Source organism: Danio aesculapii, chromosome 15 (assembly GCF_903798145.1).
Source record: "Danio aesculapii chromosome 15, fDanAes4.1, whole genome shotgun sequence".
Taxonomy (NCBI): Eukaryota; Metazoa; Chordata; class Actinopteri; order Cypriniformes; family Danionidae; genus Danio; species Danio aesculapii.
Window position 1 is genome coordinate 45,109,763 of NC_079449.1, and position 72,089 is coordinate 45,181,851.

Sequence of the window (72,089 nt, forward strand, 5' to 3'; positions counted from 1 at the left end):
TGGTTTTTTTTTATATATATTTATATAGGTATATATATATATTTTTTTTTATATAGGAAGTTGTTGTAAGAAATTGTCTAGTGCAAGTGTCAGTAAAAGACCCTATCATACACCCAGCGCAATAAGGCACAAGACGTGTTTGGCGCGATTTGGTGCTATTTTTAGACCAGCGCAACCCTATTTTGTACGTTTTTCGTCTCGTTGTTTAAATAGCAGATCCATTTCTGCCACTTTGTGGATTCATGGGTGTGCTGGTCTATAATGGAGGTGTGTTAAGGCGCATTGTTGGCGCGTTGCTATTTTGAGGAACTGAAATAGACCGCACCATTAACCAACTGAAAGCTGCTCTAAAGTCCAGCGCATATAGTTATGCGCCTTTGCAGGTCCAAACGCTTACACATTGCTGAATACACTCAGGATGTACAGCAACACACAAATATATTTACAAATGAAGACAATTAAAGGATTAAAATATTACAAAACTGATTATTTTCTACATCAATATAAACACCACTGCCTCCATGCCTTCTTCACCTCTTTTTTCAGTTTATTCATGATAATCTGCATTAGTATAATGTTATTATTATTAGCAGTATTATTTATTATATGCAGATTTGTATTGTTTTAATTAAAACTAGTTTAGATTTGCCCACCCGTGGGGTTTTGGAGACGTTTGCATCACCATATGGGGCATAAGAACAGGACGTGTGTTTGGATACAACTATATAGTTTTTTGACCACACTTCATTATTATTGTTCATTTATTCCTTTGCTGGAAATTAGAACTGAATTTAGAAATAGTTTGGAAACAAATTTGAGCTTAACAAATGAAATCAAATATGTAGACTAATGGATGTCTTCAGTGAAGTGAGATTCCACGAAAGTAAAGGAGTAAAGAGAAAAAGTAAAGTAAAGAGAAAGTAAAGAGGCTGAATGGAGGAGGCTCGTTCTTTATCCTCGTGCTGCAGATGCTCTGTTTAACCGTTTTCTCACTAGTGAAGCAGTTTTTACACTTACAAAGTCGCCATGTAAATAGCAAATGCACCATGGAGCGATGCCACTGACTCTTAAAGAGAATGGAAGATTAGAGATTGATTTATTTAACACACGTTATGCTCAAAACACACACACATAACTCATTAAGAGAATAAGCACAACCCTGTTAGACCATGCGCCGCGGCTCAAAGCGCATTTTTCCGTCCTTAAAATAGCAAAAGTTGATTTGGATTACGCACTTAATGCTTTTGCGCCATGAGCTTTAGACTTTGCGCCTAGATCGTTAAAATAGAGCCCAAAGTGTCAGAGAGATGAAAGAGAGTGTTTCTACAGGTGGTTTGTCAAGCCCACTCACCAGTGTAAAGCACATTCAGAATTGATCATGTACCCAGTTACCCCCTAACGTTGTCTGACCTGAAAAATGTATCAAAATGAACAAACTTCACCAAAAAAAAAAAGTTCTCCACTTTTATAATAAGAGATGAGGCCATAAAAGTGGGCCCTGTGCTGATGGAACACACGAACACATCAATACAGACACAATAATGTCTTTACTAACTCAAACTTTCTCACCAACACAATTACAGCAATATACAAACTTACACATACATGAAAAAAAAAAGTCACATCAGTCAAATTTCACCTCAAAACCGAAAGACAGACATACATTTTGCAAGAAACATTTCTTTACCAACTCAAACTTTCTCACCAACACAAACACAGCAATATGCACACGTACTGTACGTAAAAAAAATATTAAATTTCACCTCAAAACCGTGAGAGAAAAAAATATACATTTAAATAAAAATAAAAACCCAACATTTTTAGGACCATGTTTTTGTTTGTGTGTGTGTGTGTGGACGTTGTGTTCATAAGATAAACACTATTTATATGATCATAATTTCTTTTGATCACATACTGTGTGAAATACTTTCACGCAAGTATCGAAAACTGTAATAATCGATCGATTAGCTGCATTACAGAACAAAATGCAGTCAATTTTAAAACTGATTGAATTTCAAAACAATATTAAAGGGCACCTATTATGCGAAAATCACTTTTACGAAGACATTAAACACAGTTGTGTGTCAGCAGTGTGTGAATATAACCAGCCTCTAATAGTAAAAATGTATTAATTGAATTGTTTATAATCAGACTTGATAGAAACGGTCTGCAGAAACACTTTGATTGACATTCTCCCTTTGTACGTGTCATCAGAGGGGAAAAGCCCCGCCCACTAGTAACCACCTCTCCCTCATTAGCATAGGGCGTTAGTCTTGTTTTGAAATCTGCCACGATGCTGACACATAGACATCTGTAGCTCCGCCCTCTTTTAAAAACACCACAATCTCATTTCAATTTAAAGCGACAGTCACCAAAATGACACAATTAGGATCAAAGCCTAAATGGGTCAGTTTCAGAGAGTTATAACACATTATTAATGTGCTATTTTAAGCTGAAACTTCACACACACACAATCTAGGAACATCAGAGACTTATTTTACATCTTGTAAAAAGGGGCATAATAGGACCCCTTTAATTGCCCTAAAATAAAATTCAGTTTATTATTATTTTTAATAAAACATGACCTGAACACATCTTTCTGATTGATCAACACAGTTTTATCAAGTCAAATTTTTAAAAACATTTCTTTAAATGAACAGACCCTAAATAGGCAGCTTTGAAATGTGTCTTCTTGTAACACTTGAATAGTGTGCAACATATAGTTTGTGAGCATATTACTCGTTTTCTCAGACCGATTACAAAAACATGTTTGCATGTGATCCATCGGGTTTCACAACAACCAGTCCTGCACTTAAAAACAAAGAATTTCATGAATACATATTCTAGTGCCCTTGCCTTTGTAGACATAAGTCTCATACTGTTTGCCATGAGCCTTCACCTCCATTGTTTAGTGCATACATTTCTTTTTAATCTGCGTTTACCATCAATTGACACATGGTATTAGTTTCTTTGGCATGCCTTCCTTGATCAATACAGCACCATTAGAAATCTTCATTTTACATTTGGCATGCGATGCTACTAGGCGGCTTTCGTGGTGCAATCAATGTGACGAGCGTAATAAATTAACGGAATTAATAATGTAAATATACACATTATAAAGATATCAGAAGCATATATTTGGTTTAATATCGAGCTTGTTTGGTCAAATGCTGTAACAGAATGTCTTTGTGTGATATTGTGCAAGCATTTTCAAAGAGATTTGTATCCTTTTCTACATCCTATTCCCTCTGATTTAGTCCACCTCTCATCATTTCTCCTTTTTTTTGACAATGTTTCCGTCCATTGAGATATTACGTATGTCCATTTTCCTGTGTGTTGGCTTACTTATCATTCCCAGAGAGAAATAGAGCCATGGAGCACTTTCTGAAGGTAGTGTATTGTAGTCAGATGAGCTCTTAACTGCACTTGCAGTTCTTCACCACCATGTTGGACAATTGCTCCACCTAGAAACAGAGCAAAGATGACACAACTCATTCATGTTAGTTTGTTTCTAAAACATTATACTATGTTTTTCTTAGATACAAGGCCCCAGTATACTTTAAATAAAATAAAAGATAAATAACTGAAAATAGAAAACTGGTTGACGCAATACAAAACATATATTATTACAAGAACACATAGCGCGCACTAATAAACCCAGGCACCAGGTAGCCCAGGTACACATAGTCATAAGCCACGAGTGTTATTCCATTCGGCAAGGTAGCCCTAGCCACATAATAACTGGTCGCCAAAAACTAATGTTATTCTATTCGGCAAGGTAGCCCAAACACACATAGTAACTGGTCACCAAAAACGAATGTTATTTAATTCGGTAAGGCAGACCTAGCCACATAATAACTGGTCGCCAAAAACGCATGTTATTTAATTCGGCAAGGTAGCCCAGGCACACGTAGTAACTGGTCGCCAAAAACGAATGTTATTTAATTCGGTAAGACAGACCTAGCCACATAATAACTGGTCGCCAAAAACGCATGTTATTTAATTCGGCAAGGTAGCCCAGGCACACATAAAAACTGGTCGCCAAAAACGAATGTTATTAAATTCGGCAAGGTAGCCCAGGCAAACATAATCACAGGTCGCCAAAAAAGAATGTTATTTCATTCGGCAAGGCAGACCTAGCCACATAATAACTGGTCGCCAAAAACGCATGTTATTTAATTCGGCAAGGTAGCCCAGGCACACGTAGTAACTGGTCGCCAAAAACGAATGTTATTTAATTCGGTAAGACAGACCTAGCCACATAATAACTGGTCGCCAAAAACGCATGTTATTTAATTCGGCAAGGTAGCCCAGGCACACATAATAACTGGTCGCCAAAAACGAATGTTATTAAATTCGGCAAGGTAGCCCAGGCACACATAATCACTGGTCGCCAAAAATGATTGTTACTCTAATCGGCAAGGTAGCCCAGGCACACATAATAACTGGTCGCCAAAAACGAATGTTATTTTATTCGGCAAGGTAGCCCAGGCACACATAATAACTGGTCGCCAAAAACGAATGTTATTTCATTCGGCAAGGTAGCCCAGGCACACATAATAACTGGTTGCCAAAAACTAATGTTATTAAATTTGGCAAGGTAGCCCAGGCACACATAATAACTGGTCGCCAAAAACTAATGTTATTTAATTCGGCAAGGTAGCCCAGGCACACGTAGCAACTGGTCGCCAAAAATGAATGTTATTTAATTCGGCAAGGTAGCCCAGGCACACATAATCATTGGTCGCCAAAAACGAATGTTATTTCATTCGGCAAGGTAGCCCAGGCACACATAATAACTGGTCGCCAAAAACGAATGTTATTCTTTTCGGCAAGGTAGCCCTAGCCACATAATAACTGGTTGCCAAAAACGAATGTTATTTCATTTGGCAAGGTAGCCCAAGCACACGTAGTAACTGGTCGCCAAAAACGAATGTTATTTAATTCGGCAAGGTAGCCCAGGCACACATAATCACTGGTCGCGAAAAAACTAATGTTATTCTTTTCGGCAAGGTAGCCCAGGCACACATGATCACTGGTCGCCAAAAACGAATGTCATTTCATTCGGCAAGGTAGCCCAGGCACACATAATCACTGGTCGCCAAAAACGAATGTCATTTCATTCGGCAAGGTAGCCCAGGCACACATAATCACTGGTCAGAAAAAACTAATGTTATTCCATTCGGCAGGGTAGCCAAAACACACACAATCACTGGTTGGCAAAAATAAAATCCGACCAAATCGAAGTTTGTTTTGAGTTTGTTTCGGCAGTTTGAAACCGCTCACCAAAGCGACCTTTTTGGGCAGTTTGTTTTGGTCCTAAACAACACATTTACAACCCATCCAACTACAACGTGGGTGTGTCATAAAGTTAGCATACTCACATCACTCAGCCTTTTTGAACTTCTTTTTGGACTCAAACGAAGTACTAAAAGTGCTTTGTTTGAAGTACACCGGGACTTTATACCAAATTGTTCTCAGTAATTGCACTCAAGAAGGCACTTACTGCTTTAAAAGCTCTCATATTCATCAGTCCGGAAGTAATAATATAGACATTTACCTTGTGTTGCCTTCCCACATAATAAAGAATTGGCAGAGGGTCAAGGATTGCGGGTACGCAGCATGGCTGAGCCGAGGCACCAGGGTTGTGGTGTTTGTACAAGGCTAATATCTGTGAGAAACAAATAAACATACTAACATTAGCATAAAAAGCTACACAATTCAGATAACACAGTGACAATTAATGTTTAAAATCATATATTCTAGCTTCTCAAGCAGCTCATTGGATAGATTTTACACCATTCACACTCTACTCACTCTTTTTGAATGCATTTTAAACCATGGATGGCCAACTCATTCTGGTTTTAGAGAGACCAAAGGTTAATTACATCAAGACTAAGAGCGTTTTAAGATTTTATTGAAATGTAGAGTTGAGAATGATTGACATATAAAGGAAAAGAGATTTTGTATTTCCTTATGATTTTAACAAGTGGAAGCATGTATAATTTAAAGAGCAATGCCCCCAAAATGGACCCCAGAGGAACACCCAACACAGGCTCAATTGAAATTCAGGCTTCAGTGCACATTTTTGTGAAACCACAACCACTTTCACTGCAATTCCTCTATAAAACAAACACTAAGGGGCAGTATGACACCAGCGCCTTTTGTTTCTGTTCACATTAATGTTATTTACATATATTTGATGAATAAAGGATTCGTTTTTGTGCAGTTCTTTGCACAACACCACATAAACAACTTAACGGTGTGTATGATTTGTAATGTAATGTTTGCCTCGCCTATCTCTAACTATTCTTGCATGGTCAGTTTGCTCAGTAGCTCACCTTGTACAGTATTGTACTTGTGATGTAGGGTGCTCAGGTTTGAGTCCAGTGAAGCATGGTTCCACAAAACAGGCTGAGCAATGTAAAGTCATGGTAAAACTGTGACTGCATTGCAATTTACTCTTTTGGTTGGGTTTAAGGAGGGTTTTGGGTCAGTTGATCTGTCCGCCTTCTCATGGACATGTACAAGGACTTGTAAATGTCACATATAACAAAACACAGGCAAAGTAACATATTTAAGATTCTGAAAAAAATGTAGACAGCGCCCTCTAATGGATTTGTTATCAGAAGCTGCAGCGAAATGAATCTGAAGCAACGTATTTTACGTTTTGCAAATATTAGCCAATTAGCCTGGATTGAAAAAAGAGAGGTAGATGATAAACTAAACTGACCAACAGACACTGGAAATGATCTGGATTTGAGAAATGAAGAGAGTCATATGCAAACCCAATATTCAAGATGTGACAGATGAATATTATGATCTACTGTATCAAAAACTGTGCTCAAATCCAGTAAAACCAAAACTGCATTATCCACAGGATCAACTGACCTTATCAAGTCTTTTAAACAAAGCAGTACTGTTGTGGGTGGGATAAACCTGACTGAAAATGTTCAAGTATATTGAGGTTTAAGAGTTTAAAAAGGATGTAATGTGACAGGGCAACTTTTGACCACTGAATAACCCCAAAAATCACAGAACAGGGGCATATCGCTTTAAGTTTTCTATCTTGGCGCTTTGATGTCTTTGGTCTGCCAGTATATTTTACTTTTACAACCTTCCCACTTGCTTTGCACTTGGTCCAGATTTTAGACACCGACTAACAACCTTTTCAACATTCCATGATGATTTACCATCAAGATGTTTAATAATTCTCACCCTTGTTAAACTGATTTTCTCTTATCGAATATATCTTGGTTTAACAGAGCTAAAGTGTGCAAGAGCTCTTTTTAAACTGCAGATTAATTAGCAGATGTAATCTGATGCAGGTGTTTGTTTTACAACAGCAAAGTACATAGTGATCCCATAACAAGCTCCTCAGAATTTAGTGATTCCACATGTTGTTCCTCATCTGTTTGCTCCATAAAACAGTTGCAATTGACTACAATTTTCTTTCTTTTTTAAATTATTTTAAGTGTTACTTAAAGCCAGACGATTGGACTGTTAAATGCAAATGGTTTTGTATGTATGTGACTTCTTATTTTATTTTTTCCACACAATTAAACGAACATTTTCAGAGAGTGGTGATTGCATTTTTTGTCTGGGGTTGTAATCGAGTCAATGTGCTCGACTGGTCTGTAAGCTATTGAAAATGTATGGGCTATCAGGAAAACAAACATCTAGCATAACACACTTGCCAGATTGGGGTTTCCATTGTAAAACATTTTTAACAGTGAGTATCCTTAATTTCCAGAGTATTAAACATTGTAATACAAAGGAATGTAAATGTGACACTGAGATAACATGCATCTGTAGTAGTAGTAGTAGTAAAAACATGGCAACAAAATCCAAAGTGTATGATTGTATTTTGTTGTCGCTATACTATAACATTTTCTTTGTACAGCAACCTTGAGGTTAGGAACTAATCCAATAAGAAACCATTAAAAATATTGAATTATTTGTTTGTTTATCTTTTCTAAAGTCAAATGGATCAAGAATGGCCAAAAAAAAAACATGCTACCTGAGAGTATTTGTTCTCAGCATTCCAGATGTAGGTACAGGACCCCATGCAGTAGTTGGCAAAGTACCCCTTGGGCTTGTGGATCCACTTCCAACCCAGATCTTTCCGAAAGTCAATGTAAAGCTTCCGCATACAGCAGGTCTCCGTTTTTCTGCCAAAGAATATTGGAAAGGAGGGATTTAGATTGTCTTATCATGTATTCAGTGGTTCTTGTTTTATCAACTTTTGTAACTGTAGCAGTTAATTAATAAACCTACACGCTTCATATTTAAGAACATTGTAGCCAGAGCTGCATCACTCCTTTTTGTGGACACGACTGCATAAAAAACCCTAGAAACCTTGTGTTTTCCAGGAAAAAAAAATCTATATTTGAAATTATTATTATTACTTAATGTCTTTATTGACATATTGTAACAAGGACACATAGTGTGCAGTATTAGTGTACTAATAAGCCCAGGTGGTAGCCCAGGTACACATAGTCATAAGCCACCCAGTGTTGAGCCATTCTACAAGATAGCCCAGGCACACATAATCTAGCTGAATTGGTCAGCAAAGTAGCCAAGGCACAAATAGTAAAGTTCACTTGTGTTAAAGTTATCCAGAAAGGTAGCCCAGACATACATAGAGTAGTTTGTTAGGGTTAAATTGGTCAGCAAGGTAGCCAAGGCACACATAGTCTAGAATATTAGTAGTAAGTAGGCCCAGATGGAATCTGTGCGAGAATATGCAGATTTTCGCAGATTTTTAGCCCATCGAGTCTATTTATTTACTTGTGTAAATGTGTGTAAATTTATATTTATTCAGTTTTTAAATTAATTTCAGTAATATTATTGGCTGATATGAAAATGTTCATCTGATTTATGTACAATACAGTTTGTAAAGTCATATTTTCTGTCTTTTAGTAGAGATATTATATGAGAGACTTGCTTTGTTTACCAAATGAGTGGTTCCAATTGGATTTGCATTGTAAACATTAAATAAAAGTTTAAAAGGTATTACTTTTTTATTTCATATGTCTAGTTTTTAGTTATGATACTCCCAAAATCATTCCGCATAATTCCACATATTTTTTGTTACAATATTCTCAGCAGAAATGGCAAAAAAATGTCCACAGATTCTGTCTGGCCCTAGTTATAAGCCATTCGACTCGCATAGATAGCAAAACATACGGTCCCATGGCTCAATGGTAGAAAAAACTGGCAATATCAAGTTTCTGTACTTGCTTTTCCACAATAATAAAAGTGGACATGGCTGTGTAACAGAACCCAAAAACCCGGTGTCATCCAGAAAAAAACAAACAATTTATTATCATTCCTTAATGTCTTGAGAATAAAACTGGTCAGAGCGATCGTATATCTATCTATCTATCTATCTATCTATCTATCTATCTATCTATCTATCTATCTATCTATCTATCTATCTATATATATATATATATATATATATATATATATATATATATATATATATATATTACTGTATATATGTTTATCAAACTAGTGTTACTTTCTCCGCTTCAGTAATGTCCTGCAGCAGAGTAACAGCTCGTGCAAAGGATGAGACGGACTAAAGTAATCAATGCATGCCCTTCTTTTACTTATTTTCGTCTTGTCAGGTTCACAGTGCAAACAGCTCCTTGGTGGAATAACTTGAGTGAACATAAAACAGCCGAATAAAGCTTTCTTCCTCTGCTTCAGCAGCACAGCACACGGCGAGCTCAGGTCATCCAGCATGCGTAATGGAACTACAATACCCACAATACACTTCGCTATAGACTACAACTCCCGTAAATAAATATTTTGGGCCTAAATAAATGTTTGTTGCAGTTTTTAATCGTTTAAAAGTTCATTTGATTAACCATATATAAATCAGTGGATATTATTACCGCATTTATTGGGTAAAATTGCTACTTTTTACTGTCATTCAATGTGTTTTGGTCGTTATCAATGCACTGTCACTTTAATTGAGCGTGAGCAGCGCGGCAAAAATAGACCCAGCGCGGCACTGCTGCTTCAGCGACGCTCACGCCTCGCACTGACGCGCTGCTGCTGTGTGCAGTATGAAAGCTCTAATCTGTTAACATGGACGCCGAAAAAACATATATAAAATAGCCGAAAAATAGCCTATCTGTGGCTCTGTGGTGGAAATTAAGTCTCTCACGCCAGAGACCTGAGTTCAGATCCTGACTGTGACACTGTGTACCTGCTATGTCAACAATACATAGATGTTATGACGTTCAAAGACATCAATGTTATCTCAGAGAGTTGTGACAGAAATATGCAGTTGAAGTAGAATTATTAGCCCTCCTGAATTATTTTTTCCCCCAATTTCTATTTAATGGTGGGAAGACACACTTCTAAACATAATAGTTTTAATAACTCATTTCTAAAAACTGATTTCTTTCGTCTTTGCCATGATGACAGCACATAATATTTGACTAGATATTTGTGAAGATACTAGTATTCAGCTTAAAGTGACCTTTAAAGGCTTAACTAGATTAATTAGGCAAGTTAGGGTAATCAAGCAAGTCATTGAATGACAGTGGTTTGCTCTGTAGACAATCGAAACAAATATATAATATTGGGCTAATAATATTGACCTTATGCAAGAAACATCTCATGGATGCACTGGGCCACCGCCTGGGATCAAAGGGTGTTTCGGATCTCTACACAGACGATTCAGCCGGGGTTGATCAAGTCCCGACTTGCATCCCAGTAGCAGTCCACGGATCAGCCCTCTTAAATCCAAAGCCACCCTGCGGCCTTGTCTCTGCTTCGCTTGCAAAACGAATAGCCCTTTTATTTGCCACTCCTATAATGCCTAAACGACTAAGGACTGCTAATAACCCGCTTTATTCTAGTCGAAATAAAACAAATAAGACTTTCTCCAGAAAATAAAATATTATAGGAAATATTAGAAGAGAAAATAAATCAAAAGAGGAATAATTGTGACTTCAACTGTACATAAAGCATAGACTTACTCATCACAAGTTTCATCGGTGCCAACAGCTCGTTTCTTGCGAACGGATGCAAGAGAGTTGCCATTTGAAGGCAAAGATAAAGCCAAAATATAAGGCTTCACCATCATATCGGCCAGACCAGCAGTGTCCCCCCTCTGCTTGTCTAGCCCTGAAAACACACACAAACACAAAGAAAACAAAGATAAAAAAATAAGCATATCAGGTTATTTCATCATAAACATGCAGCGCTGTTTCAGATTACGGAGATTATCATACCTGATATAGTGAAGAGGAACTTATCTGTGCTCTGCTGGTTTGCCTTACAGCCGCAGTATAACCTTAACTCCAAGGTTTCTTCATCTTCTATTAAACACAAACACACACAATATACAACATTTAATCTTTTTTTTTTTGCATTTTAAAGTACTCGGTCCCACTTCAGAATAAGTGTCCTTAATTAATATGTACTTACACCGAAATCAATCATTCATTACAATGTACTTATTGTGTAAATACGAGTGTTTTATGTTTACTTATGCTTGATTAAATAACTGTGTGTAATTATAACTGTAATTAATTTCTGTAATAAAGTTTAATTGACTTAAAGGGCACCTATGGTAAAAAAATCTACTTTTCAAGCTGTTTGGACAGACATATGTGCATGTATGGTGTATAGACCGTCATATTGGGGTGATATAAGCACACCCAGTGCTTTTTTTTCAATTTAACAACATAAAAAACGGTGGACCAATTGGAGCTGTTTTCAGATCGACCGCAACTTTACGTAGGAGAGCGGTCCCCCCGCCCACCAATATTGATTGACAGGCGCGTCATCATATCCTCAGTTTGTCGATGCACGTCCGCCATTTTCAGCGTGAGTCGAAGCGATATCACTAAAGGAACACGCTAGCTCTATTTTTAGATGCAAGGCTCATTGGGCTCAACACAAGATCAATATTCTCCACATTATCGCTCTAATCGGAATTATTGGTTGTATCTTTAGGTAGGTTTGCAAACATGTGTACTTCTCATTGAGTCTACCTTATACTTCAGCCGTTTGCATTTCTCGTGATCCCAGAAGCTCCCTGTGATCTTAACTAGCATGCGTTTTAGAACTCTAAACATAGGTTTCTATCAGGGTACATTAAAGTCGACTCAAGCTGCAGAAACCTATGTTTAGAATTCAAAAATGCGTGGCGTGACGATTCGGGACACTTCATGTTTCTGCCGCGTCACAGAGAGTGTCTGGTGTGCCGTGTCGCGGCTTTGAGCGGCGCATCCGGTGCCTCAGTCAAAGTAAATTCAGTGTGCGTGGTTATTAGTTTCTGTGTACAAGCTCGGCACTTGAAACTAGCACACAGTTGGCTGTAAAACTGTACAAAGACACAAATGATTTTGTACTCTCTGCTTGGTCTGTGTCAGAGTCGTACATGTACGACTGAATGGTGATCCTCTCACTCCTTCTCTTCTCAGTCTGCTTCAGACTCTGTTGCAAACGCAGAGCGGGTGAGCTCATGGCCCCGCCCCCTTGTTACGTTGGCGGGAAGCCGAAACTAATCTACATGTGAAGCAACACACCCCTAAATCAGCGAACTGTGGACACGCCCCCAACATGACACTTTTTAACACATTATAATAAATAAATCTGAATTGTGTTTTAAACTGAACCTAAACTGGCACACTCAGAAGAGCCATAATATTAATATTAAATCATAAAAAAAGAGGTAAACTAGGTGCCCTTTAAATTGAAAAAAAAAAGCACTGGGTGTGTTTATATCACCCCAATATGACGGTCTATACACCATACATGCACATATGGCTGTCCAAACAGCTTGAAAAGTCGATTTTTTACCATAGGTGCCCTTTAAAAGCAAGTGAAATAGATTAAAACTATAATTTCAGAGCCGCCCTAATGTTACTATTTATACGCATCAGCTGCCGACCGGAAGTTTGCAGCATTCACCTTACGCAAACACGCAAAGCACAATGGGTAATTTTGCATTCCAAGAAAAAGCTCTATAAATATGATCTTATTTTACATCCCTAGTCCTACCAAATACTCAAACTTAAACCCAACTAATATCTTACTAACTAATAATAAGCAGCTAACTAGTAGTTTATTCAATTAGTTTGTTAAATTCGTGAATTGTCCATTCAAATAAAGGGTGATAAATTCAACACAGGCTCATTGTGGATTCGTACCCGTGTCTACATTTCTGGAGAATGCAAGTTATGGAGTCAGAGGTACGTCAGGCTGTATTTCGTCTTTAAAATGAATGCTATGGGGCAGTATGACACCTCCGACAGCTTCTGTTCCTTTTTACACTACCGCTGACCGTTTACCTCCGTACGGATATTTTTTTGGTGTTACCAGTTTGCTCAGTAGTTCGATGTGCATGCTGGTGGACATGGGACGTGGAGCGAAATTGATCGTATTGACGAGTCCAGCGAAGAACGGTTCCAGAAACCAGGTAAAGCCATAAAATAAATAAATAAACAACAGGCTGAAAACATGGTGAAATCAGGTGGCTGTGACGGCTTTTCTTTTCTAGATTGCCTTTGAAAACACTATCAGCTAGTTTAGGGAAGGGGGTGGGTGGCTCAGTCGGTCAGTCAGCAAGCTAGCCTGGTTGGCTGAAGTGTATATTGCGCCCTCTGGTGGATCTATGCAAGAAGAGGATGCTCGAGAGGATGTGATCATCAAAAAGCATACACAGCGGCCCCTTCGAAATTAGCAAAAACAAAAACTGCGAGCAGACATACCACCGGTAGCGTATTTTGCTAGAAATGTAGGCCTGGGTACGTACAGTATCTGCAATGAGCCAGGGTTGGATAAATTAATATTGCAGACTGTTTCAACCAAACATTTTTTGTGAACCATAATTCGTGACTACACTCCTGTGGGCGCATGAAGTGTTAAGAATGATTGTTTTAAGTATAGTCATCAGCTGCATGTGGGAAACTGCTGTTAGAGTACCCTGGTGCAACCATCACCTCACCTGAACCCTGCAGCCATTCTATCATTGTCTGTTTCACGTCAAATGAGAGCCAGCGATTGGACAAGTCCTTGGAGACAAAGCGAGTTCCCAAATATCGAGCCTGATCCCCCACTCCGCGATACAGCTCCAGCCTCTGCTCCTGGTCCATGGTGGGATTCTTGATCCGAAGACGCAACTCGGCTTGAGACAGCAGCCGGTGGTCTGGAATACTGCGCTTCATCTCGGACACGTTGAAATACATCTGATGCTTGGTGTTATTCTGAGCTGGAAAAGAAAACGAGAAATGGAAAAGTTTGAGTTCATTCTGGAAATAGATCTCACTTTGCCATCACATGGGAATTTCCAGGTTGATGTTATCTAATCAGTGATCGTTACTTTGAGGAACTAAGTATTTTGTTGCGGAATTATCAATGTTTATTGGAAGGGCAGAAATTCTGGTATTATTGTGGATGGTACCTACTTTTTGTGCAAAAAACATGCAAAGTGTGTTATTAAATAAGTGTATATGTGTATAAAAGTGTATAGCAAGTAGTGATGTTGGTTCCACAATTATTATCATCATCAAGTGTTCATGAGATGGATTGCCTGAGGGAAGAAACTGTTTCTGTGTCGGGCTGTTCTGGTGCGCAGTGCTCTGTAGCGTCGACCAGAAGGTAAAAATTCAAAGAGGCAGTGTGCTGGGTGTGAGGGGTCCAGAGTAATTTTGGCAGCCCTTCTGCTCGCTCTGGATAAGTACAGTTCTTGGGGAGTAGAAGGGTTGTACCAGTGATTCGCTCAGCAGTCCGAACTATTCGACGTAGTCTTTGGAGATCGTATTTAGTAGCTGAGCTAAACCAGACAGTTATTGATGTGCAGATGACTGATTCAATGATGGAGGTGTAGAACTGTTTCAGCAGCTCCTTTGGGATGTTAAACGTCCTCAGCTGACGAAGAAAGTACAGCCTCTGTTGAGCTTTTTTGACAATGGAGTCAATGTGAGTGTCCCACTTCAGGTCCTGAGAGATGGTGGTGCCCAGGAACCTGAATAGCCGCGTTTCCACTATCGCGCCTAAAGCGAGCGAGCCAAGGCCAGTCGCGTTTCCACTATCACTTCCGGGGCGTAATCGGGCCAAAGCGGGGCTTCCTTGGGGCCAGCGTCCGGCCTTTTTCGGCCCGCCGAATACCTTGGGCCAAGGAGGGCCAACTGGGGCTTCGGGGCGGGGTTACGTACAAAGGCGGAGTTTTCCTGTCAGGTAAAGAGGAGACAAGATGCTTTCTTCCCTTACATTTGTTTTGCTATCGCGCTTGATCAACTCACTAAGAAAAATCTGTGTTCGAAGTAAATGCCGCCGAACTCGAATGTCCTTATCCAGGGATCGCTGTCTGGCCTTACACCAACAGACCACAAACAGTAAAAAAGCAATGGCTTCGGTGTTCTCCATCTTCCAGCTCTCGTAGTGATGCCAGGCTGTGTTTGTGGTTATAATTTGAGTTTTTTGTTCCCGCTGAAGTGGGCGGGTTGTGTGACGGGTTGTGTGACGTTTGATTCGGGGGACATTCTGGGGGCGGTGTTTGCGTGACGCGCTGCGAGCAACTAGCCCGACAGTGGAAACGCGACATGATTTCGGCCTCATTTCTCAACCTCCCGGGCTATTGGCCCGGCCAGGCCCGATTAAAGCCCTGGCTCACACTGGCCCGATAGTGGAAATGTGGCTAATGACTCCACTGCTGCCACAATGCTGTCCATGATGCTCAGGGTTCCCACTTTAAGCCAAATAGCAAATTCACTTAGACATTCACTGACTACAAAGCTGAATTTCCATGACTTTAATGAATAGAAAAACACTTTTCTATATATAGTGGAGTTTTTTTCACATGCATTTTTTTATTTATCTTTCCACCAACAACTTATGATGAAAATATGAAAAAGTGACTTTTATTGACATTTTTAATAGTTTGAAGTGATAAATTGTCTGGGTTGGTGCTGTAAATTACGGTACAAAAACCTGGTGATAAACTTACTCTTTCTGTTATTATACAGACTTAACTTTCTACATATTATTTCTTATACAATATATCATTTTAAACTACTAAAATATCAATAAAAGTCATTTTATTAAACTGCACTGTTGAATTTTCAACATCGATAGTCGACAAAGTTGTGATCAAGGTCAAATAATGCAATTAATATCCATGAATACACAGAAAAACATGACTTATGAAATACAGAACCTGTTACTTGACACGTATTTTTTTTTACAGTGCAACCAGCACACTGTTGAAATTCCTTCCACACTATCTGCATTGTTTTAAATGAATTAACATTATATTTGCAGCATATAGAAAGTACAGTGAAAAATAGCCTAGCCGTAACGACAGGGAAAACACACCAAACATGATTAAAAAAACAGTAAACAATTAAAAACAATTAGTAAGAGAGAAGTAAGTAAAATTTACAATGACAAGTGAAAAATTCCCTGATATTCCATGACTTGGACAAAAAAAAACAAATATAAAATTCCCAGACTTTAAATGTCTGGAATAGACCTTTTAAAAATGATATTCCAGAAAATTCCATGACCGGTGGGAACCCAGGTTTCAGTTTCAGTATATGCTTCAGACCAGAATCACTTTTGAACTACAGTAAATTGGTGGAAAACATAGCTCAAATGTGCTACAAGTTAAGAAAGCATGCTAATAAAACAAATCTTCATCAATTCGACACCAACATTTAAATGAATTATAAGCCCCATATGCAATCAATAACTAAAATGTTAAAATAAAAAAAAGTCTCAGATCTCCAACAACACCACTGACTCTAAACTGAAAGCAGCTGGGTTCATCACTTTTTTGGGGTCCCCCGACTCAATTCAATTGTTCTCTGCACTACTTGTGTTTCTGTATTGGTAATGTGGGAAGAGTTGCACACTAATATTCAATTTAATTAAGGTTTAACTTGAATTTATGGTTTACCTTAATGGTAAAATGCAGTCGTAGTGATGAAGACTTTGGAGTGGCCTAGTCAAAGTCCTGACCTGAACCCAATTGAGATGAGTTACAAGAATTACAACAATTCTGTAAAGATGAGTAGGTTGAAAATCTTCCACAGCGCTGCAACAGACTAGTTGCAAATGATCGAAAATGCATGATTTCAGTTGTTGCAGCTAATGGTGGCCCAAGCAGTTATTAGGTTAAGGGGCAAAAAAAAAATTTCACACAAGGCTATGAAGTTTTGTATGTCATTCTCCCTTAATGATAAAAATTTCAAAACTACATATTGTGACTTCCATAGAAGAAAAAAATAAATACAAAAAGGTTTCCAACATTCTTCAGAATATCTTCTTTTGTGTTCAACATTAGACAGAAGCTCATAAAGGTTTAAAAGAGTACAGGCAAAGTAAATGATGACAGAATTTTAATTTTTTTGGGTGAACTATACCTTTAAATATCTGCCTACTATACACTTGCTTGTTTCCCCTTCACTTACTGACACATTACTTAGATTCATAACTTACTCTATATTAAATGGGATACTTCACTAAAAAACCTAACATTTACACACTGTTTACTCTTCCTTAAGTAATTCACTGACCAAAACTGGACAATAGAGCATTGGAGAAACGGTGCCTGGTCTGATGAGTATTCAATTTCTGCTTAACATTCGGATGGTAGAGTCAGAATTTGGCATCAACAACATGAAAGCATGGATCCGTCCTGCCTTGAATCAACGGTTCAGGCTGCTGCTGTGGTGTAATAGTGTGGGGGAGATTTTCTTGACACATTTTGGGCCCATTAGTACCAATTGAGCATCGTGACAACGCCACAGCCTACATGACCACAGTGTACCCATCTTCTGATGGCTACTTCCAGCAGAATAATATGCCATGTCATAAAGCATGAATCATCTCACACTGGTTTCTTGAAGATGACAATGAGTTCACTGTACTCAAATGGCCTCCACAGTCACCAGATCTCAATCCGATAGAGCACCTTTGGGATGTGGTGGAAGAGGAGATTCGTATCATGGATGTGCAGTCAACAAATCTGCAGCAACTGCGTGATGCTATCATGTCAATATGGTGCAAAATCTCTGAGGAATATTTTCAGTATCTTGTTGATTCTCTGCCACGAAGGATTAAAGCAGTGCTGAAGGCAAAAGAGGTTTGCCAAACCAGTACTAGTAAGGTGTACCTAATAAAGTGGCCAGTGAGTGTATACATACAGTTTATACAGTAAACACACACACAAAGGACAGGACTTTTTTTCAGACAGGGGACTTCCTCTACTGGAAGTTTAGTGCTTTGACACATGCAAAGTGTATGGTGTGATTAGATTAGTTATGATTAGAGTCTGATTTACATCTGAGGGCGCAGATATATTCAGTGTTTAATCCCACACTGCAAACAATATCTGTTAATGAACAGTTTCTGTATTTTGTAATACACAAGTGTTGTTGTTTATTTATGGTTGTGAATTGCATTATGGGATGTTGATCTCTGCTCTGTCGAACGTTTGACGTTGAATGTTCTGGAATATCATGGCATTTTAAAAAGTCTATGCCACACAAGTCAGGAAATGTTATATTTGTTTTGCCCGAGTCATGAAATTTCAGGGTGTTTTTAGTTTGACATTTTGAAATTCCACTGACTTCCCATTTATTAAAATGTGTTTATTATTTTCTGCTATCTTAAATCTTCATGTGTGTAACTGGTGGACAGGACTGAGTGCACTGCTTTTTGTTAAGGCTGGATGAGATGAGGGTGGAGTAGGATTTCTGTCTGTGTGTGTGTGTGTGCGTGTGTGTGTGTTTACAAAGGCTGGCACACAGGTATCCTCAGGACAGCTGTCCTAACAGGCTCTGACACAGGCCTATCATTAGTAATGGGCGCAACCAGATTCCAGCAGGCTTAAAGGGATAGTTCACCCAATTTCCTCACCATTTCCTCACACTCAAGTGATTCCAAACTCACAAGTTTCTTTCTTCTGCTCAACACAAAACAAGATATTATGAGGAATGTTGGGGGGAAAGCAGCCATTGACATCCATAGTAGGAAGAAAAACACTGTGGAAATCAATGGATGTTTTTTTTTCCTCAACATTTTACCGTATATCTTCCTTTGTGTTCAACTGAAGAAACACAAACAGAGTTATATAAGTGGAGGATTAGTAAATGATGACAGAATTTTCATTTTTGGGTGAACTATCCCTTTAAATATCTGCCAATTATACACTTGCTTTATGTTTCCTCTTCACTTACTGCTAAAGTCCCTATAACGGCAAGTCATTTCACTCTTTGAAACGCCTCTCGGGCAGTATGCTCAGGCATTCTGTCTGAATGGGGAAACATTAAATTCTCCAAAACTGTTAGCTAAGTTTACGATTGGGTTTCACATTTGTATATATGTATATATATATGCGATTGGGTTTCACATTTGTATATTTGTATATATATATGCGATTGGGTTTCACATTTGTATATTTGTATATATATATGCGATTGGGTTTCACATTTGTATATATGTATATATATGCGATTGGGTTTCACATTTGTATATTTGTATATATATATATGCGATTGGGTTTCACATTTGTATATATGCATATATATGCGATTGGGTTTCACATTTGTATATATGTATATATATATATATATATGCGATTGGGTTTCACATTTGTATATTTGTATATATATATATATATATGCGATTGGGTTTCACATTTGTATATATGCATATATATGCGATTGGGTTTCACATTTGTATATTTGTATATATATATATGCGATTGGGTTTCACATTTGTATATATATATATATATATGCGATTGGGTTTCACATTTGTATATATATATATATGCGATTGGGTTTCACATTTGTATATATGCATATATATGCGATTGGGTTTCACATTTGTATATTTGTATATATATATATGCGATTGGGTTTCACATTTGTATATATATATATATATATGCGATTGGGTTTCACATTTGTATATATGCATATATATGCGATTGGGTTTCACATTTGTATATTTGTATATATATATGCGATTGGGTTTCACATTTGTATATATGTATATATATATGTGATTGGGTTTCACATTTGTATATTTGTATATATATATATGCGATTGGGTTTCACATTTGTATATATGCATATATATGCGATTGGGTTTCACATTTGTATATATGTATATATATGCGATTGGGTTTCACATTTGTATATTTGTATATATATATATATGCGATTGGGTTTCACATTTGTATATATGCATATATATGCGATTGGGTTTCACATTTGTATATTTGTATATATATATGCGATTGGGTTTCACATTTGTATATATATATATATATATATGCGATTGGGTTTCACATTTGTATATATATATATATATATGCGATTGGGTTTCACATTTGTATATTTGTATATATATATATGCGATTGGGTTTCACATTTGTATATATATATATATATATATATATATATATATATATATGCGATTGGGTTTCACATTTGTATATATGCATATATATGCGATTGGGTTTCACATTTGTATATATGCATATATATGCGATTGGGTTTCACATTTGTATATATATATATATATATATATATATATATATATATATATATATATATATATGCGATTGGGTTTCACATTTGTATATATATATATATGCGATTGGGTTTCACATTTGTATATTTGTATATATATATGCGATTGGGTTTCACATTTGTATATTTGTATATATATATGCGATTGGGTTTCACATTTGTATATTTGTATATATATATGCGATTGGGTTTCACATTTGTATATTTGTATATATATATGCGATTGGGTTTCACATTTGTATATTTGTATATATATATGCGATTGGGTTTCACATTTGTATATATATATATATATATATATATGCGATTGGGTTTCACATTTGTATATATATATATATATATATATATATCCGATTGGGTTTCACATTTGTATATATGCATATATATGCGATTGGGTTTCACATTTGTATATTTGTATATATATATGCGATTGGGTTTCACATTTGTATATATATATATATATATATATGCGATTGGGTTTCACATTTGTATATATATATATATATATATATGCGATTGGGTTTCACATTTGTATATTTGTATATATATATATGCGATTGGGTTTCACATTTGTATATATGCATATATATGCGATTGGGTTTCACATTTGTATATTTGTATATATATATGCGATTGGGTTTCACATTTGTATATATATATATATATATATATGCGATTGGGTTTCACATTTGTATATATATATATATATATATGCGATTGGGTTTCACATTTGTATATTTGTATATATATATATGCGATTGGGTTTCACATTTGTATATTTGTATATATATATGCGATTGGGTTTCACATTTGTATATTTGTATATATATATATATATGCGATTGGGTTTCACATTTGTATATATGCATATATATGCGATTGGGTTTCACATTTGTATATATGCGATTGTGCGATTGGGTTTCACATTTGCAATCACCAATAAAGTTAAACAACGACCGTCTCATGAGCTTAGTTTCTAAATGTCCGAATCAAACAAAATCTGCATTTTTTTCAGGGTGTCCGAGCTACTCGAAAGAAACGAGATCACGACACCAACCTCGTTTACGCTCGTTTTACACGTTATCATAATGATCAGATCACGCTGCTCTTCTGAAGCAATTCACAACTTGGTCTTGATGCTGAATCTCCTCCAGAACGACAGCGACTCTTTGTTTACGTTGTGGGCGTTTGAGTAGCTGCAGTCACGTGATGTGCGTTGGACAGAACCAATTACAAAACCAAAAACTGCTGTTTTCAAGTGTAGTGTGTTTATTTAAAAGCAGATTTCAAGCTTTATGTGGATCTATTTCTTATATATGGGATGCAAGTATTCGCTGAGATTCCAGCATGTTTGTTGACCACATAAACTGTCATAAAAGCACACGTCTGGTCCGATCTTAGCAACTGGAGAAACGTCTGTCTATAGCGATCGCTGATTGGCTCCTGCACTAGAAGGCGGGGCTTCATGCGCCATATTGACCGTTACACTTTTCCCCATTCAAAACATCACGAGTGACACGTCTTGTGTATTCTATAGTCTTTACTCACTGCTGCCTTATTTAGAATCACAACTTACTCTGTATTTGAAGGGCTTAAAGGGATCCTTCACAAAAAAAACTAACATTTACTCATTATTTACTCTCTCTCAAGCAATTCAAGAGTTTCTGTCTTCTGTAGTACACAAAAGAAGATATTTTGAAGGATGTTGGAAACCTGTAACCATTGACTTCCATAGTAAAAAAAATAAATACAAAAAGTTTCCAACATTCTTCAAAACATCTGCATTTGTCTCTCACAGAAGAAAGAAACTCAGAAAGGTTTGAAATAAGGGGGAGTAAATGATGATAATTTATTCTTACATTTTTGGGTGAACTATCCCTTTAAAAATCTGCCTGTTACACACTTGCTTTATGTTTCCTCTTCACTTAACGCCACCTTACTTAGTATCATAACTTACTCTGCACTTAAAGGGATACTTCACACACACACAAAAAACATTTACTCATTATTTAGTCTCTCTCAAGCAATTCAAGAGTTTCTGTCTTCTGTTGAACACAAAAGAAGATATTTTGCAGAATGTTGGAAACCTGTAACCATTGACTTCCACAGTAGAAAAAAATAAATACAAAAAGGTTTCCAACATTCTTCAGAATATCTTCTTTTGTGTTCAACAGAAGACAGAAGCTCATAAAGGTTTGAAACAAGTACGGGCAGAGTAAATGATGACAGAATTTTCATTTTTTGGGTGAACTATCCCTTTAAGTGTGCCTACTACACACTTGCTTTACGTTTCCCCTTCATTTACTGACGCCTTACTTAGAATCATAACTTACTCTTTCCTTACAGAACATTTACTCACGATTTACTCTCCCTCAAGCAATTCCAAATATTTAAGAGTCTCTTTCTTCTGTTGAACAAAAAAGAAGATATTTTGAAGAATGTTGGAAACCTGTAACCATCAAGTTTCACAGTAGGAAAAACCAATGGAAAGTCAATGGTTACATGTTTCCAACATTCTTCAGAATATCTTTATTTGTGTTCAACCAAACTCATTAAGATGAGTAAATGATGACTGAATTTAGATTTTTGGGTGAACTCGAACTACTAATCCTGCTCTGATCATATTAAGCCCTGACACATTTTCCTGGGTACACGCCGTGCCGTCAGCACAATTTTTAACATGTAATAACATGAGATGAGAAGAAGCACATATGCAGTAAAACAGATTGACTGATCAAAAAAAAAGACATTGGAAACTAGGCATGGCTGCAGGAGATGGTGTAAATTTATGGCTGTGTATTTATTAGAATTAATAATTACACAACTGCATGATTGGTATGGTAAGGGGGACGATGTATATCTTAATGGTGCCGTAGGATAAAAATCTGGATATACAGTTAAAGTCAGAATTATTAGCCTGTGAAACTATTTTTCTTCTTCAAATATTTCCCAAGGGCGCCACGGTGGCGCAGTGGGTAGCACAATCGCCTCACAGCAAGGAGGTCACTGGTTTGAGCCTCAGCTGGGTCAGTTGGCATGTGTGGAGTTTACGTTCTCCCCATGTTGGCGTGGGTTTGCTCCGGTCTCCCCCACAGGTCCAAAGACATTTGATACAGGTGAATTGGGTGAGCTCTCCGTAGTGTATGTGTGTGAATGAGTGTGTATGGATGTTTCCCTGTGATGGGTTGCAGCTGGAAGGGCATCCACTGTGTAAAAACATCTTTATTAATCTGCGGTCACCACAACGGAATGAATTGCCAACTTTTCCAGCATAATGAATGAATGAATTAATGATTGAATACTTCCCAAATGATGTTTAACGGAGCAAGGAATTTTTCACAGTATTTCCTGTCATATTTTTTCTTCTGGAAAAAGTCTTATTAGTTTTAATTCAGCTAGAATAAAAGCAGTTTTAAAAAAAATTAAAAAACCCTTTTTAAGGTCAATATTATTAGCCCCCTATTTTTTTTTATTAGCACCTATTTTACCTCTTTTCCAGAATGTGTCTGTAAAGTTTCAGCTCAAAACACCCATCAGATCATTTATTTTAGCCTACAGAATCTGCCCATTTTGGTGTCGGAGTACAGTGTAGCTGTTATTGTAGCCTGTGGCTTTAAATGCAAATGAGCTGCTTCTTCCCGCCCACTGCTTCCACATGTGTGTCTGCTTCTTATAGTGCATTATCAGATAAACAGCAGTCGGTGACAGAGACAGACAGGGATGAAGCTGAAATACAGCGCATTAGTCATAAGTTTATTTGATGTATTTGTGGTGGAGTTTATTCAAGCCTTTCTGAAACAATGGGTTTCACACACACACACACACACACACACACACACACACACACACACACACATGCAGGTTTAAAGACCCCATATGACGTGGTGATTGAATTACGTAGCAATTTTACTGTCTTTATTTCAAACACGCTGTTTTAAACGTTTTAAACTTATAAAAGTCATAGAGAGTTGGAACAGATATATTAATCCCAGTTTATTTGCAGAAAATGTTCTGTGGACCTGTGTATACATGTTTTATGGAGACATTGGCGCCTGTCAATCGATTCGGTGGGCAGGGAAACCGCACTTCTACTTCACGTTGCGGTCGGCCTCAGAATCACTGGGATTTGGATCCTATTTTAACGTCAGGAAATTAAAAAAAAAAAAAAAGAGAGACTTATTGTGTTTATATCACTCCAATATGACTGTGGACACACTATACCTACACACACTTCTGTCCAAACAGCTTACAAAAGATGACTTTCATCATAGGTGCCCTTTAAGCAATATTTGTTTTGACAGTCTACAGAACAAACCACTGTCATACAATGACTTGCCTAATTAACCCAGTTAAGCCTTTAAATGTCCCTTTAAGCTGTTTAGAAGTGTCTTAAAAAATATCTAGTCAAATATTATTTACTGTCATCATGGCAAAGATAAAATAAATCAGTTATTAGAGATGAGTTATTAAGCTATTGTGTTTACAAATGTATATAGATCTATCTGAATAATAAAAGGTCAGTACATGGTAATGATATACCTTGAGTCTCATACACTATTGTTATCTCATTCCCATGTAAATCCAATCAGTGTAAAATCTAGGTAAAAAAAACAGGCCAATCGGAACAAAACACCAACTGTGAGGTTCAACATGGTATTATTAATACGTACGCCACCCAACAGCATTAGATTGGGCTCAGTGATACGAAATATACCAAACTGAATTGGGAACAACACTTCGGTATTTTTAGTATTCATTCATTTTCCTTCAGTTTAGTCCCTCTATTCATCAGGGGTGAACCACCAACTATTCCGACATACGTTTTACACAGTGCATGCCCTAGTTGAAACGGCAGGCTACAAAAAATTAATTCGTTATGATTTGATTAATTATTCATAAATAATTAATTCACCGCCGCCTACGACAACGATTCATCGTCCATCACGATATTTCCCATTAGACATTGTATGATGCCAAATTGGTCGACATCGCCCAACCCTGTATATATATATATATACACACACACACACACACACACACATACACATATACACACATATACACACATAGATATATATATATATACACATATACATATAAACACATATACATATACATATATACACATACACACACACACACGTGTACATATTTCATTTTTTTATTGTCTTGTATTTTATATTTGTTCTATTTATTTATCCAAAATATTTACACACTTCGAAGTACTGGTTTGGGGCTGGAAGGGCATCCGCTGTGTAAAACATATGCTGGAACAGTTGGCGGTTCATTCCGCTGTGGTGATCCCTGATAAATAAGGGACTAAGCTGAAGGAAAATGAATGAATGAATTTACACACAGTGAGTACACAAACACTGTGTAAATAAAACTTTTATTTTGGTTGCTATTCATCACATTTCATCATTTGACAGCACTAATCACGATTAATTACAATACACATTACATCTAGAAATGACCATAATTAAAACATCCCTTCTGGGCTAATCTGCCAGTTCTGAGCCATCTTACTCCAAGGGTTTAATTTCACATGGTCTGTGCAGTATCTGTCTAGCGATTGCATCAGGACTCAATGATATATTCAAATTCTACCCTATCTGAGGGATTCCCTATGCGAACACAAGAATGTCAGGAGTTTTGTAGCACTGGGATTTGGAGAGGGGGAATTCAGTATCGCTATTTTGGACTGTTTCTAATCTAGCATCTCAGAAACAAGCAACTCTGTTTCCTGTTAGATGGGCCTGTCAGACTGATGAAGGAGGGGAAGAAACAAGAGAGAAGACAGGAACAAAGAGACACAGAATATACAAAGAGAGATCGGGTTACAGGAAAGCCCCCAACTCCACAGGAACTCACCAAAAGAAATAAGAGAGAAGGACGGCTGATCTGATTGGTTGAGCCCTTATTGCAGTTTCTTGCCCATATTTGCCTCTGTCCTCCGGTTTCATCCTTCACACAAGCTTCATCTCCTCAGGGTTTAATGATTTATGCTTTGGATCACAATGTAGCCTTATGTTTATGTCTAACAAGTTTACAGGGGTGGTTTACAGCAAATTACTTCGTAAGAATTGAGTGTAAATGTATTTCTCCATCGATAAACAGATGTGGAAAGTATTAACATCTGGTCTAAAAGTACAGAAAGGTAAGAATTTCTAATATCTCCGAACAAGCAGATAGAAATTTGCTCACAATGTTTATATATATATATATATATATATATATATATATATATATATATATATATATATATATATATATATATATATATATATATATATATATATATATATATATATATATATAGGCTGGGTGATTAATCAAATTGAAAATGCAAACGCGATTGACCAAAACTGTGATTGTCGTGCACGTCTTCAAGAAATCATGGTATTATTTTTTTGTCTGATTCTGGAGTCAGATCTGAATTTCAGTAGTCATGTCAAAGCAGTAACTAAGTCAGCATACTATCATCTCAAAAAAATGCAAGAATTAGATGCTTTGTTTCCAGTGAGGACTTAGAGAAACCTGTTCATGCTTTTATCAGCAGCAGGGTGGATTACTGTACTCCTCACTTTCCTCCTCAAAAAGACAGTCAGACAGTTGCAGCTAATCCAAAACGCTGCGGCCAGGATTCTGATCAGAAGCAGGAAATCAGAGCACATCACACCTGTCCTCAGGTCTTTACTCTGGCTCCCAGTTACATTCAGAATAGATTTTAAAGTATTATTACTGGTCTATAAATCACTAAATGGGCCCTCAATACAGTACAGATATGCTCACTGAATACAAACCGATTGCAAACAGATCACTCAGATCTTTAGGATCATATAAACTAGAAACTCCAAGAGTTCAGTTAAACCAGGGTGAATCGGCTTTCAGCTACTAACAGCGCCCCCTGCTGCTGGAATCAGCATCCAGAAATGATCAGATGTGCTCCAATATTAGGCACATTCAAATGAAGATTGAAAACACATCTGTTTAGCTGTGCCTTTACTGAATGAGCACTGTGCTACGTCCGACAGATCGCACTATTATGTTTTTCTTTTCCTTTTCATTCTTTTAAAACCCATTTTAACACATTTTAATCTGCTTTTAATCATTATAATTTTTATTTATTTTATGTTCTTATACTTGTTTCTTTTATTCCTGTTTATGTAAAGCACTTTGAATTACCATTGTGTATGAAATGTGCTGTATAGCTAAACTTGTCTTGCCTTATTTGCAGTAAATCTCTCTCAAAGAAACACTCTTGAGGAAACCTATGAACCTGTTTAAATAGTGATGTGCGGATGTCGGTTATATCCGCGGGTTGGGCGGGTCGGGTAATAAAAAAATACATAATGATTAAATTGCAGGTGGGTCGCTGGTGGATGAGATTAATAATTAATAATTTTTGCTTTGTGTTTTTTAAAACACATGCTGTAAAATACGAAAGTGTTTTAATGCATTTTTCACCAGGCAAACGGGCCCTAATTTAAAAAAATAAAAATAAAATAGGTGCATGGTGGAGGTCCATTTGTTAAAGCAAATGGTGGAGGCGAAACAGAACCGAGCGAAGCTTAAAAAGGGAGAATTAAAAACAAAAGGAAGGAAAGAAAAGTGCAGCGTTGTTAACAAGGATGCTGGGTGTGCAAACGGCTGTGAAGTGCTGGGTATGTATATGAAAGCCACAAGACCGGTACCTCAAATATGAAACATCATGCTACATAAAAAGCATAGCATAGCTGGCATTTAGGCTGAAGTGGCAATGTTTTTGTCAACTTTTTTGCTGTAACAAAGTTTTGTTTTTATTATTAAATGTTCATTTAAAAGAGTTTCTGATTAGCGTATTGTTTTACTATCAGAGATGTACTATGTGCTGTTAATAATGAATGATCCACGCTAACCTGACGCCAATCATCATGCTAAAAACAAAGAATTAGAATTATTAAAGTGACGATCCGGTGCAATTCTGGTGTGGATATAAATATCAGATAAAATTATATGGCGGGTGGCAGATGGATGATTAGTATGAAGCCGAGGGTTCGGGTGGCATTTCAGCTGATCCGCATGTAAACTCCGCACAGTAACACCAACCAGCCCGATAGGAGGTTGGACCAGCGGTGTTCTTGCTGTGAGGCAACAGTGCTAGCCACTGGGCCACCGTGTCACCCTATCGGAAAAGGGAGAGGAAGTAGGGGCGGAAGGGGTTGGGGGAGCTTCAAGACGAAGATAACTGGAGTGAAAAACTGGTTATTTATAATGCTTCTGTAATCATCTAATGGGGCAGATTATGGAGCTAATGAGGAGCCAGCCGTGTTGATCATAAGCACGTGATCCTCTCAAAATATAAATATATATATATATATATATATATATATATATATATATATATATAATATATATAATATATATATAAATATATATAATATATATATAAATATATATATAAATATATATATAAATATATATATATATATATATATATATATATATATATATATATATATATATATATATATATATATATATATATATATATATATATAATATATAAATATATATATATAATATATAATATATAAATATATATAAAATAAATATAAATAAATATAAAATATAAATATATAAATATATATATATATATATATATATATATATATATATATATATATATATATATATATATATATATATATATATATATATAAATATAAATAAATATAAATATATATATATATATATATATATATATATATATATATACAGCAGGTAAAATAAGTATTGGAGAGGTCATCATTTTTTTTCAGAAAACGTTTCTAAAGGTTCACTTGAATTTTTCGCCGGATGTTGGTAACAACCACAGTAACAACGTTGTCCTATAATGATTATAACCAAAGTAGTATACAACAAAATAAAACTAGTAAGTTTAGAAATGAAGTTATATGTAATAAAATGATATGACAGAATGAACAATGATTAAACAGATAAAGAAAGGGAGGTGTAGAAATGCAGTGAAAGCCCAGACAGCAGCTGAAATCTCTCAGTAGTTCTTCAGCAAGCCTCTGCCCCTCCTCACTGTAAATGAATATCAGCTGCTTCAGTCCAACATCTACATTAGCAGGAGGATGAAGATGAAACCAGGGTGGACATTTCAGCAAGACAATGACAAAAGCACAGCCAAGAAAACTCTCAGTGGGATTCAGAGAAAAAAAATAAAGCTGTAGAATGGCCCAGCCAATCACCTGATCTGAATCCAATGGAAAGAGTTAAGAGATGATAAACAAGACTAGAGTTATAAAACAGTATCGGTACTTATTGACAGTACACCATTGACAATAACGATGAAAATAATCTTCGGTATGAAGCGCTATTGTTTTAATAAAATGCAGCTGGCTGGGTGCGTGGCTTGGTTGAAGCTCAACAGCCTATCAGATGTTGCGATGAATGAGTGCTTAATGAGTGACAAGCAAACAGCAAATACACGTACAGTATGCTGCATTGCTCTCGAGATGGGATCAAAACCTCAGGTCAGAATAACACACGCAAAAATGAGTGCTGTGAAGCAACGGAAATATTGCTCATAAATGAAAACGAATGGTCTGCTCGCCAGGGTGGTGTTTTTTGGTTTCTTTTTTCTGACCAACACCAGAACAATGCTATACGCATTGCCAAAAATATCTAAAATATGTTCAGTCCAAGAATGGAAACACAGGCAACTTATTTAATCATCTTTACCATCTTCGACCCTTTAGATTTTGAAGCCATCCCTCTATCACGCTCAACAAAAGGCCCACAAGCAGTCAATAATGGAGAGGTACTCTGCAACAATGCATTATAAAAAAAATCCTCCAAGCAACACAGTGATATAACCCACGCAATGGCGTACACTAAACAAAAAAATGTGTTGTTTCAACTTAAAAAAAGGAAGTGTTTGTGCTGCTTTAAAATGTTATGTTTATTTCGTTTAAATAGTGAAGCTGTCTTTACTCAGGTTAATGTTGACAGGACCTGACAATACAAGTGTAATGGTCTAAGTTTAGTTAACTTAAATAGATAGGTTGTTGTAATTAGGAGTGATGTTGATAGGACTTTATAATTCAAGTGTAATGGACATGGTTTAAGTTTAAAGAACTTTAAATTTAAAGCTGTCTTAACTCAATGTTAAAGTTGAGAGAGATACACATAATACAGCCAACATGGGGAGAACATGCCAACTCCACAGAGAAATGCTAACTGACCCAGCCGGGACTCGAACCAGCCACCTTCTTGCTGTGAGGTGACAGTGCTAACCACTGAACGCTAACAGACCATGGTTCATTTAATACTAAAAACATATTTTTTCTGGGTTTTTCACCTTTTATTTAATATGACAGTAGACAGTATTGACAGGAAAGCATGGGAAACAGAGAGAGGGGAAGGATCGGCATTGGACCGCGAGGCGGAATCGAACCCAGGTCGCCGTGAGCACTGGAGAGCATGTGTTGACCACCAACCACTACACCACTGGCGCCGACTAAAAACAGGTTTTTGAAGTCTGCAAATCCAAATTTCACCAGAGAAGCAAGTCTCTGAGAAGAACCTCAAACACACGCCACAACATTACAATGAGAAAATGGCGTTGCCAGATATACTTGAACGTTTACGTAAAATGCACGTACAAAACATCCTAATTGATCCTAAACCTGCCCAAATTTTGTCAACCCACTTAAGCGGTTTTAACTAGCACAATCAAAGTAGTATATATTACTATCTAAGTAGTATTATATATATATATATATATATATATATATATATATATATATATATATATATATATATATATATATATGGTTTTTCAGTGGTTAGCACAGTCGCCTCAACACAAGAAGGTCGCTGGTTCGAGTCACGACTGGGTCAGTTTGCATTTCTGTGTAGAGTTTGCATATTCTCCTCGTGTTGGCGTGGGTTTCCTCCAGGTGCTCCGGTTTCCCCCACAATCCAAACACATGGGCTACATGGGAATTGGGTAAACTCAATTGGCCGCAGTGTATGAGTGTGTGTGTGAACGAGTGTGTATGGATGTTTCCCAGTAATGGTTTGAGACTGGAAGGGCATCAGCTGTGTAAAACATATGCTGGAATAGTTGGTGGTTCATTCCACTGTGGCATCCTCTGAAACCGAGACTAAAGGCTCGTACACACTGGGATGCTTTTCGCTCACGTTTATCGTCAGCATTTTTCTACACGTTTTTCTGTATTCAAACCCAGGCGATTTCCATCAGCGTTGAGCAGAGTGATTGTGCAAAATTACCCCCTGACATTAGATGGCGCTTGGTGAACTTGTAAGTCCTGAAAGAAAAGTGAAATGAAACTCACTATCAAATTCTATTTGCTACTCTCTACTGCTACTGACATTATTGTAGTTGCTGTTGCGTTTATTGTACGGCTCTTTGTGTTCAGACACCAATGAACAAAGCAGCTCCATCTGCCTCTGGGTTGTTGCTAGATCGGATATGGATGCGGCTGGAAGTTAACGAGAATTATTTATTTTATTATTTATTGTATTTTATTAACGTCTACCCAGGGGCGTATCAGACTATTTAAAGTGGCGGGGACGGCTGTATGAGATCATACGTTCATATAATTATTAATCACCTGTTTCTAAATGGTCTGTCTCTAAAAGTGAGGGGGACGGATCCTCCCCGTCCCCCCCGGTTGCTACGCCCCTGCATCTACCCCCACCCCAAGCCTAAACCCAACCGTCACAGTTACGTAAAAACAGTAAATGTACCGAATATTATTTATTTTATCTATTAAATTACCTAATACATTGTATTTTAACGCCTAACCCCACCCCAACCTTAAACCCAACCATCACAGTATTGTAAAAATATTAATTATTGTTTTACAGTGTCATAAAAAATGCTATTATAATTGATGTGCATATCTCACTTCCGGCCGGCCGAGTATCCGATCGAGATATGCCTCATCTTCTTCATTGAATGAAAGTGAAACTGGGATCACCTCGACTGTTTTGCACTTGAGTGCCTCCAAGTGGTGTTTACTGTAGCTTCAGCAGCTCCGGGCACATGAACAAAAGCGCCAATCTGAGAGGTGGAGAAGTTTTTGACAAGGCGCATCAACACAAAAATACAAGCATAAAGCTGAGGTCACACTGGGCTTTTCCTCCCATAGACTTCCATTCATACGCACGCGAATGCGTCAGACCGGAAACGCAGGGTCATGCGTCAAGTTTCGCAGCCGTGCAAAGTTCAAGCTTGGTGAACTCTGACCTATGAAATCGCATCACTTGATTGCGTGAGACCAATCGAGGATCAAAACAGGACCTCTCTGGACAGAAATTTAAAACATGGAGCAATCGCTCGCTTTTTTAAACATCTAATCATCTTGTTTAATCCCGCCCCTTTTCGCAGCGCCGTACGACAGAATTTCGCACACACAAAGCCCAGTGTGACCGCAGCTTAAGGCGTTTCTTCCTGCCGTTTTGTGCGTTGGTGCGCACGATCACATTAGCGCCCTTGGTTTAGTCACAATGCGAAATTTCAATGAAAAACGCAAGCAAAAAGCGTCTCGGTGTGAACGGGCCTTAGGCTGAAGGCAAAAATGAATGAATGAATGAATAAATGAATGAATGAATGAATGAATGAATGAATGAATGAAGGAAGGAAGGAATGAAGGAATAAATGAACGAAGGAAGGAAGGAAGGAAGGAAGGAATGACTTAATGAATAAATGAATGAATAAATTAATAGTTCAGAAATTTCTCCTTGTATCATTCCATTGTTATTACACATAATATTCTTTTACTGATTTAGTTTTGTTTGGTTTTATTTATAAGTTTGGATTGTTGGTGTTTTTACCAAAATCTGAGTCGATTTCATGTCAACAGCTCCTTTAGAAATGTATTCAACAAGAAAATATTATGACATGCTCAATACTTATTTTACCCATTGTATATATACAGCATATTCCCCAAATGATGTTCAACAGAGCAAGCAATTTTTTCACAGTATTTCCTATAATATTTTTGCTTCTGGAAAATGCCTTATTAGTTTTATTTCAGCTAGAATAAAAGCAGTTTTTAATTTTTTTAAAACCATTTTAAGGTCAATATTATTAGCCTCCTTAAGCAATATTTGTTTTGATAGTCTACAGAACAAACCATAATTATACAATAACTTGCCTAATTACCCTAACCTGCCTAGTTAACCTAATTAACCAAGTTAAGCCTTTAAATGTAATTAATTAATTGTAAATTAGCCTTTAAGCTGTATAGAAGTGTCTTGAAAAATATATTTTTTTGTCTTGGAAATTGTATTGGATCAAATTTAAATTAATTGTGCAACCACTTTATTTTCTTGTCATCATTTAGCAATTCTAACACAGTTATACGATTATTGTTCGAAATATATGAGCACAGAATGCTGACAGGACTAAACATGATATTGAATACTACTTATTAAGAAGTAAAAAGAAATACTTTAAATTTCTAACCTTGCTGGATGATGAACTTGTGCACCTCCTTGCCGAAGTAGTCCTCATCTTCATCCTGCACGGGGACGAGCTTCGTCTTCATTTCTTCGCTCAGTTCGACAGTGCTGTTGTATAAAGAAAGCAAGGAATCCGGGATCTTCTGTCCGTCCTCGTCCGCCCCGGATTCAGGCTCTTTAGCCATGCGCAATTTACTGAGGATCTGACCCCGAATAGCCTCAATCCGCTTCTTCCTCACCACCTCCAAGTCCAGAGTCTTGCAGGTGGACATGCTGCCCGTTCCCGTGACCAAACACAGGGCGGTCAGCACCAAGCAAACCAACCTCATACTGCTCAAATCTGAGACCAAACTGTCCAGCAAGCAGGGAAAATTAAAATGGAAAGTGTTTGGATCTGAAAGCTTCTGATTATAGAGGTGATGCTACCTGTTGAGGGGTCTGGAAAACACCTTGAATAATGGAGTCAGCGGAACAGATGATGTCCGTCAATATGGGAATTTCCTAAGACCTCCATCCAGACAGCGCAATGGAGCAAACCGTCGCCCACACAAACTAGCTTAGAAGCAATTATTAGGCAACCCCTTATATGAATACAAACACAGATATGGGCTAAAACTATACATAAATATGAATCCACCTCATACGTATCACTGCTGGCAGTGGCACAAAGGAATCGTTATTCGAGAGCATGCGTCTACACGGCCTGTTTTTCCACCTACTTTGAGGTTTGGATAGTTGTGAAAACACAGAGACGCACAATGACACGTCTGTAAGTGTGTTCGCTCGCTAACTTTTCCTCTTTCCTGATTAGTAATTCACTTCTCATGGGTTTAACCTGATGTTTTTGTCATCTCATTGAAATCTAAAGAAGTCCTGTTTTATAAGTTCGCCAGAACAGACGTCATCCTGAAGCATCGTGTAACATGACAAATAACAATAACAGTGTCCGTTTTTTTACAGATTTCCTCTTGTTAAAAAACAAGCTTCTCTACTAGCCTGACTTTCTGGAAAAATGCTGATAATCAACTAAAAGTGATGACCATTTGCTTGGTTTGAAAGTAAAACAAAGCCTTAAGAGTTCTTAAAAAGCTGATTTTTACAGCATTGCTAGCTCAGATTAACAGATTTCCTCAAAAGCTTGCTTTTAAAAACAAGCTTCTCTCTGCTAGTCTGATTTTCTGGACAAAAATGCTGATTTAAAACCAAAAGTAATGACGATTTGCTTGGTTTAAAAGTTAAAAAACCTAAATAGTTCATAAAAAGCAGCTTTTTTAAAGGTGTTGCTCGCTCAGATTAACAGATTACCTCAAATGCTTTTCTCTGCTAGCCTGATTTACAGATTTTCTGAAAAAAAATCTACTAAAATTAATGACGATTCGCTCGGTCTCTAGCTTTTTTTTTTTTTTTTTACAGAGTTGCCCTGGCAACCTGTAAGCAACTCAGAACAAACGTTAACAGAGTAAAGGCTTCACGGTTGATCAATAAAAATACCTAACGGTGTTATTTTACATGCTTAGCATGCTTCTTTAAAGTCTCATTTCCCTCTCCAAACAAGCCAAACAATCCATTTACACAGAACAGAAAGGAAATGAAAGGAAAACAGATCCCTTGGATGAAAGAAAAGAAAAAAATACCCTGACGTTTTGCTTCTGATGATGTAATGTTTCAGGAAAGTCAAACTTAACCAAAACACGAGTGACAGATGAAGTAAACAAAGAGCCAGGCGAATCCCAGAAGCAGTGATAAGTGAGGTCCACTCTCTCGTCTGTCCACGTTTTGATTGCAGTATTGAGTGTGAAAAAAACAGTCCTTCAGAGCCTGCTTCTCTTTGGTAAAGCAGTCGTTTTATGAGCTCCCTCTTGTAACACACTCCCCACTCCTCGCTTGTCAGAGCTTGCTGACAAAATGATTTGCGAGAGAGCTTTACGTTCCAGTAACTTCTCTCTTTTTTTCTGGGCTGCTTGTGGCCAAGAACTCTCCGCCCAGGAAATGAGGCTAACAGACTCTCTGAAATCTACACTTCTCTTTTATGGGCCGGGAAGCTTTTTAGCAGCACACAAACGCTCAGCGAAAGCTCAGACAGGTAAATAACACGGCCGTGACACTTACGTCTGTGCAACCTAACCACACGCTTTAATAAATGAGTGCCAGGTAGGATGATGACAGATGCTGGAACGCTCTTGATTACACAAACACACTGATCCCTGTCTGGGTGCACAACAGAACACTATCATCAATGTCACGTTTGGCTTGTTTTAAAGGTGCCATGAAATTAAAACAAAGGTTTTTTAGATGTTAGCATCAGTATTGTTAGATTTATAGGATGTTTATAAGCTAGTGCGCAGTAAAACAGTGACAAAATTCAAGTTTAGGAGATATAAAGCTGATATAAACATGTAAAGCTTGTCCTTTGTCACTTCCTCCAAAATCCAGCAGCAGTTTTTATTCATGTCACCTCATACTTCAGTTTCTCATCAAATATTCTGACCAATCAAATGCTCTGTATTTTCTGACATGCCCCGCCCCCTTTGAGACGCTTCTCATTTGCTTTTTATTTGATGTGCTTGAGCTCAACCACTCTCACTGGCAGAGATGTGATAAAACAAAATGTTATTGGGTGTTTTTTTTAAAAAGGGGAGGAGCTACACTATGTCCTGCCCTCTCTTTCGTGTTTCAGTTGAGATTGTGCAAAAAAAATTACATTTTAAGCACTTCACGAGACCTTTAAATGTTAGTTTAATGTGTGTGTGTGTGTGTGTGTGTGTGTGTCCTGGTATTAATATACTTTTTTACTCCATAATGTAAGGAGTACCAGTTAAACACACACATAAACACTTGTACAGCTATCCTAATGGGGACTTCCCATAGATGTAATGATTTTTTACTGTACAGACTGTGTATTCTATCATGAAACCCTTCCTCACATGAAACAATCTGCAGCTTTACGTTTTTTAAACATGTAATTCTGTGTGATTTATGATTAGTTTTCATCATGGAGACAAAACAAATTGAATACATACTGGTTTTGGTGGTTTACATGAACGTTTTTTTGTATAATGAGATGGTTATGACCTATTTGTACTCTATAAAGTGTTTGCAAGGACATGCCTGATGTTGTTGTAATTAAAAACACTTAAAATCCTGTTTAATGTTTTTTTTTCACATTTAAATGGGTCCGGTTTAAGGGTAGGGCAATATAATTAGCATTTTTACAGTACAAAACACATTACGCCTATGGAGAGTCCTCAAAAACTACCAATACCAACATGTGTGTGTTCGTATACCTTGTATATTTAAATTGTGGGGACCAAATTATATGCATTTTTCAATATATTTTGGCCATTTTTAAAAATAATTGGTCCCCATGATGAATACTAATCGGAATTCACACAGAATAAAGTGTTTTAAAAACGCAGCTTGTCATGTGATGGTTGGGTGATAGAATATACACTTTTCATACATTCATTTTCCTTCGGCTTAGTCTCTGATTTATCAAGGATCGCCACAGCAGAATGAACCACCAACTATTCCAGCATATGTTTTATGCAGCGGATTCCCTTCCAGCCACAACCCAGTACTGGAAAACACCCATAGACTCTCATATTCACAGACACACTCATACACTCTGGCCAATTTAGTTCATACGATTCCCCTATAGTGCATGTGTTTGGACTCTGGGGGAAACCGGAGCAGCTGGAGGAAACCCACGCCAACACGGGGAGAACATGCAAACTCTACACAGAAATGCCAACTGGTCCAGCTGGGACTCGAATCGGCAATCTTCTTGCTGTGAGACGACAGTGCTACACACTGTGCCACCGTGCCTCCATGAATACACACACTGTACAGAGTAGAAATCATTACATCTGGGAGATCCCCATTAAGATAGTTGTACAAGTGTGTGTGTGTGTTATGCTTTTGCTGGGTACAACTGACATGTTGCTTTTAACAAAGATGATAAAACTTGCTGAAGTTGAAAAAAGCATCCGTTTTGATGTGTTTCTGGCACCACCTGGAGGACCTAAAGAGCAGTGAAATGATCTGTGATTTGAAAACAGGCTCATTTTATATCTCCCCCAGTTAAACAGTTGAGTTTTAGCATCATTCAATCCATTCAGGCGATCTCTGGGTTTGTCTGGAACACTTTTAGCTTAGCTTAGCATAGATCATTGAATCGGATTAGACCATTAGCATGTTGCTTAAAAGTTACCAAAGAGATTTCATTTTTCCTATTTAAAGCTTATTGACTCCTCTGTAGTTACATTATGTATTAATAATGACAGAAAATGAAAAGTTGTTAGGAGAGTTTTTGAAGTTAAAAGTGTTCCCATCTGACCCAGAGATCAGCTGAATGCTTTAAAAAATTCAATATTTGCTACATTTTATTTATTTTACTATACAATATTTACTTTACTATAAAATTATCAAAACGCTTTGGTCATTTTTGACCAAGATGCTAATGGACTAATCTGATTCAATGATCTATGCTAAGCTAAGCTAAAAGTGCTCCCGTCAGACCCAGAGATCTGCTGAATGGTTTGAAAACCATCAATATTTACTATACTTTATTTAATTTACTATAAAATTAACAAACTCTTTGGTCAGTTTTGAGCGAGATGCTAATGGTCTAATCCGATTCAATGATCTATGCTAAGCTAAGCTAAAAGTGCTTCTGTCAAACCCGGAGATTGGCTGAATGGATTCAAAAATTCAATATTTACTATTTTTATTTTACTATACAATATTTACTGTTCTATAAAATGATCAAAATCTTTGGGCTTTGAGTGAGACGCTAATGGTCTAATCCAATTCAATGATCTATGCTAAGCTAAGCTAAAAGTGCTCCCGTCAGACCCAGAGATCAGCTGAATGGTTTAAAAAAAATCTATATTTACTATACTTTATTTAATTTACTATAAAATTAACAAACTCTGGTCAGTTTTGAGCGAGATGCTAACGGTCCAATCCGATTCAAGGATCTACGCTAAGCTAAGCTAAAAGTGCTTTGGCCAGACCCAGAGATCAGCTGAATGGTTTAAAAAATTCAATATTTACTTTACTATATAATATCTAATTTACTAAGAAATGCTAAAAAAAATCTTTGGTCCTTTGAGCAAGATGCTAGCCGTCTAATCTGATTCAATGATCTACGCTAAGCTAAAAGTGCTGCCATCAAACCCAGAGATTGGCTGATTGGATTCAAAGATTCAATATTTTCTCTACTATATAATATTTCCTTTACTATAAAATTATCTATATTTTTTGGTCATTTTTAAGCAAGATGCTAACAGTCTAATCCGCTTCAATGATCTATGCTAAGCTAAGCTAAAAGTGCTTCTGTCAAACCCGGAGATCCCCTGAATGGATTCAAAAATTCAATATTTTCTTAACTATATAATATTTACTTTACTGTAAAATGATCGATATTCTTTGGTCATTTTTAAGCAAGATGCTAACGGTCTAATACGATTTAATGATCTATGCTAAGCTAAGCTAAAAGTGCAGCTGTCAAACCCGGAGATAGGCTGAATGAATTCATAAATTGTATATTTACTATTTTTACTTTACTATACAATATTCATTCATTTCTTAAGTTTCTTTTCGGCGTAGTCCCTTTATTAATCAGGGGTCACCACAGCGGAATGAACCACCTATACAATATTTACTATAAAATTATCAAAATCTTTTTTTTTTTTTGAGAGCGTGAGACGTTAATAGTCTAATTCAATTCAATGATCTTTGCTAAGCTAAGCTAAAAGTGCTCCTGTCAGACCCAGAGATCGGGTAAATGGTTTAAAAAATTCAATATTTACCTAAACTATGTAATATTTACTATAAAATGATAAAAAAAATCTTTGGTCATTTTTGAGTGAGATGCTAACGGTCTAATCCGATTCAATGATCTACGCTAAGCTAAGCTAAAAGTGCTTTGGCCAGACCCAGGTATTGGCAAAATGGATTAAAAAATGGCTAAATTCACTTGTTTAACTCTGGGGGAGTTATAAAATAATTCTTTCTTCTTTTCTAAAGTGGAGTAAATCCATGCAACCCCGTTTCTATTAGCTAACACTACAAAACAGGCCTGCATAGAGACGGTAATCTGTTGCTATCATTCTCAACTAAGCCAAATACACTCATAACTATCATTATATTTAATATAATAATATATATTTTAGGTGGTAATGTGTTAAATAGCACCATAATGACAATTGTGTGAATAAGGTCAGAAAATGTCGCAATGTCAGACTGCTTGGAAGGCATAGGATTAAGTGTTAACAAATATCTTTTACTTTCCTTGAAATCCCTCACTTTATAATACTATCACAAGCTAAATCACTGTGTAACTATATACAATTTCTAAATCTCCTTTTCAGCAGGGTTCCCGCAGGTTACTGTAGGACAGGCTCTTAGTCCGTTTGTTATTGTGGTTACAGCCAACACCGACCTGTAATCTCTCTCACAAACTGAAGCCAGGGAAGCTAGAGTCCAAAACAAAGAGAGCAATGGCTTCAGCATACGCTTCATGTGCCCACAAGCTTAAAGGGACAGTTCGCCCAAAAAATTCAATTTACTCACCCTCAAGTATTCATAAATCTTTCTTAGTTGAACACAAAAGATATATTGAAATCCATCGACTTGCATTGTAGAAAAAAACAAACAAATACTTGGAAGTCAATGGTTACAGATTTTCAGCATTCTTCAAAATATCTTCTTTTATGTTCAACAGAAGAAAGAAGAACGTTTGAAATAAGTAAAGGATGAGTAAATGATGACAGAATTGTAATGTTTGGATAGAACTATCCCTTTAAATTGAGGCATAAATGGTTCTTCTATGAAGTTCTTCTAGGGCCCAAGGGCCGCACACACACACCGTTAGAAGAAAAATCACCAAAATTCACACACTTATAGACCTTATTAGTCCAAACAACTTCCACTCTCACTGTCAGCCAAACATGAAGATGGCTATTCTCATTGTGTTAAACAGTGGAAAGTACACACTGCGTCCCAAATGACACATACACTATGCACTAGTGCACTTTTTTAAATGGCTGCGAGCTAAAAGACTGATAGCCTTAGTTCGTGTTGCTAAAGTAACGTTTATCAATAACAACAATAAAAGTTTTATTCATGTACAGTGTGCAACAGTTATTTTGCGGGTTATTGTTGTTATTCACAAGTTTGCAGTGCACTAAAACTTTTATTGTTGTTATTGATAAACGTTACTTTAGCAACACGAACTTACTTCAAGCTGCCCTGAGGTACAAGCTGAGGTGGAAGATGATGGCACCGCTCCGTGTCTCTCCCGGGAGGTCATCTTTAGAAACTAAGAGACGACCGTAGGTAAAATACTAACATTAATACTTAACATAAAGCACGACGTATTGCACACCGCAACAACTTTCCGATATGCGCGCCACTGACGTCACCGTCTGTGCTTCCAGGTCAGAGAGCAACTGTCCATCAAAAGCTCATTAGCCAATCAGTGTAGATCGCTGTTAAGCCCGCCCCCACGAGAAGTTTGTGCCAAAACAGCAAACGAAAATTTACGAAGCGTAAGCGAAAACTGTGGCGACGCATTCAAAATCCATGATTCGCGAAAACGATTCTTTGAAAATCATTAATAAAGAATGAAGCATATTTAGAGCGTGTTAAATTCGTGCGACTGAGTTCATTTTTTTGTTTTCATTGTGTTTTTCTTCTTTTGCAGTGGCATATTTTTTTATTTTATTTTATTTTATTGAGTGAAAAGAACTTAAATGACATATGACAGACATAATGAAAGACTTTCCACTTAAAAATTTTTGTGACAGAACAATAAAACATTTATATATAAAAAAAAAATTATGATAAATAACATGACAATAATAACAGCAACAATATTAAATAAAAAGGAGTAAATAAAATAATAATAGTAAAAAATAAAATAAATAAATAAATAAATAAAAACATGATAAAAGTAGGGGGGGAAGAAAGGGGGGGGGGTGGAGGAGGTGATGTCAATGAATTGGAAAAATACAATCAGTGGACAAACATATAAGCGACTGAAAGTAAGTTATGAGGGGTTGCCATTTATCGTAAAAAGATGTGTAATCGGCAGAGCGAGAGCATCTGATCTTTTCTACCTTCAGAAAGTACATGGTGTCTACAAGCCACTGTGAAACACTTGGTGGTTTAGACGACTTCCACAGAAATAAGATCCGTCGTCTAGCTAATAATGAGGTAAAGGCAAGTACCTCTAACTGTTTAAATGTAAATCGGGTCCAATCCTTGGGGACACCAAAAATTACAGTGGTGGGACAGATATACACTTTAGTTTGGAATATTTTTGACAAGGTTTCAAAATAATTATTCCAGTAGTTTTGTTGTACTGGGCAGAAAAAGAACATATGACTCAAGTTGCAGGGTGACATGTGACATCTGTCATCCACATTAGGATAAAACCTAGAGAGCAGAGCTTTGGAGTAATGAACCCTATGGAATATTTTAAACTGTATGAGTGAAAGCCGGGCACATATTGAACTTGAATAGATTCTGTCAACAGCCTTTGCCCACCAGTCCAGTGGCATATTTTTGATCGTTTCTTGGAAAGTTACGTTCAGTTTTATAAAGTTACGTTCATTCTTATTGGCACAAAAATTATTCCATAGTAACCTAGGTGCCATTTAAATGTGAGGATAACCTTTTTTTTTTCTAAAGGTCTGGAGAAAAGTTGAGACGTTCATAGGTCATGCAGATATTTTCTTTTTATGCAAGATGTTCAAAAACAAAGCAAATAATCTCTCAGTATTAAAAAAAAATACAGTAAAAAACAAGAAAGCACAACATCAGATAAAGTTGTATACTACACGTTGAAGCATGTAACCGAACCAATATGTTACAAAACAAGTATTCCCTGCATGTAAATAATCTGAGACATACAGTAATACATTTCAACGTTTCTCATAGTGTAATTTGTAACGCAATCATATTAAATTTATTCATGTACCAATTCATGATATTATTGATGTAAACACATGCTGACAAAACATACAGTTGCATACAGTAAATACAAATCATAAATAAATAAATAAATAAAAACAGAGTACAGCATGTCCATGATCTTGATACAAATGACTGAATATAGTGGAGTAAAAAAGCATAATTAATAAATCAACACTTACCAACAAGCCGCAAATAATTAGATGTTCATTGTAAATTTACACATTAGCTTGTGTACCACAGGCTTCTCAAATTTACATTAGCATCGTGCGCCTGATTCCCGTATCAAGATCTTAATTTAATTTTATCAGTTGGATTTAACACTGTATAGCACATTGAAGATTTTAACATAAAATTACGTTACAACAGTGCGGCATTAAATTAGTTGTCATTTAAAAATATAGCTTCATTTATACACACAGCAGTCAAAGAATGGCAAACAACGTATTGTTGCCACTTACCAAGCACTATCGATGTGTGGGACCTGCTCGATCTCACGAGGAAACGTAACTATTTTAATTTTGTCCGTTTAGTGAGAAATTCGTACAAATTCAGTTCAGTCATCCAAAATTGTATGATTATTAAAAGGAGGCATGGCCAAAACCAAACCCCACCCCTTAACCCAACCGTCATTGGAGGACGAGCAAATCGTACTAAAATGTGCGAATGAGAGCCTACGAATTAATGCGAATAGCCACTAAATCAAAAAGTTTTACGAAGTTGATTACGCGTTGGGTTGAAAAACGAACAAAAACAAAAATATAATCTGTTTATGAGTCAAAAAGATTGCGACCATCGAAACATTCGTAGCTATTAAACTTTTACATTGCTCTGATGTTACTTAGTAGCTATTTATAACAATTATGATTAAACTCAATTTATTTTAATTGCTAATTCTAAGGAAAATGTTCAGCGGTAGATATAATAAATAAGAAAAAAAGATGTGCTAATTTTTAAACAATTAAATTCGCAGCCACAATAAAATTTATCCACTATATTAAAAAGTTACGAATTGGTGTGCGATAGCGTTGGGTCAAAAAAAAGAACAAAAACAAAAATATAATCTGTTTATGAGTCAAAGTTTGCGACCATCGAAACATTCGTAGCTATTAAACTTTTACATTGTAGGCTGCTCTGATGTTACTTAGTAGCTATTTATAACAATTATGATTAAACTCAATTTATTTTAATTGAATTAGCTAATTCTAAGGAAAATGTTCAGCGGTAGATATAATAAGAAAAAAGATGTGCTAATTTTTGAAAAATTAAATTCGCAGCCACAATAAAATTTATCCACTATATTAAAAAGTTACGAATTGGCGTGAGTTAGCATTGGGTCGAAAAAAGAACAAAAACAAAACTATAATCTGTTTAAGAGTCAAAAAGAAGATTGCGACTATCGAAACGTTCTTAGCTATTGTACTTTTACATTGTAGGCTGCTCTGATGTTACTTAGTAGCTATTCATAACAATGACGATGAAACTCAATTTAATTGAATAAGCGCATTCTAAGGAAAATGTTCAGCACTAGATATAATAAATAAGAAAAAAAGATCTGCTAATTTTTAAACAATTAAATTCGCAGACGCAATTAAATTTAGCCACTACATTAAATAGTTACAAATTTGGAGTGAGATAGCGTTCGGTCGAAAAAAGAACAAAAACAAAAATATAATCTGTTTATGAGTCAAAAAGAAGATTGCGACTATCGAAACGTTCTTAGCTATTGCACCTTTACATTGTAGGCTGCTCTGATGTTACTTAGTAGCTATTCATAACAATGACGATGAAACTAAGGGTGCTATCACACTTGGTTCAATTGCCTGGACCGAACCTAAGTTCGATTGTCCCCCCTTGCCACCTTCTCAGCTGTTTACGCTTGCATCATCAAGCTGCTGTTTTGTGTACAGCTGTTGCTTGGTGACAGCCACGAAAGCAAAGTGCCATAATGGAGACGTCCGCATATCACGGTCAATCTGCTTTTACTGAATCTTTTGGTTTTGTTACCAAAACCAAAATACAGAAAGCCACTTGTGTTTATCTGCTTCCGTTCAGAACATCACGCGATGTCTACAGAGATCGTTTTTGAGACAAGCAGACATTATCCCTGTTTGCACTGGGACAGTCCCGCTTGTCACCAAGGTAGGTCATACACAGGCATACACACACGAATGAACGTTATGAAAACTAAAGTTTGTTGTACAGTTGGTGGTTCACTTCCGTTACTTGGTACGATTGCTTTCATATCAGAAGTGAACCGTACCAGAGTTCACACGAATCTCTTTTAGGTGGACTCGATTACGATTCACTTGTGCGCACCTGAGTTCAGAAGACACGTTCACACTAGCTAAACGTACCATACTTTGAAGTCAAACGAACCCGGGTGCAGACCAAAAGTGCTAGTGTGAAAGCACCCTTAATTTAATTTAATTGAATAAGCTCATTCTAAGGAAAATGTTCAGCAGTAGATATAATAAACAAGAAAAAAGGAGTGCTGATTTGTTTTTACACAATTAAATTCGTAGCCCAAAAAAAATGTAGTCACTAAATTAAAAAGTTACGAATTGGCGTGAGATAGCGTTGGGTCGAAAAACAAACGAAAACAAAACTATAATCAGTTTATTGGTCAAAAAGAAGATTGCGGCTAGCAAAACATTCTCAGCTATAGCACTTTTACATTGTAGGCTGCTCTTATGTTGCTTTAGCTATTTTAACAATTACGATAAAACTCAACTATTTAATTTAATTGGAAAATGTTCAGCAGTAGATGTAATAAATAAGAATAAAAAGTGCTGGAAAAAGTCAAATGTATCCGACAAATTGCTTTAATGACCTACGATATGTTTACATGTAGAAAAAAAATTGCAGGTGATGTGTTTATGTCAGACATTTTGGGTGAAATTTGTTGAATATTTGTTCTCCTACAGTATGCACAGTATCTGTGGGCCAGATTACAATGAAAACAGTTAAACAAAAACACAAAAGTAGACATAACTCATATTTTTGTATCCTCAAAATTCAGAACACTGCCAAAAAACGTTTAACAGCTAAAGTTTAACATAATATTTGATTAAGGCAAGTTGAGATGACTAGAAAAGTTAATGTGATTTAATTGAATTTAACTTTATTAATTCCAGAAGGAAATTCATTTGTCCAAGCGGCACACGTCACATAAAATAGTTTTAAATATAACATAAAATAACAATTAAAATCAGTAAATAAAAATAAAATAGCAGCATAGTGCGATTCAAAATGTAAAAAAATTGTGTGTGAAATTAAAGAATCAGCTATTGATTGTCTAAAGCAAAAGAGACAAATTTAAACACAATTCTTTGCACGCTTAAAAACATGTAAAAATCCTTACACGCTTAAACTGCACTGTAATAGTGCAACTTCTGATATATTAAAATATAAGTCAAAGAACACAGTTTACCACACTTTTTTTCATGGAAGCAAAACACAATGCAAAACAACAATGGCTACTGTAGATTTAGTTACAGTAAACACTTATTTGCGGTAAGCTTGCCTTAAGACAAAACTCAGTATTACAACTTATTTGTAACCTATAACAATTCCGTACCGCTCTCTGCAGAGTTACAAAACAGTATTTCAGTATTATATCTGTTCAGTGGAATGCACTTTTGACGCAGGTGATAAACTCAGGCCATGTCCACACTAACACATGTTTGTTTAAAAACGTGACTGGCTATATCATATCTAGATAAATATGTCTAGATATCTATATCATGTCTAGAAAGCTAGTACAATTTACGTTTTTCGAAATAATTTGCATGTATTTGCATTAATATGACACATTTTATTGATTACAGTTATTTTATTTCATCAAAACTAACCAAATATTAAGCTTCATCAGTAGTTAGAACTATTAAGTTTCGCAAAACAGTTGTATTATTACCTCATCAGCTTCAGCTTCTCAACATAATGAATGAATGAATGAATGACGACTTTTGTGAAAAACTTGCCATGTGACAACAGTCCCACTCCCACCTGCTGGTAGAAACAGGTACTGCTGAACAGCGGACTATTTAAATACAGACACAAAAGCTGCGTTAAGGGGAATGTGAGTGATGTATGTGCTAATTTAAAGTACTTGGATAAGAAATAAATGTTATACTATTTTTTTTGTGTGCAACATATTCCAAAAGAGGGCGACGCGGTAGCGCAGTAGGTAGTGCTGTCACCTCACAGCAAGAAGGTCGCTGGTTCGAGCCTCGGCTGGGTCAGTTGGAGTTTCTGTGTGGAGTTTGCATGTTCTCCCTGCGTTCGCGTGGGTTTCCTCCGGGTTCTCCGGTTTCCACCACAGTCCAAAGACATGTGGTACAGGTGAATTGGGTAGGCTAAATTGTCCATAGTGTATGGGTGTAAATGAGTGTGTATGGATGTTTCCCAGAGATAGGTTGCAGCTGGAAGGGCATCCGCTGCGTAAAACATGTGCTGGATAAGTTGACGGTTCATTCTACTGTGGTGACCCCAGATTAATAAAGGGACTAAGCCGACAAGAAAATGAATGAATGAATATTCCAAAAGAAGACTTTTGGCAATACATCAGGGGCTTAAGCCCCTAAAGCCCCCCTCGCAACGCTGCTATATGCTATTTGAACCAATCAAAACAGAGCGCGAGAACAAGAGACTAAGCTTAATGCCTAATAGCCTGATAAACAAGGTTGATGAGTTCAGCACAGGAGGACTTGGTTCCCCCAAAAAAGTCAACATCTGTGGTGTGGGACTACTTTGGATACAGGAAGGCTGAAAAATGGACAAGTTTCCATGTGGGTGTGCCTGGAATCCGCGAGCACGTCGCTCCCAATATGGACGTGCAAGCCGCGTGCCTTCATTGGAAATAAGGAACTTGTGTGCGCGAAAGACACGATATGTGAACGGCCTATTTCACGGCAGCATCACAAAGAGGTCTATGATCTATGCACGGCAAAAACAAAATCTGTGGACATGTAGAAATGTACACGCAACTACTGATATGTGGTCAAGCAGAACATCGGAGACTTGAGCTTGACGCCTGAAGGAATTTTTGATGATTTTAACTTCATCCTTGCATTAATAGTTTAACTCTGATTTAACTAATTACATGAACTTATGCTGATGTGTTTATCCTCATATAACCTTATGTGTTTAACCTCATTTAACCTTGCTCCATAACAGCTGTGTCTTCGTGTGACTGATAACCGAGTTAACTCCTCTGTACTTGTTATCAACAAAATGTTACAATTCCACTTTCAGAGTGTGCTCACGTACAGGAACAATGACAGACGGGAGGGGCGATGCCTCGCTCTCTTGCAGGCTCTGTTATGTGTATGAGTAACTTTTTCTGTGCAGATTTGCTGTACTGCCTAACAACTGATGATTGAACTGATCTGGATTGAGGATCTTTTTTACTGAAGCGCCCCCAGGCGGGGCTGAAGAGACTTTATTATACTTTATTATAATGCTTTATTCATCTAATTAATTCAATTGTTTAAACTTAGTTAAAGCCTCTGACTGACGTTTTAACCTGGGAGGACTAGGAAAAGTCCAACACGGCGCACACAAACACACACAGTAGCCTATTTATTTGTTTGCCATAGGTCTGTTCTAGACATTTAGTAACACCTTTACTTATTATTTTTAGTTTTTGCTTGTGTCTGTTTTAGAGACATGTTACAGGTCTTTGATAAATTGTTTACCTTTGGAAATATGTTTTAGATTCACAGTGTAAAATGTTGGTGTGTGTCAAAATCGTGATTAAAATTAAATTCGCAATATTGTTCAAGAAAATCGTGATCGGTTTCTTTTGCCCACATCGCACAGCTCTAATGTGGACGTGGAGCGTTTTAAGACAAGGACGCCATTTTCAAATGTATCCGGATTAGTGTAGACATAGCCTGAGACAGAAGGGAAATGCAATAAATAAGACCACGTGGTAACACTTTATAATAACTACACACTATGAATCATTTACTAAGCATTAGCATCTAGTGAATTCATTATTTGTTAAGCATTAACTCTACATTAATAAGCGTTAGAAAGCAGTTTATAACTGCAGCTACAAATGCTGTATTATTGACTTACAAACATATTTATAATGTGCTTAATAATTGTATTTTCATACTTAGTTACTGATTTATTTTTTATTACTAAATTAAGTATTGCATTATTTACAAACCAGTTGTATTTAAAGTAGTTGAGGGTTTTTAGGATCATTCAGAATGAGTTAGTAAATGATTAATAATCTATTGAAATTAACATTTACATATCTTATTATTCAGGCATATACTAATAGTTAACTAATATGTTAATAAATGCTTTATTAACTCAACTTCATGCAATTTTGTGACCTAATCTAAAGTGAGGACTATTCATGCTTTATAAACCCCTTATAAATGACAAATAAAGGCTCAGAATCAAATGAACAATAATCTTTGCAATCTTTTCTAAAAAATAAAATTACTGTAAAGTTTAAACATTGCCAAATAACAGGAGTGTCAAAATGTGGCATAAAACTGGATAAAACAACAACAACAATATAATAATTTAACAATATAATAAGATGCAATGTTTAAACTGTACAGCAATTTTATTTTAGATAAGGTTGCAAAGATTTATTTTTTATTTGAAGTTCAGTTTTATTTGTCTATCTTTAAATGAAAAAGAATGAATAATGTCAATTTTCCTGTTTAGAATTTAACTGAGCCTTTAATTGTCATTTATAAAGCATGAATAGTCCTCACTTTAGATTAGATCACAAAACTAGATGAAGTTTTATATTCATATTAGTTAACTATTAGTATATGCCTGAATAATAAGATATATAAACGTTGGTTTCAATAGTTTATTAATCATTTACTACTCATTCTGAATGATCCTGAAAACCCTCAACTACTCTTAAATACAAATCGTTTGTAAATAATGCAATACTTAATTTAGTAATGAAAAATAAATCAATAACAAAGTATGAAAATACAATTATTAAGCACATTAAAAATATGTTTGTAAGTCAAGAATAGAGCATTTGTAGCTGCAGTTATAAACTGCTTACTAACGCTTATTAATGTAGAGTTAATGCTTAACAGATAATGAATTCACTATTTGCTAATGCTTAATAAATGATTTATAGTGTGTAGTTATTATAAAGTGTTACCGACCACGTCAAATGTCCGAAAGTCAAAACGGGACAGAGTAAGAATTCAGAAATAGAAAATCGATTGAAGTAGTATTTTAGAGGCCAGTATTGAATAATTACTCTCCACATCTTTAATTTCTTCTTTCTCTCAACATGTAATCCATTACCTTCCTGCACAACTCTTTCTGTGGATTCCTCCTTTTTCTATGTCACTCACAGTTTTGTTCTTCACACTCTTGCTTGCTTCTTTCTGAAGTGCTGTGGGAATGGGTTATTTCCAGGGTTGTTTTTTTTTCAGATAAGAATCTCCACAAGATCAAGATCAAGCAAGGGCATCTTCTGTCCTCCAGTCAGCTGTGCTCGACCCTCCAGGGCTTTTGATTGGCTGGATGGAGATTCTGCACATAAACAGAAATGACCTGTCGTTTACACCTAGTGGTTGAACTAGGTATTGCAGTCCAAATTAAAAATGTCGGAGAGCGTTTTCTTCACCCAGCCTACATATAGTCAAGCCCGAAATTATTCATACAACTGGAACATTCTGACTTTTGTTCAAATAATTTTTCCTCAATGATGCCACTTGTACATCGTCTTATTATCTTTTGGGAGAAGCCTGCATCATTTAATTGATTTAACTGGTTAAATAAAAGTAACTTTAAGTCAGAATTTGCCAATTTTGTAGTAATTTCCTTATCTCATTCTGTTTAAGATGCCTTACCTCTCTTTTTTTGTGTTGTGGAGGGAGCAGTACTAGATGTCTTCAGACTTTGTCCTGTTTGACTGCTACCATCTCTGCTGGCTGATTTGGAATGAGCAGATAGAAGAGGAGTGGAGGGCAGAGAGAGTGATAAAGGAGGCGGAAGAGAGACAGATGAAGGAGAGGGTAATGTGGAAGAGGCTGAGGGAGGAAGACGGGAAGTGCTGGTGTTGGGTACACAGTTGGATAGTGATATTAATGACGCGTTTGAACATGCGGAGGACAAGAAGGGAGGAAAAGAGGAAGGTAGAGAGGAAGAGAATGATGGAGGAAGAAAGGAAAGAGAGGGCGCAGGGAGAGATGAGGAGACTGAATCTGAAAAGAGAAGGTAAAGAGGGAAGGGTATGGTCTACTTGACTTTTTCTCAATAGTACATCTGCAAAAAAACAAAACAAAACATTTAGTAAAGCCTCTATTTAGACAGGTCACACTGCAGTGATAAGTGATATTCCAGTATTGTTCAGAGGAATACAAGCAGCTAGATTAAATACAATGCAGGCTCATTATTGATATATACCCCCATATACATTTCTGGACAGCGCAAAATACATCCCAGGAGGCTACGTTTTTTTGCAATTTTTGTTTTCACCAGTCCACCAGAGGTCGCCATGTACAGCTTTTGAGATCTCAAATTTCTCTTGCTAGTGCCATTCGCGCCTGCTGTTCTCACATTAATCCACCAGAGGCCACTGTCGACTGACTGACTGACTGACTTACTGACCGACACCATCCACCCAACCCTTTCCCTAAACCCAACCGATTGTGTTTTCACCCACTGCCTTCCCTAAACCAAACTAAGTGTTTTCAAAAGCAATCCAGAAAACAATCCATGCCTGATTTTACCACGTTTTCAGATTTTACCACATTCTCACCCTGTTATTTACTTGTTTAACCTGCTTTCTAGAACAGTTCTTCGGACTCCAATCCCATCATCACTGTCAACTCTTCTCCGTGTCTCAAGTCTGCCAACGTATGTGGCGAGCTACTGGGCAAACTAACAGCGAAAAAAGCCGTCCACATGGAGGTAAGTGATCAGGTGGTAGCACGAAAAGCGCCGTCGGTGGCATTATAACGCCCAGTAGCATTCGTTTTAAAGATGAAATGCAGCCATATGTAGCTCTGGCTACATAATTCACATACTCCAGATATGTATACGGGGGTACTTTTTGAAAATTAGCCTGAGTTGATTATATATATATATATATAATATATATATATATATATATATATATATATATATATATATATATATATATATATATATATATATATATTCTGTTTTTTATTTGCATATTTGAGTCTTGTTTATAATTTAAATTAGTATTTTTGGTTTTTAGGCCTATAACATTTTGCAAAGGGACTACCAATGAGAATAAGCCTCTGGCTTAATTTGGGTACATTTACATTCTTAAGGAATGTTAACTAAGTTATACAAATTTAAAATTAATCTGCTAATAAAATAGGAATATCAATATTTTTCTCTTTAACTAAGACACGTATAAACGAAATAAATTTGTTACACTCCAGATCAATTACTGAACTAATATATAGTGGAATAGCCATTGTTTCTAATAACTTCTGTGCTGCATCAAATGAACCAACTTCCTGCAACCAGAAACAAATATTTCAACCCAGAAAGGACAAATTACATCCCACAGTTCTTGTGGATTTTAAGGTTTTGCTACCAAAACTGCATTTTTAATGTCACCCCACAAGTCTTCACTTGGGTTGAGGTCAGGTGATTGAGCAGGCCACTCCATTACCTCAATTAACTTAGCCTGAAACCAAGATGCTGTTTGATTACTCGTGATTGATGCCATTGTCTCATTTAAACACTCATTTCAAGGTAATTTTCTCTTTTCATTTGGGGAAAAAAATCTCTTCATTATTTGGATGTATTCAAAGTGGTCCATGATACATGGTAAACAATAAATAGGCCCAACGCCACAGTTTAAGAAACATACCCATACCATGATTTTTGTGCCATCATGATTCACAATCTTAACAGTAAACGAGGCTTGAATTTAGTATCTAGTCTCTTCTAATATACTGTTGATGAACACTATTTTCATCATCAGTCCACATTTTTATTTCAGCCAATTTGTGTGTTCGAACGAATTCAGCATGTGTCAAATTTTTATAAATATCACTAGCAGTACTGCTAATAACAAGTGTTCAAGAGGGTAACTGATGCTGTACTGCTAGAAAATGGCGTTGCCAGATATACTTGAACGTTTACATAAAATGCACGTACAAAACATCCTAATTGATCCTAAACCTGCCCAAATTTTGTCAACCCACTTAAGCGGTTTTAACTAGCACAATCAAAGTAGTATATATTACTATCTAAGTAGTATTATATATATATATATATATATATATATATATATATATATATATATATATATTATATATATTATATATTATATATGGTTTTTCAGTGGTTAGCACAGTCGCCTCAACACAAGAAGGTCGCTGGTTCGAGTCACGACTGGGTCAGTTTGCATTTCTGTGTAGAGTTTGCATATTCTCCTCGTGTTGGCGTGGGTTTCCTCCAGGTGCTCCGGTTTCCCCACAATCCAAACACATGGGCTACATGGGAATTGGGTAAACTCAATTGGCCGCAGTGTATGAGTGTGTGTGTGAACGAGTGTGTATGGATGTTTCCCAGTAATGGTTTGAGACTGGAAGGGCATCAGCTGTGTAAAACATATGCTGGAATAGTTGGTGGTTCATTCCACTGTGGCATCCTCTGAAACCGAGACTAAAGGCTCGTACACACTGGGATGCTTTTCGCTCACGTTTATCGTCAGCATTTTTCTACACGTTTTTCTGTATTCAAACCCAGGCGATTTCCATCAGCGTTGAGCAGAGTGATTGTGCAAAATTACCCCCTGACATTAGATGGCGCTTGGTGAACTTGTAAGTCCTGAAGAAAAGTGAAATGAAACTCACTATCAAATTCTATTTGCTACTCTCTACTGCTACTGACATTATTGTAGTTGCTGTTGCGTTTTATTGTACGGCTCTTTGTGTCAGACACCAATGAACAAAGCAGCTCCATCTGCCTCTGGGTTGTTGCTAGATCGGATATGGATGCGGCTGGAAGTTAACGAGAATTATTTATTTTATTATTTATTGTATTTTATTTAACGTCTACCCAGGGGCGTATCAGACTATTTAAAGTGGCGGGGGCGGCTGTATGAGATCATACGTTCATATAATTATTAATCACCTGTTTCTAAATGGTCTGTCTCTAAAAGTGAGGGGACGGATCCTCCCCGTCCCCCCCCGGTTGCTACGCCCCTGCATCTACCCCCACCCCAAGCCTAAACCCAACCGTCACAGTTACGTAAAAAACAGTAAATGTACCGCATATTATTATTTTATCTATTAAATTACCTAATACATTGTATTTTAACGCCTAACCCCACCCCAACCTTAAACCCAACCCATAACAGTATTGTAAAATATTAATTATTGTTTTACAGTGTCATAAAAAATGCTATTATAATTGATGTGCATATCTCACTTCCGGCCGGCCGAGTATCCGATCGAGATATGCCTCATCTTCTTCATTGAATGAAAGTGAAACTGGGATCCACCTCGACTGTTTGCACTTGAGTGCCTCCAAGTGGTGTTTACTGTAGCTTCAGCAGCTCGGGCACATGAACAAAAGCGCCAATCTGAGAGGTGGGAAGTTTTTGACAAGGCGCATTAACACAAAAATACAAGCATAAAGCTGAGGTCACACTGGGCTTTTCCTCCCATAGACTTCCATTCATACGCACGCGAATGCGTCAGACCGGAAACGCAGGGTCATGCGTCAAGTTTCGCAGCCGTGCAAAGTTCAAGCTTGGTGAACTCTGACCTATGAAATCGCATCACTCGATTGCGTGAGACCCAATCGAGGATCAAAACAGGACCTCTCTGGACAGAAATTTAAAACATGGAGCAATCGCTCGCTTTTTTAAACATCTAATCATCTTGTTTAATCCCGCCCCTTTTCGCAGCGCCGTACGACAGAATTTCGCACACACAAAGCCCAGTGTGACCGCAGCTTAAGGCGTTTCTTCCCTGCCGTTTTGTGCGTTGGTGCGCACGATCACATTAGCGCCCTTGGTTTAGTCACAATGCGAAATTTCAATGAAAAACGCAAGCAAAAAGCGTCTCGGTGTGAACGGGCCTTAGGCTGAAGGCAAAAATGAATGAATGAATGAATAAATGAATGAATGAATGAATGAATGAATGAATGAAGGAAGGAAGGAATGAAGGAATAAATGAACGAAGGAAGGAAGGAAGGAAGGAAGGAATGACTTAATGAATAAATGAATGAATAAATTAATAGTTCAGAAATTTCTCCTTGTATCATTCCATTGTTATTACACATAATATTCTTTACTGATTTAGTTTTGTTGGTTTTATTTATAAGTTTGGATTGTTGGTGTTTTTACCAAAATCTGAGTCGATTTCATGTCAACAGCTCCTTTAGAAATGTATTCAACAAGAAAATATTATGACATGCTCAATACTTATTTTACCCATTGTATATATACAGCATATTCCCCAAATGATGTTCAACAGAGCAAGCAATTTTTTCACAGTATTTCCTATAATATTTTTTGCTTCTGGAAAATGCCTTATTAGTTTTATTTCAGCTAGAATAAAAGCAGTTTTTAATTTTTTTTAAAACCATTTTAAGGTCAATATTATTAGCCTCCTTAAGCAAAATTTGTTTTGATAGTCTACAGAACAAACCATAATTATACAATAACTTGCCTAATTACCCTAACCTGCCTAGTTAACCTAATTAACCAAGTTAAGCCTTTAAATGTAATTAATTAATTGTAAATTAGCCTTTAAGCTGTATAGAAGTGTCTTGAAAAATATATTTTTTTGTCTTGGAAATTGTATTGGATCAAATTTAAATTAATTGTGCAACCACTTTATTTTCCTGTCATCATTTAGCAATTCTAACACAGTTATACGATTATGTTTCGAAATATATGAGCACAGAATGCTGACAGGACTAAACATGATATTGAATACTACTTATTAAGAAGTAAAAGAAATACTTTAAATTTCTAACCTTGCTGGATGATGAACTTGTGCACCTCCTGCCGAAGTAGTCCTCATCTTCATCCTGCACGGGGACGAGCTTCGTCTTCATTTCTTCGCTCAGTTCGACAGTGCTGTTGTATAAAGAAAGCAAGGAATCCGGGATCTTCTGTCCGTCCTCGTCCCGCCCCGGATTCAGGCTCTTTAGCCATGCGCAATTTACTGAGGATCTGACCCCGAATAGCCTCAATCCGCTTCTTTCCTCACCACCTCCAAGTCCAGAGTCTTGCAGGTGGACATGCTGCCCGTTCCCGTGACCAAACACAGGGCGGTCAGCACCAAGCAAACCAACCTCATACTGCTCAAATCTGAGACCAAACTGTCCAGCAAGCAGGGAAAATTAAAATGGAAAGTGTTTGGATCTGAAAGCTTCTGATTATAGAGGTGATGCTACCTGTTGAGGGGTCTGGAAAACACCTTGAATAATGGAGTCAGCGGAACAGATGATGTCCGTCACTATGGGAATTTCCTAAGACCTCCATCCAGACAGCGCAAATGGAGCAACCCGTCGCCCACACAAACTAGCTTAGAAGCAATTATTAGGCAACCCCTTATATGAATACAAACACAGATATGGGCTAAACTATACATAAATATGAATCCACCTCATACGTATCACTGCTGGCAGTGGCACAAAGGAATCGTTATTCGAGAGCATGCGTCTACACGGCCTGTTTTTCCACCTACTTTGAGGTTTGGATAGTTGTGAAAACACAGAGACGCACAATGACACGTCTGTAAGTGTGTTCGCTCGCTAACTTTTCCTCTTTCCTGATTAGTAATTCACTTCTCATGGGTTTAACCTGATGTTTTTGTCATCTCATTGAAATCTAAAGAAGTCCTGTTTTATAAGTTCGCCAGAACAGACGTCATCCTGAAGCATCGTGTAACATGACAAATAGCAATAACAGTGTCCGTTTTTTTACAGATTTCCTCTTGTTAAAAACAAGCTTCTCTACTAGCCTGACTTTTCTGGAAAAATGCTGATAATCAACTAAAAGTGATGACCATTTGCTTGGTTTTGAAAGTAAAACAAAGCCTTAAGAGTTCTTAAAAAGCTGATTTTTACAGCATTGCTAGCTCAGATTAACAGATTTCCTCAAAAGCTTGCTTTTAAAACAAGCTTCTCTCTGCTAGTCTGATTTTCTGGACAAAAATGCTGATTTTAAAACCAAAAGTAATGACGATTTGCTTGGTTTAAAAGTTTAAAAAACCTAAATAGTTCATAAAAAGCAGCTTTTTTAAAGGTGTTGCTCGCTCAGATTAACAGATTACCTCAAATGCTTTTCTCTGCTAGCCTGATTTACAGATTTTCTGAAAAAAAATCTACTAAAATTAATGACGATTCGCTCGGTCTCTAGCTTTTTTTTTTTTTTTTACAGAGTTGCCCTGGCAACCTGTAAGCAACTCAGAACAAACGTTAACAGAGTAAAGGCTTCACGGTTGATCAATAAAAATACCTAACGGTGTTATTTTACATGCTTAGCATGCTTCTTTAAAGTCTCATTTCCCTCTCCAAACAAGCCAAACAATCCATTTACACAGAACAGAAAGGAAATGAAAGGAAAACAGATCCCTTGGATGAAAGAAAAGAAAAAAATACCCTGACGTTTTGCTTCTGATGATGTAATGTTTCAGGAAAGTCAAACTTAACCAAAACACGAGTGACAGATGAAGTAAACAAAGAGCCAGGCGAATCCCAGAAGCAGTGATAAGTGAGGTCCACTCTCTCGTCTGTCCACGTTTTGATTGCAGTATTGAGTGTGAAAAAAACAGTCCTTCAGAGCCTGCTTCTCTTTGGTAAAGCAGTCGTTTTATGAGCTCCCTCTTGTAACACACTCCCCACTCCTCGCTTGTCAGAGCTTGCTGACAAAATGATTTGCGAGAGAGCTTTACGTTCCAGTAACTTCTCTCTTTTTTTCTGGGCTGCTTGTGGCCAAGAACTCTCCGCCCAGGAAATGAGGCTAACAGACTCTGAAATCTACACTTCTCTTTTATGGGCCGGGAAGCTTTTTAGCAGCACACAAACGCTCAGCGAAAGCTCAGACAGGTAAATAACACGGCCGTGACACTTACGTCTGTGCAACCTAACCACACGCTTTAATAAATGAGTGCCAGGTAGGATGATGACAGATGCTGGAACGCTCTTTACACAAACACACTGATCCCTGTCTGGGTGCACAACAGAACACTATTATCAATGTCACGTTTGGCTTGTTTTAAAGGTGCCATGAAATTAAAACAGTTTTTTAGATGTTAGCATCAGTATTGTTAGATTTATAGGATGTTTATAAGCTAGTGCGCAGTAAAACAGTGACAAAATTCAAGTTTAGGAGATATAAAGCTGATATAAACATGTAAAGCTTGTCCTTTGTCACTTCCTCCAAAATCCAGCAGCAGTTTTTATTCATGTCACCTCATACTTCAGTTTCTCATCAAATATTCTGACCAATCAAATGCTCTGTATTATCTGACATGCCCCGCCCCCTTTGAGACACTTCTCATTTGCTTTTTATTTGATGCGCTTGAGCTCAACCACTCTCACTGGCAGAGCTGTGATAAAACAAAATGTTATTGGCTGTTTTTTTTTAAAAGGGGAGGAGCTACACTATGTCCTGCCCTCTCTTTCGTGTTTCAGTTGAGGTTGTGCCCAAAAATGTACATTTTAAGCACTTCACGAGACCTTTAAATGTTAGTTTAATGTGTGTGTGTGTGTGTGTGTGTGTGTGTCCTGGTATTAATATACTTTTTTACTCCATAATGTAAGGAGTACCAGTTAAACACACACATAAACACTTGGTCAGCTATCTAATGGGGACTTCTCATAGATGTAATGATTTTTTACTGTACAGACTGTGTATTCTATCATGAAACCCTTCATCACATGAAACAATCTGCAGCTTTACGTTTTTTAAACACGTAATTCTGTGTGATTTATGATTAGTTTTCATCATGGAGACAAAACAAATTGAATATATACTGGTTTTGGTGGTTTACATGAACGTTTTTTTGTATAATGAGATGGGTATGACCTATTTGTACTCTATTAAGGTGTTTGCAAGGACATGCCTGATGTCGTTGTAATTAAAAACACTTAAAATCCTGTTTAATGTTTTTTTTTTCACATTTAAATGGGTTCGGTTTAGGGGTAGGGCAATATAATTAGCATTTTTACAGTACAAAACACATTACGCCTATGGAGAGTCCTCAAAAACTACCAATACCAACATGTGTGTGTTCGTATACCTTGTATATTTAAATTGTGGGGACCAAATTATATGCATTTTTCAATATATTTTGGCCATTTTTAAAAATAATTGGTCCCCATGATGAATACTAATCGGAATTCACTCAGAATAAAGTGTTTTTAAAAACGCAGCTTGTCATGTGATGGTTGGGTGATAGAATATACACTTTTCATACATTCATTTTCCTTCGGCTTAGTCTCTGATTTATCAAGGATCGCCACAGCAGAATGAACCACCAACTATTCCAGCATATGTTTTATGCAGCGGATTCCCTTCCAGCCACAACCCAGTACTGGAAAACACCCATAGACTCTCATATTCACACACACACTCATACACTCTGGCCAATTTAGTTCATTCGATTCCCCTATAGTGCATGTGTTTGGACTCTGGGGGAAACCGGAGCACCCGGAGGAAACCCACGCCAACACGGGGAGAACATGTAAACTCCACACAGAAATGCCAACTGGTCCAGCCGGGACTCAAATCAGCAATCTTCTTGCTGTGAGACGACAGTGCTACACACTGTGCCACCGTGCCTCCATGAATACACACACTGTACAGAGTAGAAATCATTACATCTGGGAAGTCCCCATTAAGATAGTTGTACAAGTATGTGTGTGTGTGTGTGTGTGTGTGTGTGTGTGTGTGTGTGTGTGTTATGCTTTTGCTGAGTACAACTGACATGTCGCTTTTAACATAAAGATGATAAAACTTGCTGAAGTTGAGAAAAGCATCCGTTTTGATGTGTTTCTGGCACCACCTAGAGGACGTAAAGAGCAGTGAAATGATCTGTGATTGAAAACAGGCTCATTTTATATCTCCCCCAGAGTTGAACAGTTGAGTTTTAGCATCATTCAATCCATTCAGGTGATCTCTGGGTTGTCTGGAAACACTTTTAGCTTAGCTTAGCATAGATCATTGAATCGGATTAGACCATTAGCATGTTGCTTAAAAGTTACCAGAGAGATTCATTTTTCCTATTTAAAGCTTATTGACTCCTCTGTAGTTACATCATGTATTAATAATGACAGAAAACGAAAAGTTGTTAGGAGAGTTTTTGAAGTTATAAGTGTTCCCATCTGACCCAGAGATCAGCTGAATGGTTTAAAAAATTCAATATTTGCTACATTTTATTTATTTTACTATACAATATTTACTTTACTATAAAATTATCAAAAGCTTTGGTCATTTTGACCAAGATGCTAATGGACTAATCCGATTCAATGATCTATGCTAAGCTAAGCTAAAAGTGCTCCCGTCAGACCCAGAGATCTGCTGAATGGTTTAAAAAAAATCTATATTTACTATACTTTATTTAATTTACTATAAAATAACCAAACTCTTTGGTCAGTTTTGAGCGAGATGCTAATGGTCTAATCTGATTCAATGATCTATGCTAAGCTAAGCTAAAAGGGCTTCTGTCAAACCCGGAGATTGGCTGAATGGATTCAAAAATTCAATATTTACTATTTTTATTTTACTATACAATATTTACTGTTCTATAATCTGATCAAAATCTTTGGGCTTTGAGTGAGACGCTAATGGTCTAATCCAATTCAATGATCTATGCTAAGCTAGCTAAAAGTGCTCCCGTCAACCCAGAGATCAGCTGAATGGTTTAAAAAAAATCTATATTTACTATACTTTATTAATTTACTATAAAATTACAAACTCTGGTCAGTTTGAGCGAGATGCTAACGGGTCCAATCCGATTCAAAGGAATCTACGCTAAGCTAAGCTAAAAGTGCTTTGGCCAGACCCAGAGATCAGCTGAATGGTTTTAAAAAAATTCAATATTTACTTTACTAGATAATATCTAATTTACTAAGAAATGCTAAAAAAAAATCTTGGTCCTTTGAGCAAGATGCTTAGCCGTCTAATCTGATTCAATGATCTACGCTAAGCTAAAAAGTGCTGCCATCAAACCCAGAGATTGGCTGATTGGATTCATAAGATTCAATATTTTCTCTACTATATAATATTCCTTACTATAAAATTATCTATATTTTTGGTCATTTTTAAGCAAGATGCTAACAGTCTAATCCGCTTCAATGATCTATGCTAAGCTAAGCTAAAAGTGCTTCTGTCTTCAAAACCCGGAGATCCCCTGAATGGATTCAAAAATTCAATATTTTCTTAACTATATAATATTTACTTACCTGTAAAATGATCGATATTCTTTGGTCATTTTTAAGCAAGATGCTAACGGTCGTAATACGATTTAATGATCTATGCTAAGCTAAGCTAAAAGTGCAGCTGTCAAAACCCGGAGATAGGCTGAATGAATTCATAAATTGTATATTTTACTATTTTTACTTTACTATACAAATATTCATTCATTTTCTTAAGTTTCTTTTCGGCGTAGTCCCTTTATTAATCAGGGGTCACCACAGCGGAATGAACCACCTATACAATATTTACTATAAAATTATCAAAATCTTTTTTTTTTTTTGAGAGCGTGAGACGTTAATAGTCTAATTCAATTCAATGATCTTTGCTAAGCTAAGCTAAAAGTGCTCCTGTCAGACCCAGAGATCGGGTAAATGGTTTAAAAAAATTCAATATTTACCTAAACTATGTAATATTTACTATAAAATGATAAAAAAAAATCTTTGGTCATTTTTGAGTGAGATGCTAACGGTCCTAATCCGATTCAATGATCTACGCTAAGCTAAGCTAAAAGTGCTTTGGTTGGCCAGACCCAGGTATTGGCAAAATGGATTAAAAAATGGCTTAAATTCAGCTTGTTTAACTCTGGGGGAGTTATAAAAATAATTCTTTCTTCTTTTCTAAAGTGGAGTAAATCCAGGCAACCCCGTTTTCTATTAGCTAACACTACAAAACAGGCCTGCATAGAGACGGTAATCTGTTGCTATCATTCTCAACTAAGCCAATACACTCATAACTATCCATTATATTTAATATAATAATATATATTTTAGGTGGTAATGTGGTTTAAATAGCACCATAATGACAATTGTGTGAATAAGGTCAGAAAATGTCGCAATGTCAGACTGCTTGGAAGGCATAGGATTAAGTGTTAACAAATATCTTTTACTTTCCTTGAAATCCCTCACTTTATAATACTATCACAAGCAAATCACTGTGTAACTATATACAATTCTAAATCTCCTTTTCAGCAGGGTTCCCGCAGGTTACTGGTAGGACAGGCTCTTAGTCCGTTTGTTATTGTGTTTACAGCCAACACCGACCTGTAATCTCTCTCACAACTGAAGCCAGGGAAGCTAGAGTCCAAAACAAAGAAGCAATGGCTTCAGCATACGCTTCATGTGCCCACAAGCTTAAAGGGACAGTTCGCCCAAAAAATTCAATTTACTCACCCTCAAGTATTCATAAATCTTTCTTAGTTGAACACAAAGATATATTGAAATCCATCGACTTGCATTGTAGAAAAAAAACACACAATACTGGAAGTCAATGGTACAGATTTCAGCATCTTCAAAATATCTTCTTTTATGTTCAACAGAAGAAAGAAGAAACGTTTGAAATAAGTAAAGGATGGGTAAATGATGACCAGAATTGTAATGTTTGGATAGAACTATCCCTTTAAATTGAGGCATAAATGGTTCTTCTATGAAGTTCTTCTAGGGCCCAAGGGCCCGCACACACACACCGTTAGAAGAAAATCACCAAATTCACACACTTATAGACCTTATTAGTCCAAACAACTTCCACTCTCACTGTCAGCCAAACATGAAGATGGCTATTCTCATTGTGTTAAACAGTGAAAGTACACACTGCGTCCCAAATGACACATACACTATGCACTAGTGCACTTTTTTAAATGGCTGCGAGCTAAAAGACTGATAGCCTTAGTTCGTGTTGCTAAAGTAACGTTTATCATAACAACAATAAAAGTTTATTCATGTACAGTGTGCAACAGTTATTTTGCGGGTTATTGTTGTTATTCACAAGTTGCAGTGCACTAAAACTTTATTGTTGTTATGATAAACGTTACTTTAAGCAACACGAACTTACTTCAAGCTGCCCTGAGGTACAAGCTGAGGTGGAAGATGATGGCACCGCTCCGTGTCTCCTCCCGGGAGGTCATCTTTAGAAACTAAGAGACGACCGTATAGGTAAAATACTAACTTAATACTTAACATAAAGCACGACGTATTGCACACCGCAACAACTTTCCGATATGCGCGCCACTGACGTCACCGTCTGTGCTTCCAGGTCAGAGAGCAACTGTCCATCAAAAGCTCATTAGCCAATCAGTGGTAGATCGCTGTTAGCCCGCCCCCACGAGAAGTTTGTGCCAAAACAGCAAACGAAAATTTACGAAGCGTAAGCGAAAACTGTGGCGACGCATTCAAATCCATGATTCGCGAAAACGATTCTTTGAAAATCATTAATAAAGAATGAAGCATAGTTAGAGCGTGTTAAATTCGTGCGACTGAGTTCATTTTTTTGTTTTCATTGTGTTTTTCTTCTTTTGCAGATGGCATATTTTTTTTTATTTTATTTTATTTATTGAGTGAAAAGAACTTAAATGACATATGACAGACATAATGAAAGACTTTCCACTTAAAAATTTTGTGACAGAACAATAAAACATTTATATATAAAAAAAAAATTATGATAAATAACATGACATATAATAACACGCAACAATATTAAATAAAAAGGAGTAAATAAAATAATAATAGTAAAAAAATAAAATAAATAAATAAATAAATAAAAACATGATAAAAGTAGGGGGGGAAGAAAGGGGGGGGGGGTGGAGGAGGTGATGGTCAATGAATTGGAAAAATACAATCAGTGGACAAACATATAAGCGACTGAAAGTAAGTTATGAGGGGTTGCCATTTATCGTAAAAGATGTGTAATCGGCAGAGCGAGAGCATCTGATCTTTCTACCTTCAGAAAGTACATGGTGTCTACAAGCCACTGTGAAACACTTGGTGGTTTAGACGACTTCCACAGAAATAAGATCCGTCGTCTAGCTAATAATGAGGTAAAGGCAAGTACCATCTAACTGTTTAAATGTAAATCGGGTCCAATCCTTGGGGACACCAAAAATTACAGTGGTGGGACAGATATACACTTTAGTTTGGAATATTTTTGACAAGGTTCAAAATAATTATTCCAGTAGTTTTGTTGTACTGGGCAGAAAAAGAACATATGACTCAAGTTGCAGGGTGACATGTGACATCTGTCATCCACATTAGGATAAAACCTAGAGAGCAGAGCTTTGGAGTAATGAACCCTATGGAATATTTTAAAACTGTATGAGTGAAAGCCGGGCACATAGTGAACTTGAATAGATTCTGTCACAGCCTTTGCCCACCAGTCCAGTGGCATATTTTTTGATCGTTTCTTGGAAAGTTACGTTCAGTTTTATAAAGTTACGTTCATTCTTATTGGCACAAAAATTATTCCATAGTAACCTAGGTGCCATTTAAATGTGAGGATAACCTTTTTTTTTCTAAAGGTCTGGAGAAAAGTTGAGACGTTCATAGGTCATGCAGATATTTTCTTTTATGCAAGATGTTCAAAAACAAGCAAATAATCTCTCAGTATTAAAAAAAATACAGTAAAAAACAAGAAAGCACAACATCAGATAAAGTTGTATACTACACGTTGAAGCATGTAACCGAACCAATATGTTACAAAACAAGTATTCCCTGCATGTAAATAATCTGAGACATACAGTAATACATTTCAACGTTTCTCATAGTGTAATTTGTAACGCAATCATATTAAATTTATTCATGTACCAATTCATGATATTATTGATGTAAACACATGCTGACAAACATACAGTTGCATACAGTAAATACAAATCATAAATAAATAAATAAATAAAAACAGAGTACAGCATGTCCATGATCTTGATACAAATGACTGAATATAGTGGAGTAAAAAAAGCATAATTAATAAATCAACACTTACCAACAAGCCGCAAATATTAGATGTTCATTGTAAATTTACACATTAAGCTTGTGTACCACAGGCTTCTCAAATTTACATTAGCATCGTGCGCCTGATTCCCGTATCAAGATCTTAATTTAATTTTATCAGTTGGATTTAACACTGTATAGCACATTGAAGATTTAACATAAAATTACGTTACAACAGTGCGGCATTAATTAGTTGTCATTTAAAAATATAGCTTCATTTATACACACAGCAGTCAAAGAATGGCAAACAACGTATTGTTGCCACTTACCAAGCACTATCGATGTGTGGGGACCTGCTCGATCTCACGAGGAAACGTAACTATTTTAATTTTGTCCGTTTAGTGAGAAATTCGTACAAATTCAGTTCAGTCATCCAAAATTGTATGATTATTAAAAGGAGGCATGGCCAAAACCAAACCCCACCCCTTAACCCAACCGTCATTGGAGGACGAGCAAATCGTACTAAAATGTTGCGAATGAGAGCCTACGAATTAATGCGAATAGCCACTAAATCAAAAAGTTTACGAAGTTGATTACGCGTTGGGTTGAAAAACGAACAAAACAAAAATATAATCTGTTTATGAGTCAAAAAGATTGCGACCATCGAAACATTCGTAGCTATTAAACTTTTACATTGCTCTGATGTTACTAGTAGCTATTTATAACAATTATGATTAAACTCAATTTATTTTAATTGCTAATTCAAAGGAAAATGTTCAGCGGTAGATATAATAAATAAGAAAAAAAGATGTGCTAATTTTTAAACAATTAAATTCGTCAGCACAATAAAATTTATCCACTATATTAAAAAGTTACGAATTGGTGTGCGATAGCGTTGGGTCAAAAAAAAGAACAAAAACAAAATATAATCTGTTATGAGTCAAGTTTGCGACCATCGAAACATTCGTAGCTATTAAACTTTTAACTTGTAGGCTGCTCTGATGTTACTTAGTAGCTATTTATAACAATTATGATTAAACTCAATTTATTTTAATTGAATTAGCTAATTCTAAGGAAATGTTCAGCGGTAGAATAATAAGAAAAAAGATGTGCTAATTTTTGAAAAATTAAATTCGCAGCCACAATAAAATTTATCCACTATATTAAAAAGTTACGAATTGGCGTGAGTTAGCATTGGGTCGAAAAAAGAACAAAACAAAACTATAATCTGTTTAAGAGTCAAAAAGAAGATTGCGACTATCGAAACGTTCTTAGCTATTGTACTTTACATTGTAGGCTGCTCTGATGTTACTTAGTAGCTATTCATAACAATGGAACGATGAAACTCAATTTAATTGAATAAGCGCATTCTAAGGAAAATGTTCAGCACTAGATATAATAAATAAGAAAAAAAGATCTGCTAATTTTTAAACAATTAAATTCGCAGACGCAATTAAATTTAGCCACTACATTAATAGTTACAAATTGGAGTGAGATAGCGTTCGGTCGAAAAAAGAAACAAAAACAAAAATATAATCTGTTTATGAGTCAAAAGAAGATTGCGACTATCGAAACGTTCTTAGCTATTGCACCTTTACATTGTAGGCTGCTCTGATGTTAACTTAGTAGCTATTCATAACAATGACGATGAAAACTAAGGGTGCTATCACACTTGGTTCAATTGCCTGGACCGAACCTAAGTTCGATTGTCCCCCCTTGCCACCTTCTCAGCTGTTACGCTTGCATCATCAAGCTGCTGTTTTGTGTACAGCTGTTGCTTGGTGACAGCCACGAAAGCAAAGTGCCATAATGGAGACGTCCGCATATCACGGTCAATCTGCTTTTACTGAATCTTTTGGTTTTGTTACCAAAACCAAAATACAGAAAGCCACTTGTGTTTATCTGCTTCCGTTCAGAACATCACGCGATGTCTACAGAGATCGTTTTTGAGACAAGCAGACATTATCCCTGTTTGCACTGGGACAGTCCCGCTTGTCACCAAGGTAGGGTCATACACAGGCATACACACACGAATGAACGTTATGAAAACTAAAGTTTGTTGTACAGTTGGTGGTTCACTTCCGTTACTTGGTACGATTGCTTTCATATCAGAAGTGAACCGTACCAGAGTTCACACGAATCTCTTTTAGGTGGACTCGATTACGATTCACTTGTGCGCACCTGAGTTCAGAAGACACGTTCACACTAGCTAAACGTACCATACTTTGAAGTCAAACGAACCCGGGTGCAGACCAAAAGTGCTAGTTGTGAAAGCACCCTTAATTTAATTTAATTGAATAAGCTCATTCTAAGGAAAATGTTCAGCAGTAGATATAATAAACAAGAAAAAAAGGAGTGCTGATTTGTTTTTACACAATTAAATTCGTAGCCCAAAAAAAATGTAGTCACTAAATTAAAAAGTTACGAATTGGCGTGAGATAGCGTTGGGGGTCGAAAAACAAACGAAAACAAAACTATAATCAGTTTATTGGTCAAAAAGAAGATTGCGGCTAGCAAAACATTCTCAGCTATAGCACTTTTACATTGTAGGCTGCTCTTATGTTGCTTTAGCTATTTTAACAATTACGATAAAACTCAACTATTTAATTTAATTGGAAAATGTTCAGCAGTAGATGTAATAAATAAGAATAAAAAGTGCTGGAAAAAGTCAAATGTATCCGACAAATTGCTTTAATGACCTACGATATGTTTACATGTAGAAAAAAAATTGCAGGTGATGTGTTTATGTCAGACATTTTGGGTGAAATTTGTTGAATATTTGTTCTCCTACAGTATGCACAGTATCTGTGGGCCAGATTACAATGAAAACAGTTAAACAAAAACACAAAGTAGACATAACTCATATTTTTGTATCCTCAAAATTCAGAACACTGCCAAAAAACGTTTAAACAGCTAAAGTTTAACATAATATTTGATTAAGGCAAGTTGAGATGACTAGAAAAGTTAATGTGATTTAATTGAATTTAACTTTATTAATTCCAGAAGGAAATTCATTTGTCCAAGCGGCACACGTCACATAAAATAGTTTTAAATATAACATAAAATAACAATTAAAATCAGTAAATAAAAATAAAATAGCAGCATAGTGCGATTCAAAATGTAAAAAAATTGTGTGTGAAATTAAAGAATCAGCTATTGATTGTCTAAAGCAAAAGAGACAAATTTAAACACAATTCTTTGCACGCTTAAAAACATGTAAAAATCCTTACACGCTTAAACTGCACTGTAATAGTGCAACTTCTGATATATTAAAATATAAGTCAAAGAACACAGTTTACCACACTTTTTTTCATGGAAGCAAAACACAATGCAAAACAACAATGGCTACTGTAGATTTAGTTACAGTAAACACTTATTTGCGGTAAGCTTGCCTTAAGACAAAAACTCAGTATTACAACTTATTTGTAACCTATAACAATTCCGTACCGCTCTCTGCAGAGTTACAAAACAGTATTTCAGTATTATATCTGTTCAGTGGAATGCACTTTTGACGCAGGTGATAAACTCAGGGCCATGTCCACACTAACACATGTTTGTTTAAAAACGTGACTGGCTATATCATATCTAGATAAATATGTCTAGATATCTATATCATGTCTAGAAAGCTAGTACAATTTACGTTTTTCCGAAATAATTTGCATGTATTTGCATTAATATGACACATTTTATTGATTACAGTTATTTTATTTCATCAAAACTAACCAAATATTAAGCTTCATCAGTAGTTAGAACTATTAAGTTTCGCAAAACAGTTGTATTATTACCTCATCAGCTTCAGCTTCTCAACATAATGAATGAATGAATGAATGACGACTTTGTGAAAAACTTGCCATGTGACAACAGTCCCACTCCCACCTGCTGGTAGAAACAGGTACTGCTGAACAGCGACTATTTAAATACAGACACAAAAGCTGCGTTAAGGGGAATGTGAGTGATGTATGTGCTAATTTAAAGTACTTGGATAAGAAATAAATGTTATACTATTTTTTTTGTGTGCAACATATTCCAAAGAGGGGCGACGCGGTAGCGCAGTAGGTAGTGCTGTCACCTCACAGCAAGAAGGTCGCTGAGTTTCTGTGTGGAGTTTGCATGTTCTCCCTGCGTTCGCGTGGGTTTCCTCCGGGTTCTCCGGTTTCCACCACAGTCCAAAGACATGTGGTACAGGTGAATTGGGTAGGCTAAATTGTCCATAGTGTATGGGTGTAAATGAGTGTGTATGGATGTTTCCCAGAGATAGGTTGCAGCTGGAAGGGCATCCGCTGCGTAAAACATGTGCTGGATAAGTTGACGGTTCATTCTACTGTGGTGACCCCAGATTAATAAAGGGACTAAGCCGACAAGAAAATGAATGAATGAATATTCCAAAAGAAGACTTTTGGCAATACATCAGGGGCTTAAGCCCCTAAAGCCCCCCTCGCAACGCTGCTATATGCTATTTGAACCAATCAAAACAGAGCGCGAGAACAAGAGACTAAGCTTAATGCCTAATAGCCTGATAAACAAGGTTGATGAGTTCAGCACAGGAGGACTTGGTTCCCCCAAAAAAGTCAACATCTGTGGTGTGGGGACTACTTTGGATACAGGAAGGCTGAAAAATGGACAAGTTTCCATGTGGGTGTGCCTGGAATCCGCGAGCACGTCGCTCCCAATATGGACGTGCAAGCCGCGTGCCTTCATTGGAAATAAGGAACTTGTGTGCGCGAAAGACACGATATGTGAACGGCCTATTTCACGGCAGCATCACAAAGAGGTCTATGATCTATGGCACGGCAAAAACAAATCTGTGGACATGTAGAAATGTACACGCAACTACTGATATGTGGTCAAGCAGAACATCGGAGACTTGAGCTTGACGCCTGAAGGAATTTTTGATGATTTTAACTTCATCCTTGCATTAAATAGGTTTAACCTCTGATTTAACTAATTACATGAACTTATGCTGATGTGTTTATCCTCATATAACCTTATGTGTTTAACCTCATTTAACCTTGCTCCATAACAGCTGTGTCTTCGTGTGACTGATAACCGAGTTAACTCCTCTGTACTTGTTATCAACAAAATGTTACAATTCCACTTTCAGAGTGTGCTCACGTACAGGAACAATGACAGACGGGAGGGGCGATGCCTCGCTCTCTTGCAGGCTCTGTTATGTGTATGAGTAACTTTTTCTGTGCAGATTTGCTGTACTGCCTAACAACTGATGATTGAACTGATCTGGATTGAGGATCTTTTTTACTGAAGCGCCCCCAGGCGGGGCTGAAGAGACTTTATTATACTTTATTATAATGCTTTATTCATCTAATTAATTCAATTGTTTAAACTTAGTTAAAGCCTCTGACTGACGTTTTAACCTGGGAGGACTAGGAAAAGTCCAACACGGCGCACACAAACACACACAGTAGCCTATTTATTTGTTTGCCATAGGTCTGTTCTAGACATTTAGTAACACCTTTACTTATTATTTTTAGTTTTTGCTTGTGTCTGTTTTAGAGACATGTTACAGGTCTTTGATAAATTGTTTACCTTTGGAAATATGTTTTAGATTCACAGTGTAAAATGTTGGTGTGTGTCAAAATCGTGATTAAAATTAAATTCGCAATATTGTTCAAGAAAATCGTGATCGGTTTCTTTTGCCCACATCGCACAGCTCTAATGTGGACGTGGAGCGTTTTAAGACAAGGACGCCATTTTCAAATGTATCCGGATTAGTGTAGACATAGCCTGAGACAGAAGGGAAATGCAATAAATAAGACCACGTGGTAACACTTTATAATAACTACACACTATGAATCATTTTACTAAGCATTAGCATCTAGTGAATTCATTATTTGTTAAGCATTAACTCTACATTAATAAGCGTTAGAAAGCAGTTTATAACTGCAGCTACAAATGCTGTATTATTGACTTACAACATATTTATAATGTGCTTAATAATTGTATTTTCATACTTAGTTACTGATTTATTTTTTATTACTAAATTAAGTATTGCATTATTTACAAACCAGTTGTATTTAAAGTAGTTGAGGGTTTTTTAGGATCATTCAGAATGAGTTAGTAAATGATTAATAATCTAGTGAAATTAACATTTACATATCTTATTATTCAGGCATATACTAATAGTTAACTAATATGTTAATAAATGCTTTATTAACTCAACTTCATGCAATTTTGTGACCTAATCTAAAGTGAGGACTATTCATGCTTTATAAACCCCTTATAAATGACAAATAAAGGCTCAGAATCAAATGAACAATAATCTTTGCAATCTTTTCTAAAAAATAAAATTACTGTAAAGTTTAAACATTGCCAAATAACAGGAGTGTCAAAATGTGGCATAAAACTGGATAAAACAACAACAACAATATAATAATTTAACAATTATAATAAGATGCAATGTTTAAACTGTACAGCAATTTTATTTTAGATAAGGTTGCAAAGATTTATTTTTTATTTGAAGTTCAGTTTTATTTGTCTATCTTTAAATGAAAAAGAATGAATAATGTCAATTTTCCTGTTTAGAATTTAACTGAGCCTTTAATTGTCATTTATAAAGCATGAATAGTCCTCACTTTAGATTAGATCACAAAACTAGATGAAGTTTTATATTCATATTAGTTAACTATTAGTATATGCCTGAATAATAAGATATATAAACGTTGGTTTCAATAGTTTATTAATCATTTACTACTCATTCTGAATGATCCTGAAAACCCTCAACTACTCTTAAATACAAATCGTTTGTAAATAATGCAATACTTAATTTAGTAATGAAAAATAAATCAATAACAAAGTATGAAAATACAATTATTAAGCACATTAAAAATATGTTTGTAAGTCAAGAATAGAGCATTTGTAGCTGCAGTTATAAACTGCTTACTAACGCTTATTAATGTAGAGTTAATG

At 36.5% G+C, this 72,089-nt stretch overlaps 1 protein-coding gene across 1 annotated transcript; it reads right to left on the bottom strand.

Annotated features, from left to right (window-relative positions):
• Window positions 1–1,528: 1,528 nt before the first annotated feature.
• On the bottom strand, window positions 1,529–35,977 carry tgfb1a (transforming growth factor, beta 1a). Its single transcript, XM_056474151.1, has 7 exons — window positions 34,063–35,977; window positions 13,979–14,242; window positions 11,256–11,342; window positions 11,001–11,148; window positions 8,021–8,171; window positions 5,561–5,671; window positions 1,529–3,464 (listed from the first exon to the last, which is right to left on the bottom strand). Exons 1-7 carry the CDS (start codon window positions 34,385–34,387, stop codon window positions 3,417–3,419), a joined length of 1,134 nt encoding a protein of 377 aa, XP_056330126.1. The 5' UTR covers window positions 34,388–35,977; the 3' UTR covers window positions 1,529–3,416.
• Window positions 35,978–72,089: the final 36,112 nt, after the last annotated feature.

What these genes read in the sequence shown, in the direction of transcription:
- tgfb1a (XM_056474151.1), bottom strand. Translation starts at nt 34,387, where the DNA reads ATGAGGTTGGTTTGCTTGGTGCTGACCGCCCTGTGTTTGGTCACGGGA. An exon ending in CAAGTTCATCATCCAGCAAG is followed by an intron (nt 14,243 to 34,062) that starts GTTAGAAATTTA and finishes TTTCTTTTCCAG; the next exon opens with CTCAGAATAACACCAAGCAT. An exon ending in CTGAGAACAAATACTCTCAG is followed by an intron (nt 5,672 to 8,020) that starts GTAGCATGTTTT and finishes TGTTTCTCACAG; the next exon opens with ATATTAGCCTTGTACAAACA.